Below are 71,824 nucleotides of genomic sequence, written 5' to 3' on the forward strand. Positions count from 1 at the left end.
TCCCTACGGTCTGCAGAATCCCTCCCCGTCTTGAAGAAACACCTGAAGACCTCTACTGAGAACACCTCAGTAAGTGATGACTGGTACTGTGGCTCTCGTGTTTAGAGCACACTTAAGCAGAGCAAGTACTGGTCTCTAGCATACATGTTATTATTCCCTCATTATTGACATATACGTGCACATAGTTATACAGTAATGCACACAGAATTACATACGTATATACACACAGTAATGGAGGGGGGACAACATGTGGCCTGCGTGTTGCCAGGGTCTTTCACATCGGCCCACGCAGAAAACACAAGGACATGTATTGTGGGATCATTTAAGATATGTTCATATTAATGACACATTTTATAGAATTATGTTAAATTCATAAGTACACCTGATATCACTTCAGTTAAATGGGAAGCCATTATTAAAACACATAATTCTTGATTAAATTAACCATTGTCACTCTAATGTCACGTGGTACTACCATTAATAATAAGTCTTGAGAAAACTAAACTTTTTTTGTGTTCTGCTCCCTAAAATTACTCTGCACTCTGTTCCCCGTATACTTGAGATGCCTATCAATAGTCCGTTACTCTTGGGCATAATCACAAGTCAAGTTAGGTTAACGTGGGCTTTTTGTCACAAACGCACACATCTTTATTTAGAATAAATATATACGGTCACTGGTTCATCAGGTCGGACCCTTTGGCTAAAAACGTTTTCTAAAAGTACATTTTAAATGTATGCAGTTGAAAACATCTTTCAACTAATTCAGTAAACATCTTTTACTGAATTATTTATTTTAAATCCTCTCAAAAGGGCACCTACCAAATCTTCTCTTCCCGGTCTCCTCCCGGTCCAAAGGCATGTCCTCAGGTTCCTCAGAGAGTCCAGGGTCTGGTTCAGAGATGGTTACCAGGGTTCCTCCCTGACAGCTTCCAATATGTCTGCTCTCAGGAGTCAGCTCTGCTATATCAGCTGAAAAAACACGTCACATGTTTTAATTCTGACCAATCATGAAGTGACAGTGTTTTTCTTCTACTTTTATCAGATGTCTTCATTTGACTCACGGACGCATGCAAACACAAACACACACAAACCACAAGATATTTTTTTAAATTTAATATAAAGATAAAACATATAGCAGACAGCTTTTCAACTTTTCTATCACAACTTTGTCATTGAGTGAGTGAGGGTGAGAGAGAGAGACATTGTGTGTATGGTCTAAAAGCAGTACGGGTTGTTCCAGTACTTGATGTTAACTCTGATTCGTATAATTTCTGTGAAGCCTATCTCTTCTGCTCGCAGGGAATTAACATCCACGCAAACCACGTTTATGTTGAACTTCGATCATTGACTCCTGTGTGTGTGTGTGTGTGTGTGTGTGTGTGTGTGTGTGTGTGTGTGTGTGTGTGTGAGTGTGTGTGTGCCTGCGTGTGTGCGTGTGTGTGTGTGTGGGTAACACTTTAAAACAAGGTACGCAAAAAATTGGGTAGTTACTGTGGAACGAATAAGTAAAGAATGATTCATAACTCCTCAGTAGTTACTGAATAACTGTCACTTATGGGCCTAGTTAGGGCCCCAGTTGTTCATCATTCGTTACTCAGTAACGAATACAGTATCCCCTAGTCTGTTTGCCAGTAACTCCTCAGTAGTTACTGAGTAACCGTCACTTAGGGCGCCGTTAGGGCCCCAGTTAGGGCCCTGGTCGTTCCTCATTCGTTCCTCATTCGTTCCTCAGTAACTACCCACGTTTTTACGTACCTTATTGTAAAGTCTTACCAAAACGTTTCTATGTTTGTGACACTGTTAGGATGTATATCATGACTTCATCATTAGTCTGAGTAACAGCTGTGTTGTGGTGAAGCCCAGAGCAGCAGGAGAGAGCAGACTCCCCTGGACCCAGCTGTGTCTCCATGAAGGGTGACTGGTCTATGGGACTTCCTGAACAGTTTAAAGATGGAAAGTCTATTGAGAAGAAGTGAGGATTTAAACATTGCTCAGAGGTGGTGTGATTGAGAGGAGGGATATGGCTGTTTTAGTGATGTGGTTGACATGGTGTGAATGATTGCAACTGTTGGTTCTTTTGAATTCCGCATTCTCCGTTCGCAAACAACACGAACATTTTCTGAATTGCAAGATGACACATTTTTACTCGTAAAAGTGACTTTTGTGCTTTGACAAGAGAAAGGTTAATGTACTTATCCGAGGGAAAAGGCCTTATAAAAAAGTTAATGTTGACACACACACGCACACAAACACACACAAACACACACACAAACAGACATCTTTGCTGTTGTGCAAGCTGTGATGGATACTTGCAGACTTGCAGGCTTATATGGTAATAGTAATGAAGAAACGTATTTACCTTGAGATCTTCATTTCCTCCTTTGAACCGTTGCGTCTCCTGATACGTAGCGCTACAGGACGCTAAACCCTTTGATAACCCCTTGTTATCTGTGGTCTGTGTGTGTGTGTGTGTGTGTGTGTGTGTGTGTGTGTGTGTGTGTGTGTGTGTGTCTCTGTGTGTGTGTGTGTGTGTGTGTGTGTGTGTGTGTGTGCGTAATCTTGTGTTTTTTTTCCATGTCGTCAGAATAATTATTGAGTGTATTTCACAATATATTGTCTGCCATGGCAACATGTCTGTATTTGGGGGGATGGCTCTGTGGGGGAAACTCCCCGGCCGTCTGAGCAGCCTTGAAACACCACATCCCCATCAGGTCAAACAGTTTAGAACGCCCTGTACCAGAGATCTGAAGGGCTTCACAGGCCGCTTCTTAAAGGACGCCCCCTGACCCTAGCCCCCCAAAGGGCAAGGAAACCCCCTCTTATATCAGGGAACCTGGAGAATGAACCCAGAAGAGGGGTCCCTGTTATGTGCAGTTCTGCTCCATTCTTTTGCAGTTCTCCTGGAGCTCCTCCTTCAGTCCCTCCTCCTCCTCGTTACCTGGCACCTGCTGTTGCCTATAAAGCCTGGGAGGCTTTATCGGCTCTGTCTCTAGCCAGGGCCAGCAGCACGGTTCCCATTCACCAGTCTGTGTAACCTTTAGTGCCAATAAACCCGGTTTTCTTATACCTAATCCTTGTTTGTCGACTATATGTTACTCCCCTCGAGCCGGGTCGTAACATATTGGGGGCTCGTCCAGGATCAATCTGGATCAGTTTTGCAGAGTTAAATATTTCTAATTTTCCCCTAGACAGAGTAACCTGGTATGTTTTGGTGGTGTTTGGCTGTGTGGCTATGAGCAGTTGTTTTTTTTTCATGGTGAGTATGGTGAGTATTGAATCTGAGTGCTATGATTTTAAGTTGTGAGTGATCCCCCCTGGTTAGTTAGGGAGTGTACCAGCTGGGCGGAGCAATCTGTCTTTCCATCGGTACACTATTTGTTATTTTGCCTTCTTTATTTTCGAGGTAATCCTGGGTGGAGACGTGTTCTCTGGTGGGGGCGAGCATTTCAGGGCCTTGGCCACATGGCTGAGGTTAACATGGCTGAGGTTAGTTAAAGTTAGGCAGATACCAGGGGGCTTGCTTAGTTGATCATTTGCACTCGGAGGCTTGCTCACTGTGCTCAGCAGTGATTGGTGTATTTGGTTATTTTTGCTTGGTGATTGAAGTTGTCTAGTATGGCGGCTATAGATGACTTTATTAGTGCACCCTCGGAGGAGTTGCTTGGTCAGCTCACTAAAGAACAGCTCCTTAGTCTTGCCAGTCATTATGACATTGAGATCGGCGCTAAAGTAGAGGCCATCTGCTGCTTTGGCGTTCCTACTTCTCGGGTCGAGCTGAAACGGTTTCTTGGCATGGCAGGCTACTACCAAGTTTTTGTAAGAATTTTGCTACTGCGGCTGCCCCCTTGACTAGCTTACTTAGCCCAAAGGTCCACTTTGTTTGGACAGAGATGTGTCAGTTGGCATTTGAGAACCTGAAGGCCCTGTTGGTCAGTGCCCCAGTCCTGGCTGCCCCTGACTTTAACAAGCCATTTAAACTGGCTGTCGATGCTAGTGATGCTGGGGTAGGTGCTGCCCTACTTCAGGACGACTCATCAGGTGTTGAACATCCCGTTTGTTATTTTTCGAGAAAATTTGACATTCATCAGAAGCATTACTCTACCATCGAGAAAGAGGCCTTGGCCCTTATTTCTGCTCTGGACCACTTCGATGTGTATGTCTCTTCCAGTCAGGTCCTGGTGGTCTACACCAGGACCTGACTGCAACAATGTTTCTCCTTTATTTTTATTTTTTTTTGCATGCAACCTCTTGCGGGCCAGAAAAAAATTAAGAGGGGCCGCATTTGGCCCACGGGCCGCTAGTTGAATAGGCCTGGTCTACATCATCACATGCACACACCGCCACAAACACTCCATTGGAGAAACGAAACATAGCATGATCATCCGACTGAAACAGAAACTCTGCGACATCAAACACCAGCCCCTACAAACCACTCTGGTTCAACATTTCACACAACAACCCGTCACCCACCTCACCATCGCTGGATTAGAATCAGACCCCAGATGGACCACCCAACAACGCAAACACATAGAATACCAAAGGATGACCCGGTTACATACACTCACACCCACAGGCCTGAAGGAAAAATCCTGAACCATAACACACATTCACCACAACCAGCATACACCCATCACCTATTACACATCTACTACACCCACTCTATACGTCCATCTTACACTTTACATACATTCATCATTTACCATCCATTACACTTTTATCACTTACTATCCATATCACATTCACCCTACACCTATAACACATTCATCATACAGCCACTACACATTCATTATTCATAACACACCTATTACACATTCATCATACTCCCATTATACATTCATTATTCATAATACACCTATGACACATTCATCATACACTACACATTCATTATTCATAATACACCTATTACACATTCATCATACACTACACATTCGTTATTCATAATACAATAAGTACACATTCATTACACCTGCATTACACCCACCACGCACATTATTCACTCTGACCTCTGACCTCCCATCTGGAGCCCCATGTGACCCGGCCAGAGGACTGGCTCCTGATCAACTCTCATCATCACATTACTCATGATCACCGAGCGTCGTGTCCAGGAATGTTTTAATAAAGCGCTGAGAGCAGAACGCTGGGACTCCTGTGAGCTCATTACACCAAACGTACACAACGCCTTTAGCTTCATGTTAGCTTTAGTGATAGCCACCTCGGAATAGAGCGCCATCTAGAACGACCTCACACTCTAGCCTCAACGTCGATGAGACCAACTGGAAATACAAGCCGGTATTAAATTAAACTGTTAAAGGGACTCTCACCTTTGTTGCATTTTTACACTTTTTTTGGATAAGGTTAAATTGGTAATAAGGTAATAACACTCTAATATTCAAGACAGACCCACCAGGAGTAAAAACAAACAATTATTTTACTCTCATAATATTTAGTGAAAACTTCAACCAATAAAATTCTTCGGACCGAATGACCTTATTGGCCGACAGACCTGTCTGTTTGCTGCATGGATATATAATGTTTTCCGTCTGCTTCTTGTGGCGCATTCGGGCCCGCGTCATCAAGGCGTGTCCTCAACTAGAGGGTTTGTTTTGATTCCACGGCAGACAGTAGCGAGTAGCGACCGTAGCGACTGACGATGGCAGACCAAAGTGGTCCACTGCGTACTGAAACTGCACCATTCAGTCCGATTAGGGGACTCATCTCGGACTCAGACTCACAGAGTTACCCTCCTCTGGAGCCTCAGGAAGACCTCCAGACTGTTGGCCACCAACTGCACCATTCAGTCCGACAAGGAGACCCGATTCGGCCTCAGAAGCCAAGTGGTCCCGCTCCCCTGGATGATTCTCAGGACCTCCAGACCGTTGGCAACCAACCGCACCACTCAGTCCGATTAGGGGACCCGTTTCGGACTCAGACGCGAAGTTGTCCCGCTACTCTGGAGCTCCGGGAAGACCTCCAGACCGTTGGCACCCAACCGCACCACTCAGTCCGATTACGGGACCCATTTCGGACTCAGACGCGACGTTGTCCCGCTACTCTGGAGCTACAGGAAGACCTCCAGACCGTTGGCACCCAACCGCACCACTCAGTCCGATTACGGGACCCATTTCGGACTCAGACGCGACGTTGTCCCGCTACTCTGGAGCCACAGGAAGACCTCCAGACCGTTGGCACCCAACCGCACCATTCAGTCCGATTAGGGGACCCATTTCGGCCTCAGACGCTACGTTGTCCCGCTACTCTGTTTGTAATGCTCATACACCTTTCTTATACTCTTATTTCTTATACTTATCCTTCACCATGGGGCCTCAAAACGGTATCACACGAAGCCCATAAAATTACAGTGAGCCACCTGCTAAATTTCTTGTTTACTAGACCCCTGGTAGATATTATGACCCCTGGGAGTCTAAACATAACCCATGGGAGTCTAAACATAACCCATGGGAGTCTAGAACTTTTGTACTGTAGCGACCCTGGGACAGTTAAATAGTTTGTGTGTTATGTGTTACATTATATTTCGTTGTCCGCTATGCCAGTTGTTCTATGTGCATGTATTGTAATGTTCTTCTTGTCAATCAGCGTGGGGGCGAATCATTAGGTCAGCTGGGGGCAAGTACCCATGACTGCAGCCCGCAGACGGAGCCCACATGGAGGGGGCGGGCACTCAGTCCACATGGAGGGGGCCGGCCCTCCGCCCACATGGAGGGGGCCGGCCCTCCGCCCACATGGAGGGGGCCGGCACTCAGTCCACATGGAGGGGGCGGGCACTCCGACCACATTGACGATTGAGCAGATTTCCGCTGCTCTTGTTAATGCAAGAGTAAACGGTAATACTATGTTAAGCTAGCGGGAGCCCATGCTGTTAATTAAATTATACAAACAGATGGTACGGGAGTATTGTGACTGGGTATCTTTCTTGCTGCGTACCATGGAACTATTATAAAGTTAAGCATAGCCTAAACGACTTGCAAATACATTTTCTCTTGTTTATTTTTTTTCCGCTTGGCTGTTCCACTCATGGACCTATTAACCCTTATAAGGTGTTCGGGACCCGTTTTCAGTTTTTAGCTTTATAAAAGTGATACAAATAATTATTTTTTTGAACTAAGATTCATTGGCTTTGGCTCATTTTCTTTGAGGAACATAAATCAGAAAACATTTTCAATGACCCCCCCCCCTGTATACCCCCCCATCACATTTATATTACACACAGGGTGTTTGGGTCCAGTGGACCCGGAGCTAGTTTTAAGTGTGGAAATCATAGGTTCTGTGCACCCTCATTTTCCCTTCTTCCTCTGTGTGTGTGTGTGTGTGTGTGTGTGTGTGTGTGTGTGTGTGTGTGTGTGTGTGTGTGTGTGTGTGTGAGAGAGAGAGAGGTGAAGCAGGTGAAGCAGGTGAATGGGCCCTTGGTGTGAGCACCCACAGTGTGCACCCACTGTTCCCGCACAAGGTTGCAAAATTGGAGCACCCAACACTATCTACACCCATATTCCCACACATTTCACCCTCTGTCTTGCGGGAACCAAGCTTGGGGACCTGACACTATAAAAAAGCTCTGTCAGCGTGGTTCCATACCACAACTGATCAAGATGGCAAAGCGATTCTCTGTTCAGACTGCCTTACAGTTGATATTTGAAGAGACAGAGGGTTTTGATGGTGATGCAGAGGAAATAGTTTCGGAAAGTGAGGATAACATTTCAGAGTCTGACACCGAGTTTGAAGAGGAGGATGAGCATCAGCCAGCTCAGAAACGTAAAAGAGCCTCAGGACTAGCCCTTCAGCAGGCAGGACCAGCCCGCAAGCAGCCAGCCCCAGGACCATCCCGCGAGCAGCCAGCCCCATGACCAGCCCGCAAGCAGCCAGCCCCAGGAACAACCCGCAAGCAGCCAGATGTAGGACCAGCCCGTCAGCCAAAACGCTGTGAAGTGTGTGGACCCATGATGGACAGAAAAACACAATATGCATGGAACCAGTGCAAAAAATACATATGCAATACACACACAGTGAGACTCTGCCCCTCATGTGTGGTATAGTCTGATATACGTATAATGGCCGAGTTCAAAGGCTTTAATGTGTTGTTCAGACAGATGTTATTGAGTATGTTTCAATTTCTAATGATGTTGATTATTTCCAAGTTATGCCTGTTTTATGAGGCATTTCCTTATTTTGTTGCATTTTAATACAAAAATAAACAAAAACGAGTGGCACCTCTATTCATAAATGTGATTTAACAAAGGTAAAGTGAACAAATTTAACATATGTGTTGTTTATATTACTTGCAATTGGGATGAAGTAACCATCTGGTGAGTATTAAAAAAAAAAAGCTTGATTATGTTGAATTAAAAGGCAATGGGTCCACCAGACCCAGCAGCACCTCCTGTGTGACAAAAAAACGAACACCCTATGAAGGTTAAGGTTCCACTTAAGAGTTCACGTTACAACCGTTCGCCGTTGCTCCATGTTTAAATCACAGTGCATTGTTCGTGAACCCGTTCACTAACTGAAATAGTGCCCCCTAGTGATCTTTTTTTTTTTTACTCAGTATTAATAGGCCTACTATTGCTGTTTTCGCTTGAATTTTTGTATTTCTCTACTGATTGCTTCGATAATGCAACATTAAAAGTTACTAACAGCGACTTCACACAGAAGCTCCGGCTTAGGGCCCCCCACCGCCCTTGGGCCCCTGGGCATGTGCCCGGTGTGCCAGTGCGGTAATCCACCCTTGCCTGTAAACAATGCAACGTGTGCGAACTCCTGTACCCGTCTGTCTGTGAGAGTCACAGGCCCAGTAAGAGCCAAAATAAGATTTGGGGAACTATGAAGACTGGGACCCAAAGGTATGACCTTAAAAGATGTAATGTGAGGAATAACGAAGTGACCACATCTAAGGGCAAAAAATGTACCTCAATAGACATAATGAAAAGCTACATGTGTGAAGCACATTAAGTTACACCAATCACAGGAGCACTAACAACAGTCTTTTTATTCAGCAAAACGATAAAAAAATAACAAACAAAGTCTCAACGGGGGGGGGGGGGGGGGGGGGAACACACTGACGCCTTCCTCAGTGAGGTGGACGCCACTCTCGCTTCGTCGCCCGACATCGCCGTCACCGCCGCCATAGCTGCCAAGCGCCACCATTATGCTGCATCATCAGACTACTGGAGTCGTGTGGCGCAGGCGTCACGGGGAGGGGGGAGGGGGAGAGGTGTTTGACTCAAAAGAGGCAAACACCTTCAGGTTTCTCCTGTCCATCATCTCCACACAGAAGAGTTCATAGTCAGTTTGTAATTGGAATGAGAATCGGAATGGTTGCCATGCTTCTTCCTCATCCCCGCCGTCATGGGATTTGCGCTGTACTGATGCTGCCCTCTGCTCCCAACCTTCCATCCCAAGGACCTCTGGGAGAGAGACGCTGTCCTTGAAGGACTGTACCTGGCACCATGCTGCTGCCTGAATTGTGTCCTTCAGGACAACATCCTCTTCCTTGAAGAAAAAAGAAAAATTATTCGTGTCTGTACTTGACACCCTACTCTCCCAAAACCACAACATGGTATGCAAACAAAGGCTACTACTACTGATGAGTTTTCAGCGATAAAAAACACTATTCGACTAGTTATCAGACTATTTCATCTGGCTATACATACAACCTCCAGCATTACACACATATTACATACCAGGTTCCCAGGTTCCAGTTCCTGGTCTTCAGTTTTGTCTTGAAATAAAACAGATTGTTGTCAGTAATGTTGAGTAGGCTAATACAATGGAATAATAAAAGTAGGCCCTAGTAGTGCAATAGATCAGCCATGGAGTAGGCTATAACTTGCATATTGATGGAGATATGTGTACAACTTAATTTGGAAGTAGAAGCCTAATAGAATCAATCATATCTCACAAATTGTCACGGTCTCTCCCACCGGATCCTAGCTGCCGCTAGTTTTCTCTGTTTGTCTTGTCTGTCCATGTTCTGTTTCATGTACGGGGCGTGGCCTGCTGAACTCCCCAACCCAGCCACGGTGATCACCCGCACCTGACCATCATCACCAATCACGCCCACCTGTATATCTTCCCCAGTCATTCAACCTTTCGTCGCCAGATCGTCAACTACACTTACCTAGTTAAGTTATCCTCCGACCTCTCTAGCCTTTTCCTAGTATTCTCGTTGTTCTCGTTCACCACTCGACTCTCCTCTCCTGCAGGAATACCAGTTCCTCCGAACCGTCGAGGGTGACTACCTGTCCGGCAATCCACCCGACCAACCATCTCCGGATCGCCACAGACATTCTCCTCTGCTCTGTGTAGCAATAAACTGGTTAATTGCTACCAACCTCTTCCTGTCGTCATTTGTGCCGTGCGTTTGGGTTCACCCCGTCTTGCCTCGTAACAGTACGATCTGGCCAAAAGATGGACCCAGCCGACACAAATGATGCAGCCGATTCCTTGGCCGCTCGCTTAGCGAATTTAACCCAGGAGGTACGCCGCCAAGGCGGCCTCGGGGTAGAACATTCCCGGAACCTGAGGGAGGCTTCCGCAAGCCTAGCCCGATTTGCTACGGCATTGTCGTCCCTCGAGTCCCGGCTGACACTCTTGACCCCTCCCTCTGGTTCGTCCGCAGATCCCCCCGCTACGGTCCCTATCGTTCGTCGGGAACCCTATGTCCCAACCCCGGCACCATATGGGGGCGATCCTGGAGCCTGTCATGGGTTCCTTCTCCAGGTGGGAGGAGTTTTCTAGCAGCAGCCACTCACCTACGCCACCGAGACCTCCCGCATCGCCTACCTCGTCGCCTGCCTTCGAGGGGTGGCGCTTACCTGGGCTTCGGCTGAGATGGACCGCGGGGGTCCCGAGGCCTCGAACTATTTAGCCTTTACTACGGCGCTGCGACGGACGTTCGATCATCCAGTTCGGGGCCGAGAGGCTGCCCAGAGACTTTTGGATTTACGCCAGGGCAGTCGCAGCGTGGCGGAGCTGGTGATTGACTTCCGTATCTACGCAGCAGAGAGCGGCTGGCGTGACGACGCTCTGAGAGACGTTTTTCAGCGCTCCCTGGCTGATCATCTACGGGATGAGATCGCGTTGCGGGACGAGCCGTCCGACTTGGAGGCACTCATTACTCTCGCCATGCAATTAGACAACCGCATTCGGGAGCGAAGGAGGGAGAGTGTCGTCCGGACCCCGTCATCGTTTCCTTCCCAGCACACGACAGTGAGACCTCCGCCGCGGATTACCGAGGCCTTTCGTGAGCCTCCGAGCCTTCCCGAGCCAGAGCCCATGCAGCTGGGGCGCGTCCACCTAACCATGGAGGAACGCGACCAGCGCCGACGGACGGGCGCTTGCATGTATTGTGGGAGGACAGGCCATATCCTCCTTCACTGTCCCCGGCGCCCGGGAAACGGTCCGGCTCGGTCGTAATGGGAGTTTATCGATCGAGTTGTGTCCCTAACTATTCTAACTCCCGTACTCTGCTGAAGGCCACTCTGTCTTGGCAGAACCGCTCCTTGCCCCTCTCCGCCCTCGTCGATTCCGGAGCAGACGAGAGTTTTTTGGACCGAAGGGTGGCTCGACAGCTGGGAGTAGACCTCATCCCACTCGACGTGCCTATGGAGGTGAGTGCGCTCAATGGATTGCACCTGGACAGAATTGAGCACAAGACCGCTCCCATGTCCTTGCTGCTCTCCGGTAACCATCAGGAAAAGATTTCCTTTCACCTCATTGACTCACCCCAGACTCCTGTGGTCCTGGGCCATCCCTGGCTTCGTCTCCATAACCCCAGTTTGGAGTGGGTTTCTGGTAGGATCACTGCTTGGAGTACCCATTGCCTATTGAACTGTTTACGCTCCGCCTCAGCACCTACGGCAGTCTCCCCACCGACGGTTCCGGAGTCCCCGGACCTCACGTTGGTGCCCCTGGACTATCATGATTTAGGATCTGTATTCAGTAAACAACACGCACTATCTCTGCCACCACATCGCCCTTATGATTGTGCCATTGATTTACTTCCTGGTTCCCCTCTCCCTAGCAGCCGCCTGTTTAACCTCTCACTTCCAGAACGAGAGGCCATGGAGGGGTATATCCGGGACTCTCTTGCCGCAGGGATTATTCGGCCCTCATCTTCACCGGTAGGAGCAGGGTTTTTTTTTGTTTCCAAGAAGGATAAGTCCCTTCGCCCCTGCATTGATTATAGGGGACTCAACGACATTACGATTAAGAACAAGTACTCGTTGCCCCTCATAGACTCTGCCTTTGTTCCCCTGCGGGGTGCTACAGTTTTTACCAAGCTGGACCTCCGTAACGCCTACCACTTGGTCCGCATCCGAGAAGGGGACGAGTGGAAGACAGGCTTCACTACCCCATTAGGTCATTTCGAGTACCTGGTGATGCCTTTTGGTCTTACAAATGCCCCAGCAGTATTTCAGGCCCTGGTCAATGACGTATTGAGAGACATGCTCCATCAGTTTGTGTTCGTGTACATTGATGATATCCTGATTTTCTCCCGGTCCCTCGCAGAGCACAAGCTGCATGTCCGTCAAGTGCTGCAGCGCCTCTTGGAGAATCGTCTATTTGTCAAGGCGGAGAAATGCGAATTCCATGCGCCATCGGTGACCTTCCTGGGATTCGTTATCGGCCAGGGGAGGCTGGAGATGGATCCAGGGAAGGTAGCTGCTGTAGCTGAATGGCCTACTCCCACCAATCGCAAGCAGCTCCAACGCTTTCTGGGGTTTGCAAACTTCTACAGAAGGTTCATTAGGAACTTCAGCCGCATCGTCGCGCCCCTCACAGCGCTGACCTCCGTCAAGGTGACCTTCAGATGGCCCTCGGAGGCCGTGGCGGCCTTCGAGGTGTTGAAGCGACGCTTCGTCTCCGCTCCGGTTCTCACGCAGCCCGATGGCAAGCTGCAATTCGTGGTGGAGGTCGACGCATCGGACACTGGGGTTGGAGCTGTACTGTCCCAACGCTCAGCTTCGGACGGTAAGCTTCACCCTTGTGCTTTCCTCTCTCGAGGGCTATCTCCCCCAGAGCGGAACTACGACGTGGGAAATCGGGAGCTCCTCGCCGTCAAGCTCGCGCTCGAGGAGTGGCGTCACTGGCTTGAGGGGGCGGAACTGCCGTTTGTCGTGTGGACGGACCACAAGAATCTGAGTTATATCCAGTCTGCAAAACGTCTCAACTCCCGCCAGGCAAGGTGGGCGCTATTTTTTGGTCGCTTTAAATTCTCCCTTTCCTATCGCCCGGGTTCCCGCAACACCAAGCCGGACGCATTGTCCCGTTTGCACTCCGTGGACGGGGAGTGTTCTGTTTTGGACTCCATTCTACCACCCACTTGTGTGGTGGGCTCAGTGGTCTGGAGGATTGAGTCCTTGGTTACCCAGGCCCAGGCTCATCAGGCCGATCCGGGCACGGGCCCTCCCGGTCGGTTGTTTGTTCCGGATGCAGTCCGTTCAGACGTGTTACAGTGGGGTCACCCCACTGCTTCGCCCGCTCCCCATCCCCAGTCGTCCGTGGTCCAACATCGCCCTGGATTTCGTTACCGGTCTCCCTCCATCCAGAGGTAACACCACCATACTCACCATAATTGATCGTTTTTCGAAGGCAGCCCACTTCATCGCTCTACCCGGACTTCCCTCTGCGAGAGAGACTGCAGAGCTGATGGTTTCTCAGGTTTTCCGAATACACGGCATCCCTGCGGACATCGTGTCGGACCGGGGCCCCCAATTTATCTCCCAGGTGTGGCGAGCCTTTTGTTTGGCCCTGGGAACCACAGCCAGTCTCTCCTCTGGATATCACCCTCAGACCAACGGCCAGGCGGAGCGGGCAAACCAGGAACTGGAGGGCATGCTACGCTGCGTCACAGCCGCCAATCCCGCTTCATGGAGCCTTCATCTTCCTTGGGTTGATGACACTACCGGAATGTCTCCCTTTCTCTGCTCCCTGGGCTACCAGCCCCCGCTGTTTCCCTCGCAGGAGGCAGAGATTGCTGTTCCTTCAGTTCGGTCCCACATCCTACGCTGCCAACGAACATGGAACAAAGCTCGGGCTGCGCTGCTTCGGGCTTCCACCCGCTCCCAGCGGCAGGCCAATCGCCACCGGACACCGGCACCTCGTTACGTCCCCGGCCAGAAGGTCTGGCTCTCAACTAAGGATCTCCATTTGAAGGTAGCCTCTCGGAAACTCGCGCCCCGGTCCATTGGACCTTTTGAAATCGAGGCCATCATAAACCCTTGTGCTGTACGTCTCCGGCTTCCTCCCTCTCTTCGGGTTCACCCCACGTTTCACGTGTCATTGATCAAGCCTGTCTCCTCCAGCCCTCTGGCGGTCGCTACGCCTGCGCCACCTCCACCGCGCATCATTGACAATCACCCGGCGTGGACGGTCCGGCAGTTGCTGGACATACGTCCTAGGGGGCGTGGTTTCCAGTACCTGGTGGATTGGGAGGGTTACGGACCAGAACACCGGCAATGGCTGTCACGGAATATGATCATGGATGATACATTGATTTCGGATTTCCATAAAGCGCATCCTACTGCCAGACGTCCGCCAGGAGGCGTTCGTAGAGGGGGGGGTACTGTCACGGTCTCTCCCACCGGATCCTAGCTGCCGCTAGTTTTCTCTGTTTGTCTTGTCTGTCCATGTTCTGTTTCATGTACGGGGGCGTGGCCTGCTGAACTCCCCAACCCAGCCACGGTGATCACCCGCACCTGACCATCATCACCAATCACGCCCACCTGTATATCTTCCCCAGTCATTCAACCTTTCGTCGCCAGATCGTCAACTACACTTACCTAGTTAAGTTATCCTCCGACCTCTCTAGCCTTTTCCTAGTATTCTCGTTGTTCTCGTTCACCACTCGACTCTCCTCTCCTGCAGGAATACCAGTTCCTCCGAACCGTCGAGGGTGACTACCTGTCCGGCAATCCACCCGACCAACCATCTCCGGATCGCCACAGACATTCTCCTCTGCTCTGTGTAGCAATAAACTGGTTAATTGCTACCAACCTCTTCCTGTCGTCATTTGTGCCGTGCGTTTGGGTTCACCCCGTCTTGCCTCGTAACACAAATACTCTGAATATGTGTAGGCCTACATGGATTCACCTGGATTAACAGTCTATACATTACCTGATCCTTCAGAGCTGGATGCTGTTGGAGCAACTCTAGCCCTTTTTGTGCAGAGATCTTTATCCTGAAATGTATTAGTGGTGGGTGGGTGGTAAGACTATAGTCTTTCACAATTGCTCTAAGACAACATCACACATTACAGTATATGACACGTACGTACCAATAGCTTTATTCCCTCCCGTCTTCTCTTCCTGCTTCCTGAAAGCTCCTCTGCAGACCTTGGTGAGTAAATGGCATACATTACATATTTTCAATATTTCAATACATTTTGGCAAGTTTGTTACAGTGAAGCAAATTATTTCAGAACTGTAAAGGAAACGTTAAACCCAATTTAAGACACTTACGGCATGGGGAAGTTCTTCAAAAGAACCAGGCACCACCATCGCCGTATTTGCTTCATGTTTGACTGACAAAAGAAACAATATTCAAATGGGTTAACAAATACAAATCAAAAAAACCTTGCCTCCACTAGTGATGATACACTTATGTAAACATACCTCAGCAAAGTCCCACCTTCCATCCATGACAATGTACATTGCGTACTGTAAATTAAGAGAAGTGGTTTATATTTATGTTAATAAAAATAAAAACAACTCTTTTTGAAAAGAGAAGAAATACCACCCCAGTTGCCCCAATATGACATTCATAATATACTGAATAGCCATTTCCTTACCATCAACACAAACACCCCACAGTTGTTGGAAAAACCTTGCCTGGGTGCACCCTGTAGTGTGGAGAGTAAAAATGTTTTAGTAGAAGGTAGAATCAGATGGTTTATTTCTGAAATAATAATAATAAAAAATAAAAAACCTGAAGATCATCCACAGTAAGAGTCTTCCAAGGCCCAGGGGCTAAGATCTGAGCCAAGTTTCTGTGAACACAGTATACAGGAAAGTCAATTTAACAGTACAATACTTCTGCTATTCTTAACCCTCCTAAACATGCATAAAAGCTTAGAACACAGTTGTAACAGGATAAGCCACCAGGCTGTAATAAAAAAAAATAGGGTCAGAACAGCCCCACTGATAAGTTGCAACTATGCCTCGGTTTCACGCATCCAATTGGAAATTATGTACAGTATCTACAATTTTAGTTTATGTAAAACAGAGCCACAATTTAAAAATAAAAAATCGATGCATTACATATATATATATATGTCTTCAAAATAGCGCTTACTGAATTTTAGGGTAACATTTTCCTCCATGTTAGCAAATCGAAAAAAAGCAGAGGCCCGGAAGACTGGAGGGGGTCCACCACCTGCAGCCCTCACAGAGGCTGAGGAGATGGCCCTCAGCCACAGAGTTTGCGTCCTGTGGCTGAGGGCATCCCTGGGGGGAGCTCCTCTGACCCCCCCCACCCTCCAGGATAGAAATGCCTTTATAAGAGGTTGGTTATTCAAAATAATTAAATATGTACACGCAACACAGCACGTTACAAATTAGATGGGGCAATATTCTGGCTCAAGTAATAATTTCACTGTCTAATCATCTTCTTCCAGTTACTGATGGCGTCATCGCCCTAGGCTACTTGAACCAGATGCCCTCACCAACCTTCATGCAATTGTAACTAGGGATGGGAATCGAGAACCGGTTCTTGTTCAGAACCGGTTCCGAGTCAACCGATTCCTTGGAATCGTTAGCAAGCCTGCTTAACGATTCCGCTTATCGGTTCCGGTCGCGGTAAATGCGTCGTGACGTCACACACACGCTGCTTTGATTTGGTTCAGAACGCAGCAAACATGTCGCCGCCGAGGAAGAATCGCATTGTGCGTTCACACCAAACGCGACGGGGCGACAAGATCCCATACAAAGTGAACGTAGAGACGCGTATGAGGGCGAGTTTTTCGCGGGAGAAAACCGATGACAAGTTTTTGTCGTGATGACAGCCAATCAGCGTTCAACAGCGTGATAACTGAGTGACATGTGTAACATAACAGCCAATCCGCGTTCAGCCGTCAAACTCAGTGCAGTGCAGTCCGGGTGAACCGCGGAATGGAGGAGAAAGTGATTGTTGCCGTTTGCGACTCCCGGAGCTCTATATATAATAGTATATAATATATTATATACTATATTATAATTGTATATATAATATCACGGCCAACAGCTCTGTCGCCTCCGGATGGCCGTAACGTGGGGAGCTCTCATAGGGATTGGGCTTCTCGGGGTTTGTTTACCGGCATTGCTATGGTTTCCGGTCTTATGCGTTCCAACGGTTTATTAGGTAGGCCCATCTAATAAATCTCTGTCTAATCAATGCTTCATTTTGTTTGTCAGTTTAATTTTGTTACAAGTTGAATGCAAATGAGCACTGTTATAATTCCAAAAGGCACAAGCTCTTACTTGGCTGTTTTCAGTCTGTGTTTTTAGTTGTATGGCACATAATGATGGCATTTGGGCTTAAAAAGCGAAACATATATTTTTTCTTCTAGACCAATTGATTTGAAAATGTACAATTTCCTAATACTAGAAGCACTTCTGATCAGATATTAAAGAGATGTAATGCAAACAAACACATTTATACTTATTTTCTCACCCAATGAGAATCGATAAGAGAATCGATAAGGAATCGGATCGATAAGCAGAATCGGAATCGGAATCGGAATCGTGAAATTCTTATCAATTCCCATCCCTAATTGTAACAATTCAAAAGATGCAAAAGGATGCTTTGGAGATCCAAATTTTGGAACATAAGTTAAAGGTGGGTGAGGTGGAAACGGGGATACTGTTCCCTGCTCTAAAAACATACCCAATATGAATGACTTTGTGCTTTCAGGAAATAAAGAAATCCTCATAAAAAGTAGATTGTCTTTATTAGAACATCGGGCTGTGGTGGGACAAGTTATTTTGTTGAACAGTTTACTCAAAGGGTTTTACTTCAGTGAACATTGCAGACGATTATGCTGAGCTGCGTGTAGAGAAGAACAGCATCTGGTTAAAAGCAGTACCAGGGACTTTTCTGCCTTGCATTCTTAAAATGAGTTTCTTGACTTGCAGCAGTTATAGGTCCGTGGTTAGTCAGCTACTCTGATCATGGGAAAGCCACAACGTTAAAGTGACTGTAGTACAGAGCGGGTGGGATGCACGGGGCAGATCATTCTACTCATGCGTTAATTGCGTCAAAAAACTTAAACTTAAACTTCAAGCATGCCCCCGGTGCGTTTGACAGTTAACATGGGGGCTGAGAAGGTGGTCTAAATAAATGATGGATTGCGCTTAAAAACGATAGCAACGATAGAAAATGATCAGGAAAATAAAGTATATCCAACCGGGGTCTTAATAATCGTTCCTCACGGAGATTCCTTCTGAGGATCGTAGCCTCTACGTACACAGGCTCTCGTAGAAAAGGACATGCCATTTCTAACACTTCCTTCTGTCGGAGAGCTGCCTTCAGCCTTATAGACAACAAACTCAGAGTAGGTCTAACCACCTCCCGAGCAGGTTAGACCCACGGCGTATGTTGCCGCAGCAACTAACTCTCGGTTGCGCTGAACCTGCTACCTGAAACGGAAAATCCAGAGTTTCCACTAACTCAGAGCGAACAAACTCGGGGTTGCCTCAAAACCAGCTACCTGAAACAGGCCTCAGGACATGTGCTGAGCATCTGGTTTGGGGACCGATCCATGGTGCCCAGTGGTGGTAGCTCGGGGCAACAACAAAGGGGTTCTTCTCACCTACTATTGAAATAGTTGCGTAAAGCATTTGTTTAGAAAATGATATCACATAATCTCAAACAGAGACAAAACATTGTTATTCTTAAAAGCTGGTTTGACTTTGTTCATGACTTACATGGAATTAAACCTCTGCTGAGCATTTCTCTCGTCACAGCATCCCAGAACTGTTCGATGTCCACATGACCATCATAGTTGTCTGGTGGGCTTTCAATGTCACTGACTGGTAAAAAAAGATAGATATGATGTTGGTGTCAACATGAAAAAAATAAATCATGGGAGCACGCTGCTCCAAAAAAAAAATCAAAAAGAAAAAAATCCAATATTTTAACTCCATTATAGTTATAATATTGTTGAGATGACAGTAATTTGGAGAAAGGCGCTATTGTGAAAGCGTTGAGTGAATACATTTTGTGAAACATTTTATTAAATACCCCTTTTTTGTGAAGATCCATTACTATAACTGATGGATTGTATCCACAGGATATACATGCATACATGTATTCATGGTCAGTTAAAGCCTCGAAGTGTAAATAGGCCTGCAGAACCCTGTCCTTGTTCGGGAAGGACATTTTTTCTGTAGCTTCAAAAGTGTCAAGAAGTCTACTGACAGCAGTGTGTGTCTGGAAAAATGGAGAGAAATGCAATTAATCATTTAACAATTCAAACATCTTTATTTTAAGATACTTTTGTTATTGAGTCACATTTTAGGTCAGCCCTGAAACACTACTAGCCTGGCACCGCCCGCCTACGTACTTCCGCTCAATTTTCATTTCCCTTCAGTATCAGTCTGGGCCTGTGGTATATTCGTAGGTTTTCTCCAGACAGATTTTTGCCGGTCCAATCAGCGAACAGAGGGAGTGGCTCAGAAGCCGGCGCATGAAATATGTCACGACCAAACGTAATGCGTTTTGGTTAGCAGATCCAGAGTGGTACTGGCCAGATCCAATAGTTTGAAACTTCAACAGACACCCGCCTTCAAGTGAGTTAACGTTTGTCAATTGAGCGATTCCAGACCTTGTGTACAAATGAAATGAAGTACGATGGTCTGGTATGACCAGGTTAAAACACTACAGCTTGTGACAATAAACAATACTTATTTACAGTTTTAATAGATTGTGTGAATCCTGTCCTTTTGTTGCTGATAAAATAGGCTGTGTCTATAATGGGATATAATATAATGAATATTATATTTTGTAATATTCATTATAAAATATAATGAATTATGTGAGGTGACTATGGCAAGATAGTATAAGGTCATAATGAGGACAATATAAACAGAATGCTCTACTTTTCTACTGTATCATAGTTTATGTATTTAAGTTAACACAAAATATACAGAGTAATGTGGTTTCACCTGTATTCCATTCCTTAACGACAGGCACAAGTGCAGGGACAGGATCAGATGGTCGTCAAAATTGTGGACACCATCCTCCCACTCCTGGTACCTGTACACCATGTTGCAGTCCAGGCATACTCTCCTGTAGGTTGATATTCCTTAAAAGAAAATGTAATGCCACAATTGTTGAATATCTTATGCTTGCCTTCTCAGATCAGCAGAGAATATTATTTTACTATGAATTGAATGTGGCATCATGATTTGATTTGAGGTATGAGAAGCATGAAGTAATGAAATAATTACCTTCAATGACACTATTGGCTGACAGAATCCTCCCTTTAGAGGTTATCAGTACAGGGTCACTGAGCATGCAATCACATTCCATACATCTGGTTTCTTTTGGAATCAAATGCCTTGGATAGCCATTCAACACATGGGCATCTCTGCTCTGTTGTATGAGAGCCTGTGGTATTTCAGCAGGGAGCTTTTTATTCGCCGCGATGTACTTCAGCATTCTTTCTACCCCTTTGTCCCTTGGTGGATAGTTTCCCTCTTCCCGCTGACTGCCGTCCTGCTCTGAAGTCAGTTGTGGTGGTAGGGTTCCCTCTGAATCGGTGGACTTCAGCCTCCTAAACAAGTGCCTTTTTGTTTGAAAAAGGTGCCATTTACCTATGGCTTTATGTTTGCATGCCTGTTTTGGTTTGGCGCAAGGACAATGCCAACTATTTTTTTTGCTGTCATAAGCTACAATGGTCCTTTGAAGCCTGCTATAATAGGACACCTTGGGCTCGTACACAGAAATGTGATACTTGGCTGGTGGTCCACCAATTGTGAGTTCCAAAGACAGGGGCACACCTTCAGCATCTGCCTCCTTTTGCCGCTGTATGAGGCTTGCTTTCCGCTCCTCTCCAAACCATTTGTTTTGAACCATCAAAACCAAGGATTCCTCAGATAAAACAGGAACTTTGCTCTCTGACCGTGGGCAGTATGACAGTGACCTTAGATGATGACATTCAAAGGGTAATATCCTGGATCGTACGGCAAATTCTGCATTCAGTTGGCATTGGTTCAACTCACATACAATTTTCTGTGTAGGTCCCCATGTTTTTTTTATCACGTGTATGGGTGTTGCTGGACCATGAAACGACTTTTCAACCGCAAACACACCATTTTTTGGATCGATGCACTGACATGCCAAATGTCTTTCTTTCGAGACAACCTCAAAAGAATCGACGTGCTTCCGGCGTATGTGGGTCTTGTAATTCTTACGGTTTAATTGGAGGTTGCAGTGTGAACAAGTCACCTTTGCTATTTGTCTCACAGGAGGGACTTGTCTCACAGCAGGGGCCACTGGGGTAACTGGAGGGGTCGCTGGGGTGACTAGAGGGGCCACTGGTGTGAATGGAGGGGCCACTGGTGTGGATGGAGGGGCCACTGGAGGGGCCACTGGTGTGAATGGAGGGGCCACTGGGGGGGGCCACTGGAGGGGCTACTGGTGTGAATGGAGGGGCCACTGGAGGGGCCACTGGTGTGAATGGAGGGGCCACTGGTGTGAATGGAGGGGCCACTGGAGGGGCCGCCACTGGTGTGAATGGGGGGGCCACTGGAGGGGCCACTGGAGGGGCCACTGGGGGGGCCACTGGAGGGGCCACTGGGGGGGCCACTGGATGGGCCACTGGTGTGAATGGAGGGGCCACTGGTGTGAATGGAGGGGCCACTGGAGGGTCACTGGAGGGGCCACTGGTGTGAATGGAGGGGCCACTGGGGGGGCCACTGGAGGGGCCACTGGTGTGAATGGAGGGGCCACTGGTGTGAATGGAGGGGCCACTGGAGGGGCCACTGGTGTGAATGGAGGGGCCACTGGGGGGGCCACTGGAGGGGCCACTGGTGTGAATGGAGGGGCCACTGGGGGGGCCACTGGAGGGGCCACTGGTGTGAATGGAGGGGCCACTGGTGTGAATGGAGGGGCCACTGGAGGGGCCACTGGGGGGGCCACTGGGGGGGCCACTGGAGGGGCCACTGGAGGGGCCACTGGAGGGGCCACTGGGGTGACTGGAGGGGGCCACATGTCTCTCTGGAGGGGCCTCTGGGGTGTTGTGCGATTCCAGGTGCTTTAAAATCTGTTTTCGGTCTATAATTGTTATTGCACAATTACAACAATGAAAGTGCGTCTTCTTCCTGCAATCTAAACCGCACTTTATGATTGTGAACTCTGAAAGAAGAAATATACAAGATATACAATTAATAATAACTGCTTTCATAATGGACATATTTTAAATAGTGTATTTAAAATGGTATCAAATATATAATAATAATAATAATAATAAGAAGAAGAAGAAGAAGAAGAAGAAGAAGAAGAAATTAAGAAAATATACCTCTGTATTTAACCGAGGCATGGCATGTGATGTGATAGTCGATAACACATTTTGATGCTTTGTATTGGCAGAAGGGGCAGTGATGAAGACCGCTGCAGCTGTCCAGATGTATTTCAGGGCTCTCGCCATCCGCAATTACACTGACGTGTCTCTAAAAGTAAAAGAAAACCAGTATAAACATAAAAGCAGTTTTCTACAAAAAAACATTGCAGCGTTTCGGTTTTCTATTTTTCGGCTGCTTTGTATAAGATGGCGTGTGCATATACACGATGTAATTAGACTAAAATAATATTGATATTCGATTTCTGTGGACTCTTATGAACATTTCAAGACCCAACATGAAGTATCAACTCATTGCTAAGGATATCCACAACGACGATAAAGTATGCACCAAGGGTGGGGGAGGGTGAGGGGGGCTATTTTGACCTAAGACACTAGAATATATTTGATCTATATTCACTAAACATATTTATTCCACCGAATGGTTGACATTGGTTGACATTCCTGAGATTCTAAGCTTTCCAACGGTGTATGACATGACTATATCACTCAACCTTATGATGCTGAAAATTGACCTAGCATGTTGGGGGGAACATGCTAGGTGTAACTAAAACTTTCCCGCCGGCGGGAATTGACGATTAAGTAGTTAACAAGACATAATACACAATTGCATGAATATTACTAAATATATTAAGAATTTTGACAGTCTCACTTACTTGCATGTTTTAGCCATCACTCGCTCGGGCGGGCACACTCTAATTTCTGGTAATTTCTGGTAAATTTCAGGGGATCAGAAATGCTGTTGATGCTGACCAGTCCTCCTCAATGTGAACTGAGTGCCCGCCCCCTCCATGTGGACTGAGTGCCCGCCCCCTCCATGTGGGCGGAGGGCCGGCCCCCTCCATGTGGGCGGAGGGCCGGCCCCCTCCATGTGGGCGGAGGGCCGGCCCCCTCCATGTGGACTGAGTGCCCGCCCCCTCCATGTGGGCTCCGTCTGCGGGCTGCAGTCAGGGGCTTCTCGCTGGGGGAGGGCCTTGGAAGAACAGGAGGGTGGGGGCCTGCACGCGAGTGAGACCGTGTTGGGGGTTGCCGGGGTAACCGGGGTTTGTTTTGTGTCGGTTTTCTGCCGTTGGTTACAATGTTACGCGTTTCAGTGACCTGGTTTTGGTTCATTAAAACCACCTTCAACTAATAATGACTAAACATCATTATGTCACCGGCGAGGTCGTTGCAGTACTAAAAAAATAACGCTTAGTTTTGTACTTAGTTTTTGTAAATAACGCTTAGGGGGTGGGGCATTGGAGGAAGGCGGGATGATTTGAATGTGCTGTAATTCTCAAATGCAACAAAGGTGAGAGTCCCTTTAAGCTGGGATTCTGAAAATATAATTTCAGTTCTGATGAACACTATAACAATATTACTATCACTGATGAATACTGTTCAAATATTACTATCACTGATGAATACTGTTATAATATTACTATAACTGATGAATATTATCACAATATTACTGTTACCAGGATGGCCTTGCGGCGGTGGAAGGATTGGAGGCAGAGTGAACGATGTTAGTAAGTAACTGAATTTATTCAGGCACAATAATGTCCATCAGGAGGCAAAAATGAAAAATGAATGAACAAAAACAATCAATAATTCAAAATAACTTTCAATAATCTAAACTTTCAATAAAACCACTGCCAGCTGGGCTACCACCACACCAGGCCAGGCTCCCACCACCACCAGCTGGGCCTCCACCATTGCCAGCTGAGCTACACCAGGCCAGACTCTCACCACAACAGGTTGGGCTCCCACCACAGCAAGCTGGGCTTCTACTACACCAGGCCAGGTCCCTACCAGTGCCTGCTGGGTCTCCACCAGCTGGGCTTCCATCATACCAGGCCAGGCTTTCTCCACCTCTAACTGAGTTCTCACCACAATATGGGACATGTTCACAAAATGTGCTACAACCTCAAGTAACTCATCCAACAAAGAAAAAACTAAATTCGCTAAATCCGGCAATTAAGAAGCAACACAAAATGCCTTTCTTTAAAACCCTTAATAATGCCAAAACCATTTGGGACTCAAGATCTAAACCAAGCGGAATTCTACTGGGCCATATTAACATTCGCAGCATTGTCAACAAAACTGAGCAAATGGAACATTTATTGAGTGACTCTAATATTGACATACTTGGTGTATCTGAAAGTTGGTTGACACATTCATCATCTACAGCAGCTATCAGTATTCCAGGATATAATGTATTTAGAAAAGATAGAGAAACAGGGCGAGGAGGGGGAATATTAATCTATGTCAGAGACAAGTTTAAATGTGAACTAATAAGGTGGCCTAAAGAAGTTAATGTTGAGTGTATTGGTCTTAATATATCACTTAGTTCTGCAATGTATTTTACTGTGATTTGCGTGTATCGACCTCCTTCAGCAAAGGATGTATTTTATGACCATCTTAAGACAATTTTAAATCATTGCAGCTCTAAAAAGGAAATCACCCTTCTTGGTGATTTTAATATCAACTGGGACATCAAGTCAGATAGGAAAAAAATTAAGCAGCATACAGACAAGTACAATTTGACGCAAATTATAAAAGGGCCAACAAGGATAACAAATACGTCACATACAACAATTTATCTAATATTTACTAATAAACCTGAAAGAATTTCTAAGACTTTTAATCTATTATCTGGATTATCAGATCAATTTGATCCTGTACTTGAGGAAAATTAAGAGGACGCACCTAATGGCATCCACTAGAGGTCAACAATACTATTTCATACCCAAAAGCCAGCAACAATTCCTGAATGAGGAAATCCAAAATGTAGATTGGTCTAATATTTTAGAAAATAATGACATCGAGGCCAGCTCAGATAGTTTCATTAAAAAATTAAATGACATTGTAACGCACTTTACAAAAAAAGGTAATTCCAAGCGAAGTAAAAATTATCTGCCCTGGTTGAACAATGAAATTATTAAATTAATGAAAAGTAGAGATAACGCTTTAAAGCAATCTCTAAGAAGAAGAACTGCAAGTGACAGACACATTTTTACATCACTACGAAACAAAGTTCTGAGGATGACTCGCAAATTGAAAGCTGAGTTCTACATTGAGACGATAAAAGGGGCAAATGGTAATGGAAAGCTAATATGGAAAAATTTAAATCAATTATTGAGACGGGACAAGTCTAACTATCTAAGTGATCTACAGCTCCAGGTAAATGATAAGCTAACTAACAATCTAGACATCATTGTAAATTATCTCAACAGATTTTTCATTAGCTCAGTTGAGGAACTGACAAAGCACTTTAACTGCTCGCAGAATCCTCACAATCCTGTCGATGCAAGCAAACCAATGTTTAGCATTGAAGAAATATCTGTCCTGGAGGTAATACAAATAATCTCATCCCTAAAAAGTTCAAAGGCCAGAGATACATTTGGTTTTACTAGTGACTTTTTGAAAACCCATAAAGAGGCTGTTGCTGACCCAATTGCACATCTTGTAAATCTATCCATAAAACAAGGAGCGGTACCATCAACATGGAAGATTGCTAGGGTCGCCCCAGTCTTTAAAGGTCCCATGACATGAAAATCTCAATTTATGAGGTTTTCTAACATAAATATGAGTTCCCCTAGCCTGCCTATGGTTCCCCAGTGGCTAAAACTTGCGTTTGGTGTAAAACGAGCACTAGCTGTTCTGCTCGCCTTTGAAAAAACGGAGGCTCAAGCGCTCTGATTTGGAAATCTGTGCTCATGACTTCATGAGGAATCTCAGCTCCTCCCCTTACTCTGCCTGGCCCGCCCAGAGACGTTGGCCCGCCAATGAGACTCGACCGTGCGAGCGCCACATGTGTGTGTGTGAATACACACACTGTAACGCAAGTGTTTCTTGTCGGTTCTTTGACGTGTCTTGTATTTCCACAACGAGACTGTCGTGGGGGTTATCTGAGCCATGGTTGAGAAGGAATTGGGGGAAAGGAACTTTGGTTTGACTCGCTGAAGTACATGAACTGCGACATGCCGCCGGTTGCCGCGAGGCACCATCGCCCGGCAGTGGGCAGCCGGCAGGTTCAGTCGACTTCAGGTTGATGTGAAAGTGGAAGAACCAGAGACGTCGCAGAACCCGACAAAGTCGTTTGTGATTCATAATATCGTCTGGAGGCGCACATAATATCGTCTGGAGGCCAATTCACACCAACAGCAGAACGGTTATCCAAATAACAAGGAAGTGTACAACACTTGCGTTACAGTCCTGGAGCTCTATATCTAAATAATATCATATAATACATAAATATCTATATCATATAACATATTGTTATATGATATACATATAACAATACATACTCCAGACGATATTATGAATCACAAACGACTTTGTCGGGTTCTGCAACGTCTCTGGTTCTTCCACTTTCACATCAACCTGAAGTCGACTGAACCGCGCGCTGCCGGCTACCCGCTGCCGGGCGATGGTGCCTCGCGGCAACCGGCGGCATGTCGCAGTTCATGTACTTCAGCGAGTCAAACCAAAGTTCCCTTCCCCCAATTCCTTCTCAACCATGGCTCAGATAACCCCCACGACAGTCTCGTTGTGGAAATACAAGACAAGGCAAAGAACCAACAAGAAACACTTGCGTTACAGTGTGTGTATTCACATTGATGTGGACGTTGAAGAACCAGGAACGTCGGAGAACCCAACGCGGTCGTTTGAGATTCATAATATCGGCTCACACAGCTTTTGGCCGTGATAATATATATTATATGATATAGATATCTGTGTAGGCTATATGATAATATTTAGATATAGAGCTCCAGGACTCCCGTGTGTTCTAGAATATTTACAGAACACGGCTAAAGGGTGTGCGCCTCGCCATTGCGATACATCCACTGTAAACAGAACGCATGGTGGCTGCAAGCTGCTCAGGGCCACACCCCCACCCTCCTCCTTGACACGCCCACCGAAACAGCGCATTTGGGGGAAGCTCAATGTGCGACTGGCTCGGAGTGGCTGTAACTCTGCACCACGGCTGAATTTAGGGAACGTCTTTGAATAATGTGTTAGTTGCCCACTAATACCTATATTAAAGAATACATAAAATAGCATGTCATGGGACCTTTAAGGCTGGGGACAAAACAAAATCTGATAACTATCGACCAATAAGTATCTTGCCCATAATTTCCAAAGTAGCAGAGAAATGGGTTACCAGAAAACTGACAGAACACTTAAATAATGGCTATGCCACTCTTCATCCAATGCAGTTTGGATTTAGGAAACTTCACTCAACAGAGACTGCTACTTGCTATTTCCTGGAAAACTTAAAAAGCCTGCTGGATAAAGGCGGCTTTGTAGCTGCGGTATTTCTAGATTTAAAGCGTGCTTTCGACACCATCAATCATGACTTGCTTATTGCCAAATTAACCCATTTTAACTTCTCAAACAGCGCCCTCTGTTGGATGAAATCATACCTGTCAGACAGGAAACAGGCAGTTCAAATTGGTGATTCATCATCTTCTTATCTAACTTGTTCTGCTGGAGTACCACAGGGCTCAATATTGGGCCCTGTTTTATTCAGCCTGTATGTCAATAACTTACCAGATGTCTGTAGAAATATTAAAGTGCAACTATATGCTGACGATACTGTATTATACTGTCATGCCAGCTCAATCAAAGAAGCTGCTGCAGTACTCTCAGGAGCCATGGTGCCAGTGTCCCATTGGCTCCAAAACTGTTGTCTACATCTGAATACAAAGAAAACTGTTTGTATGTTGTTCGCCCGACAGCCAACTGCGGGACAGCAACCATCAGTCATGGTTGGTGGTGAGAGACTTGAGGTGGTTGAATATTTTAAGTACCTCGGGGTCATCTTCGATCCTAACCTTAATTTTAAGCAGCATGTTAAGAAAGTTAAAAACACAATTAAATTTAATTTATCAAATTTCAAGCATATAAGACCATTCCTGACTATGGAGACAGCAAAGACTTATATGCATGCAATGATATTTACTCACATCTCGTACTGTTACACAACATGGTCACATACATCTGAGAGCACTTTAAAACCAATCAAATCTTTATTCAAGAGAACTCTTAAAACACTAGACAAAAAACCTATATACTACCATTATTGTAAAATTACAAATAAACACAAAATCATGTTTTTGGATGTCTGTCTAATCTTTAAGGTTCTGAACGGTCTAGCCCCTCCACCATTACAGAATTTTATAAAGAAGAAATCCTCTACAATAAATACACGAGCACTAACTAGAGGTGACTGCGAAATACAACGCCGCAAGACCAAATTTGGTCAAATGGTGGTGTCCATCAGAGGAACACAGTCCTGGAATATATTACCAACACATGTTAGAGACTGTGCCACTTACACCACCTTTAAAAAAAAACTTAACCAGTGGTTAGTAGCAAGCCAGACCTGCTCTCATATGTAACCTTTGGTCATTCTAATTTTTTAACATGGACTCTTGATGTGGGGACCTATTTTGTGTGTAAAAGTGTTTTTTTAATCTATTTTGTATACTGGTATGTTGTTTTTATGTTCTTGACTTGCCTTAGGACAACGGATGAAAATTAGCAATTAAGCTAACTCCGGCATATTTATATTGATGCTCTGGCTGACATATTGATTAATGTGCACTGTCCTAATCAAATAAATAAATAATAATAATAATAAATAATCTGAAACAACCGTCTTCCCCTCGGCACTAATTAAGCCCTTGGCTGATCTAAGGGCCAGGTGTTGTCACCCGCTCACCTCAGACTAGTGGTGGTTCGGTCGCGAACTGATTCGTTCGAATGAACGAATCGCTAGAACGAACCAACCGAACTGGTTCTTCTCTCTCGTTCGCCTCGTTCGTCTCGTTCGTGACTCAGAATTGACTCCTCCCAGACCCACGACTCGCTGACAGTTCGTTCACTCACTCATAGTGTGAGTGGCGAAGACGAGAGACCGAGGAGACTCACGAGAGCCAGACAATCGTATGCAAGCCAGAAATAAACCGATTCCTTGGGGGAAAAAACTAAGAGGCTTAGTGAACGTACGATAATACGATTAAATATCAGTGAAATGGTAAATGCATGTTGTCTTTGTATTTTCTGTGTCATGCCAGATTAATAAAATATTTGAATGTCTCGTCAATGTCTTGTTCTTTCGTGGTTCGTTCTGCTGCACGCGACCTGGGACCCCCACCATGGTGGATCTTGATCGATTCTTGAGTGGGGGTGGCCATCTTCACAATAGTGTTGTTACTGTTAACCCAAGAAAAATTAAATATGCCCAGAATAAACACAACTGTACACAAATTACTGTCAGAAACGGTGGACAAGGTCAAACAAATTGCGGACCACTTCCATCGAAGCTCCTTGTCGGCGGAGAAGCTAAGGGCCACTCTGCTTCAAGTGGGTCAGCCAGACCTGAAGGTTCTGCAGGATTGCCCCAACCGGTGGAACTCAACCTACTTCATGTTGAAGCGTTTTGTGAGACTGAGGGAGGCCATCATCACCACCCTGGCTTTGGTGAATCCAGCAGTGACCACCTTGACCCATGATGAGTGGGCGGCCATTGAAGAGGCATGCGAGGTGCTTCAGCCATATGAAGAGGTGACAGTGGAGATCAGTGGAGAAGGGTGTGTATTTTATCTATTTATATATGACACATGGTAATGGCAATACATAGATAAAAGGTCAATATATAAAAATATGGTCAATAAATCAATATACATATAGTATTTAAAGAAATAAATAAATACATGGATAATAAATAGATAAACAAATTCATAAATATTTTATTTAAAAAACATTTAAAAAAGGTTCCTCATAACAAAGATGACCCACTATAACTGTGTCCTTTCTGTGTCCTATCTGTAGCTACGTGACTGCCTCCAAAATAATTATTTTGGCACGGGGTCTGCAGAGGGTCAATGCAAACCATCTCACTCAACGCTGAGATGGCAAAGCGTTTCCATAGGATCGAGTTCAACGCCTTGCTGTCTGAATCCTCCATCCTTGACCCCAGATTCAAGAGGAAGACCTTCTCTGATGACCAGGCAGCCACCGAGGCCATCCAAAGGCTCACAACTGCTGCAGCACAGGCGACCATCTCCAATCCATCCCAGCAGGAAGCTCTGGTGGAAGAAGGAGCTTGCGGGTGGACGAGCCACAGAGGAGAGCATGGTCTGGGGTGACTTCGACCAGCAGGTCTCAGGGCTCGTTAGTCACCTTAGTGCAGGTGCGGAAGCGACCCTCGAGATCCGGTCCTTCCTGCAAGAGGCACTGATCCCTAGGTCCTCCAACCCTCTGACCTGGTGGAAAAGTAGATCGTTGATCTATCCGCGGCTCACTCAGCTGATGCTGGAGAGATTGTCTGTGATCGCCACGTCAGTGCCACCTGAACGTGTGTTCTGCAAGATGGGGCTGATAATTTCAGAGAGGCGCAGCCGTCTGTCTCCCTCCAAGGCGCAACAAGTCATGTTCCTGAATGCGAACCTGGAGTGAACATTCAGGCTTCTTCAGTTCCCAGAGGTTCTTGGGTTTTGTTTCTGCCATCACTGTTGGTCAAAGGACAAAAATGTTTGTTAAATGGCAATGTTCGGTTTTGTTCCCTACCCCCGAGGATGGACACTGGGTTACAGCGCCCCTCACAACCCCCCCCCCCCCCCCCCCCCCCCGAGGATGGACAATGGGTTACAGCGCCCCTCACAACCCCCCCACCTGAGGATGGACACTGGGTTACAGCGCCCCTCACAATCCCCCCCCCCCCCCCGAGGATGGACACTGGGTTACAGCGCCCCTCACAACCCCCCCACCACACCCCTTTCAAGTGTATATTGTATATAGTTCTCTGCAAACCTATGGTGGCATCATGCCTTCAGTGTGCATATTGTAAATAGTTCTCTGCAAACCTATGGTGGCATCATGCCTTCAGTGTGCATATTGTATATAGTTCTCTGCAAACCTATGGTGGCATCATGCCTTCAGTGGGCATATTGTATATAGTTCACTGCAAACCTATGGTGGCATCATGCCTTCAGTGTGCATATTGTATATAGTTCTCTGCAAACCTATGGTGGCATCATGCCTTCAGTGTGCATATTGTATATAGTTCTCTGCAAACCTATGGTGGCATCATGCCTTCAGTGTGCATATTGTATATAGTTCACTGCAAACCTATGGTGGCATCATGCCTTCAGTGTGCATATTGTATATAGTTCTCTGCAAACCTATGGTGGCATCATGCCTTCAGTGTGCATATTGTATATAGTTCTCTGCAAACCTATTGTGGCATCATGCCTTCAGTGTGCATATTGTATATAGTTCTCTGCAAACCTATGGTGGCATCAGGCCTTCAGTGTGCATATTGTATATAGTTCTCTGCAAACCTATTGTGGCATCATGCCTTCAGTGTGCATATTGTATATAGTTCTCTGCAAACCTATGGTGGCATCATGCCTTCAGTGTGCATATTGTATATAGTTCTCTGCAAACCTATGGTGGCATCAGGCCTTCAGTGTGCATATTGTATATAGTTCACTGCAAACCTATGGTGGCATCATGCCTTCAGTGTGCATATTGTATATAGTTCTCTGCAAACCTATGGTGGCATCATCCCTTCATTGTGCATATTGTATATAGTTCTCTGCAAACCTATGGTGGCATCATGCCTTCAGTGTGCATATTGTATATAGTTCACTGCAAACCTATGGTGGCATCATGCCTTCAGTGTGTATATTGTATATAGTTCTCTGCAAACCTATTGTGGCATCATGCCTTCAGTGTGTATTGAACAACCGCACATAAAAAGGTTGCACATATTATATTGATATTTTATCGTATTTGTCTAAGTGCATACTTGACTCTTGTGTATAATTCCCAATTATTATTGATGTATTTGCACTTTTAATCTTGCTGAATTCTACAAGGCAAATAAATTAAGTTACAACTTAGTTCCCCGGCTCCATTCGTCTTTGTAAGGAAATGTTCTATTTTGTCTTTATTATTTTGTCAGAATGCACCAGAATGCTTAGTTTTATGTGAAAATCACAATAAAATCTACTGGGAAGGATGCCCCCAGAACCCCCTACAGGGGTTTGGTTTACAAACTTTTAGCCCCCCCTAAAATAAAATTCACCAGCCGCCACTGTGTGTGAATAATTTTATTATTTATATATTTTGATATTATTAAACCTTTTTTTTTAATCAAATCTATTAGATCTCAGAATGATTTCATAGTCAAAAATATGTTAAAGTTTGTGTTCCACAGTTGACACAGTAGCTCATTCAGTGTTGAGGGATAGGCCTATTGTAGCCTACGGTTAAAAAGGAAAACTCAAATGTGTTATATTGGCTTTGATAATAATAATAATACACATACACATACGTTCTTAATAGGGTAACTAACTTGTAACAGTATCGAATTACATTTTCAAAGTAACCTTCCCATACTGTAGCTGAATAAATGGCACACACTGTTGCATGCACTGCACCAGGAGTAGGTTATAGTTATAACTAGGCTATAGTTAGTTAGCTTCAACGATACATGAAGTAAACATACTTGGAACGTCTATGTAGGCCTACGCAGCAGCACTATGCGCAGATGCCGCATGATATGCCGCACGGCATATCATTATTAACTAACGCATTATCTCTGAGGTAAAGTAAAGCCTCAGGTGGTTCGTTACATTTTCTTGTCGAGTAGCCTGGTGTTTACATTTTAGGGTTAGGGTTAGGGTTACACATTGTTCGTTTATCTCGGGTATTTTTTTAATATTTACAATTAACGATATTGACTCACCTTTCAGGATAAAGTCAGCAGCTGATGGCCGACTTAAGTTCCACGATCCTTTGAGAGTCTGAGTCTGACAGACTCAGAGTCAGCAGAACCGTGCACAAACACATTCCATGACCATGATTCGATTCACCATTCGATTCATTCGAACAGCTCGCGAGAGATGTACTCCTCCGGCACCTGATAGGTGATCTTTGGGCCGAGAGTAGGGTGAAACTCATGGCTGCGGCTGCCCACTGTGAACCTTGCACGTGTAGCGGTTGCGTACTCTCTCGTTGCGTTGTGTGATTGAGACCACGATGGAACCATTGGCAGCCAGCCGTTTATTCTGGTGGAATATTTGACAAAGAAAATGTCAAATATTTTTTAATACAAATGCATCACAGAACTTTCTACTGCTGTTTAGAGGGCCCTCTAGTGGCGCTTGAACGCTAGTCCTCTAGTAGCATTTGAGCGCAATTGGCGCTTGAACACGTCAGCATCCATCGGGAGAATCGAGTGAAAACACAAGGACATAAAACGTGAAAATGAAACATAAATTAGAAAATTATGCAAACGATTATGAGAACATTGAAAAAAAAAAAAGGGTCCCTTTTGTATTACAAAGGCATTCTTACAACATATGCTCACACACTGTTTAAAAGGCCACGGTGTCCCTCTTCAGGATCCTCCAGCGGTCCTTCAGCATGACGCCCGTGCGGCCGTTGTAGTCGTGGTCCAGCAGCATGCGCTTCCAGTTGCCCTCGCCGTGCTTCCTCACGGCCTTGGTCAGAACCTCGTCCACTTCTTAAAACAAAATACCATCAGCACATAAAAGCAGAAGCTTTCAGCAGACCCTCGTCCATGAAGGGCGTCCACTTCTGAAAACAAATTAGACACAATCGTCACATGCATCGTCTGGTCGATTAGCAGAAGCTTTCATCAGGAGTCTCCAAAAAGAAGTCTCAGTCCTCGGCACACTTCTTTAAAATCAGCCTATTCTATATTCTGTATTCTATTCCTCGTTCAATAAAACTCTTTGGGGTGAAGCATCTCCACACAGAACCTTATTGCCAAACAGGGTCCTCAACACGGATCAGAATCCCACTTGAGGCTCACCTTCCGGCCCTTCTTGGGCGGCGGGGCGGGGGCAGTGGCGGACTGGGCGGACAGCCGGGGGCTCTCTGCAGAGACGGTGGGAGGGGAGAGTGAGGGGAGCTCAGCTAGCACCAATCAGCTTCAAATACTTAGAGCAGGGCTCTTCAACAGGGAGTCCGCGGAGGTACTGCAGGGGGGTCGCGAAAGTTTTTGTTGATTAGACATTTTTTTTATATTACCCCCGCAATTGTTTCCACAAATCTAAATGTCTTTAACTACACATTAACATGAATCCAACACATTAGCCGCGTTTACATGGACACTTTTGATCCGATGGAGAGAGCTTTTCTCTGCCTGCTCCTTCAATTAAGAAGAAGGATAGTTTAATATGAAACACAATTTTATACAATATATAAGTAGGGGTTCCCCGCTCCATCTCTCCGTCAGTTTGGGGGTCCTTGGCTGGGAAAACGTTGAAGTTTAGTTTATTCGTTTAACAAAGAATTAGTCTCACCATTCAACATATTTAGATTTGGAAGTTGTAACATAGATTTGGAATTTCCTTGTGCTGGCTCCTTGAAGAAGAGGCCCTCTGTGGCCCAACGGTTGGCCAGAGAGGTAAAGGAGAGAGTGGGGATTTCTCCCAGAAAGAGCAAGAGGGCAGTCATTGCCCTGAAAAGACTAACCGTTTTTAGTCATTCACAGCGTGGTCTTACCTTCACAATGACAAATTAACAACACAAATGAAAAGATTATCCATGGAATAGTCCCTTCCATTTCGGTGGAAAACTTTCCAATTCTTCTGTAAAATATTAGCAGTGATACATCCTTTTAGAAGTTCACGTGAATGTAAAAGCTCCAAGGTGGATAGGCAATCTTCATATATTGTATTTAGCCAGAGAAACGCTTGTGTACTCTCTGGCTTTACAGAGAGTACACAAGTAGTGGTGAGTGGGGCTTCAGTTTGTAATGTAAACTAGATTTATTTTAACACATTTATATGTATATAAATGTTAGGGTTAGGGTACAGGGTTAAAGTACATCTTCCTCGGCTCTGTGACGAGGAAGATGATAAGAAGATAAGCCCTGCTTCTCCACTTGTTCTTCAGGTGCTCTATATATTGGTCAGGATATTCATCTTTTGATTTCCCTAAAATTGGCATTGGACATGATGATAATCTATTGCCGTACGGGGAAGGTTCGGGACTCAAAGAGAAATGGTTCTTCTTTTCAGTTTGTAAAGAAGGGAGAAGGGAAAATAAGACAACAGTTCAGTGATTTAAAAATATCAAAACAAAATGTAATGTTGCAGAGACACAGACATTTCTGTGTCTCTGTTCTACTGCTCTTTTTGCTTTTATTTGAATTGTCCAAAAGTTTTTTTTTCATGTTTGTTTACACAACCTCGTCTATTGGTAAGGTGCATGCCCCGTGGTCGTGAGTTTGAGTCCGAGACAAAAAACAATCTGTGTTTTCTTGGGAGTATTTTCTAGTTGAAAGGTGGACAAAGTAGTGTTTTAGTCTCGTATCATCCGTCTTCCTGTGGTGGTTTAGCAGCGGATCCAGACGCGGGTCCTCTCAACATCGTAGCCAGAGAAACGCTTTTGTAGGGCTTGTGCGAAACGTCACCTTTGGGGGTTTGAAGGGGTAGTCTGGCGTGAAAGCGATGTCCAGGACTCCTCCCTCGTACACTGAGCCCGGGGGTCTCAGGATGGTGGAGCGCCACTCATAGATGTTGTCTCCCTTGGGCCCGGCGCTGCAATTTGGCGAATTGACAAAGACCGCAAATGCTTTAGAACAAAGACCGCTGGGCTTTTCCCTCTTCGCTCGCCGCTAACTAACCAGGGAATCCTGGTTAGGGTTAGGGGCCTTGGAAACGCTTGGTCGCGTTGAGCTGTTCGTAGCCGATGATGTCCTGTGTGTTCTGCTTCGATGCAGGGAGGGGTCGTTACACCCCCCTCCATAAGAACGAGGTTCCACCTCGTGTTATACATCAAACAAAGTGTCAATATGTCCCAAACTGTCATGGTTCATACGTTACCAATAACTGACAGTCAGTACCGCACTCCCTCCAGGCTGCATCCTCCAATCTACGATTACAGCAGTTTAACAAAATCACTTCAAAAACAACAAAAAGCCATTATACAGAGGCACTTGCATGTATGAATATGATTCAATATGCTCTGGGATCACACTTCACCCAGTTCTATGGTATCCATTTCTCAAAACAGGTGAGCAGACTCTCACCTGGCCGGACTTCTCTCTCCTCATGAAGGCTGGAGCCACAAAGGACAGGCCTGAAAACACACACACACATAGTGCAAGAATATGATGATATTCTTGCACTATTGGTGGATCTTTCCGTTGCTCTATAGCAGGGATGCCGTGGTGGCGGCCCGCGGGCCGGATCCGGCCCGAATAGACATCACATTCGGCCCCGTTACATCAGTGGTTGGGAAGAGTTTTTTTATTTATTTTTTTATTTATAAATTGTATACGTTTTTTTTTTTTGTTAATCAATAAAATGATGATACAATATCAACAAATGTAAATGTACTTTTGTTTTTTATCCTTACTTAATGGTTTTAAGTATAATGATTATTTTTAATTATTTTCCACGTAATCCAAGTTGGTCTTGCCCGTCTCAGTTGCAGCGTGTGCACTGACCAACGTTCTAAGGAACACGTGGCTCCCGCTTGATCCACACGTGGCTCCCGCTCGATCAGTCAGGATGTTATCAAAGAAGCGGAAGGTTGACTCTGAATGTCGTGTCTTTCAGGAGAAATGGAAAGAAAAGTATTTCTTTTGGGAAGTGGGGGGCAAACCTGTATGTTTAATTTGTTCGCAACAAGTGGCTGTGCCAAAGGAGTACAACATCAGACGACATTACGAGACCCATCAGGAGAAGTACAACGAGTACACAGGGCCACGCAGGGCACAAAAGCTAAACGAGCTAGCCTCATCCCTCAGAAAACAGCAATCCGCTTTCTCGAAATGCCGAGAGACATATGAAGGTTCGTTTTAATTCTTCTCAAAGTCTTATTTTTACGACAACTGTAGCTGTTGGGAAAAACGGTCTGTCTAGTTACTGGACCAGATGAAATGAGACGGAGAGGTAATAAAGTCTGTCGGCACGAGGACCTTGGATTTATTAAGTAAAGTGGCAACGGTTATACAGAGTCATAAAGCGTGAGAGATCGAATATGTCCAAGTCCCTAATCAGCGCTGATGGTTCGTCCAGAGCTTCGCCTCCGTGGAAGGTCTGCTTCAGAAGAAGGGGGAAGAGTCTCTGTGTGATACAGTTTTATGCTGTCTCTTCCTCTCGATGAGGTGTGTGCGTTTAAGATGTGTATGGTTCTGTGTGTCTTTGCTTGACCTTGCTTCCCAGGCCCTAGTGTATGCAGGTGTATCTTCTTGTGTTCTTCCTGATGGGGGAGAGCCTCACAGAATCTCCTGTTTGTGGCCCTCCCGTTCTGAGGATGAAACGGTGCATTGTCTGAGTGTTTACCATTGCTTGGAGGAGAAATGGGGCCTTGGTTCTGGCCTTCACCTGACTATGTTATCCAGTATGTGTTATGTGTTAAAAGCTGACTATATTGTATCGTGACTGCCATGTGTTGTGCTCCTCAAGCTAGGGTGGGAGTTAGCTATATTTATATGTGCTCAGCAGGTTATTTTGCCCAACATAGCCTAGTTGTTTTCGAATGGGGATTTCTGTATACTAACATAACATTTTACTTCATGTTTAGGGGCAGTGAAGGCGAGCTATGTCATCGCATGGGAGATAGCTAAAGCTTCCAAGCCTTTCTCTGAGGGGGAATTCGTGAGGACGTGCATCACAAAGGCAGCCGAGCTAGTGTGTCCAGAAAGTCGACAAGCCCTAGCGAACATCAGCTTATCCCGACCTACAGTGACCGAGAGAGTGGAAGAGCTCTCCAGCGACTTGCGCAGCCAACTTAAAGAGAAGATAAAGTCATTCATCGCGTTCTCTATTGCCCTTGACGAGAGCACTGATGTGACTGATACGGCCCAGTTGGCGATATTTATTCGCGGAGTGGATGCTGCCTTGAATGTCACGGAGGAGTTTGTTTCCGTGGTACCCATGACAGACACGACTACAGCTAACGACGTGTTCGTTAGCCTTGTCGGGGCCCTTGACAATCTGGAGGTGGACTGGAGTCGCGCTGTCAGTGTGGCTACGGATGGTGCACCTTCCATGGTAGGAAGAAAGGCCGGGGTGGTCGTGAAGTTGAGAGAAAAGGTACGAGAGGCAAACCCAGACCAGGTATTCTGGAACTTTCACTGTATTTTACACCAAGAGGCGTTGTGCTGCAAAAGTCTGAAAATGGAGCATGTTATGAGTGTTGTTATTGCCACTGTCAATTTTATCAGGGCCAGGGGGCTTAACCATCGGCAATTCGATGCATTTTTATTTGAAAATGACATTCACCAGGGCCTTCCCTATCACACCGATGTGCGTTGGTTGAGCCGAGGCGCAGTGCTCAAACGGTTCTACAAATTACGCAAAGAGATAGACGAGTTCATGCAGGCTAAAGGGAAGCCTGTGGAGGAATTGGACGACCCCGAATGGATCAGAGACCTTGCCTTCTTAGTGGACATTACCGAACATTTAAACGTCTTGAATGTTACTATGCAAGGTCGCAACAAACTCGTTACCGAGTATTATGACAGTGTCCGTGCCTTTCAAAATAAACTTGCGTTATGGAAGGCACAGCTCAGCCAGCGCAATGCAGCCCATTTCCCATGTTTAAAATCTCTGTCTGTCAACCATCAGAGCATGGTCAAGTATGCAAGCTTGCTTTCCGGCCTCATGCACGAGTTTGACTCACGATTCACGGTTTTCACTGAACTGGAAAAGGACTTTGCGCTTTTTCGCTCTCCATTCACGACGGATGCTTCCGAGGTCCCAGAGGGGATGCAAATGGAACTGATAGACTTGCAATGCTGTGCGCGGTTGAAAGATGCGTATGCATCTACTGGTATTGAATCATTTTACCAGTCTTTGCCACCCGAGTACCCAATTATCACTGCCTTTGCAGGTAAAATCCTCTGTATGTTTGGCACAACATATTTATGCGAGCAGGCATTTTCAGTAATGAATTTTAATAAATCGAAAGTGCGCAATCGCCTGACACATGGACATCTCAATGATGTCATGAAAATAGCCACGGCCCAGAGCCTGTCCCCCAATGTGGACAAGCTGGTGAAAACTAAAAGGCTTCTGGCTTCGACATGTAAAATGTAGCTGGCTTCCTCATGTTTCATAGTGCAGGGAAGTAATGATGGGGAGGAAATAAAGGAGATAGGTATGTGGAAATATTTGTGGGAGTTGATTGACAAAGTTAATGTGCTATCAGTTGCTGACCTGTTTGAGTACTTAACCTTGGTACATATTTTGACTTCTTTAGGCCTTGGCTACTTAGCCTGGCCATCTTTTTAATTTGCCTAATTAGGCCTGTGCATCCAGATGATTTTATGTGCAAGTTGTCAATAAATTTGATGAAAGTAATTTACAGTTTACTTGTGTTATTTCTGTGACCTAGTCAACTTGTTGTTTTTAAAATATTTTAAATGTAAGTTACTGACATACAGAGGTTGATGTTAGTTAAAAAGGGTAAATTGCTTTTGGCTGCCATATAATTGTATGCTTCGTTGCGAGGCTATTGTGTATTGCAATTAATTTTTAATGTATAGCAGGCCTTCATTAATTATATCAAATAGCATGTCTATTTGTTTAGTGTTTGGTCTTGCCAGGCCAAAAGTGTACCGGTAATTTGGCCCCCCGAGGTCCCCCGAGGTCCCACTTGAAAACAATCTGGCCCCCTGACAGATTTCACCCTGGCATCCCTGCTCTATAGCCTTAGATGGCAATTAAAGTGGCACAGATACACTGATTGAAGATAAGCAAGCAACAAAGTACATTTTCCTCAGCTCTGTGACGAGGAATCCTGGTTAGTTTATTTTCCTCCGCTTAGCGCCACTCATAGATGTTGTCTCCCTTGGGCCCGGCGCTGCAATTTGGCGGAGGGTCCAGTGTGATGTCTGCCAATTCCTTCTGAATCCTTTTGGCACTGGTGGACAGTAACTTGGAGGTCTTGTTCATGCTGGCTTTGCTTTCCCGTTTCTTGCGAGGAGTGCAGGAGGGGGACCAGAACACACAAACAATAAAGAACCCAAACCCGTTAACCCCACTTAACCTAATAACACAACAAGTTATACAAACGAAACATGACGACAACAAATAGGCCGATTTTCTTTTTCAACAAAACATTGAATTCGATACATTCAATGTCAAATAAAACAAGTAAATACATTTTTTTAATCTGAAGCCAGCATGTCCTCTTTAAACAGTTTAATACTGCTGGCTTTTCTGCAGCAACGTCTTCCTTTCCAGCGGTTTTGGAGATTTGTGCTCCCATGCTTTTGGTTTAACAAAGGAACCCAATCGATGAAATTAATGAACAAAGACCGCAAGAGAAAAAGCGTGATTGTGGAGCTATTGACCCAACATCATGTGTGGGTGTAGTTTTCTATAGAAGTTTACATGTCCCTTAACTTAAAGAAAAGAAAAGAAAAAAGGAAATGCTTTTGAACAAAGACCGCTGGGCTTTTCCCTCTTCGCTCGCGTTGAGCTGTTCTCGGCGATGCACTGGTCCGGTCAATCCAGAGGTCCAGAGCTGCTCCTCCTCAGAGTCTGTCTATTCAATCTGGTCAGGGCTTTTCCCTCTTCGCTCGCGTTGAGCTGTTCTCGGCGATGCACTGGTCCGGTCAATCCAGAGGTCCAGAGCTGCTCCTCCTCAGAGTCTGTCTCTTCAATCTGGTCAGGGCTGTATCTGGTCCTCTTCGAGGACCAGATACAGCTTATAAAAACAGACCAAAATATCTTCAAAACAAAATCAAGAATACAGGTACCAAGTGAGAAAAAACAATACATTTCTACAAAACTAAAATAAATGGCACGAATGATGTCCCACGATGGCATCGGTCGAGAGTTGAAGATTAAACCACAGTCATCGTCTAGTTGTTTTTTAAAGCTTTACAGAAGCTCAAGAATGCAGTTACCCTCAAACATGTTTACTAGCAAACAAACAACCACACACATAAACAGGTACATATACCTGCTGTCCTGGCAGGCATTTATTTAACAATCAACGTGAAACAATTAAACTATGAAGGAGTCGCGGTCTTTAGGGTCTCTAGGGCCTCCGTGGGCCTCTAGGCTCTCTCGCTGCCACGAGCCCTTCCTTCCTGCTCCCGACCCGTGCTGTGCTGTGCTGTGCTGGTCCTCCTCTTAAGATGGCTCCTCCGCTTTCGGCCAGGTGTCCCCCAATCACCCTGATTGGGGAGCCGAATGGGCTGCTCTCCATCGCCGGCTGGTGGGTGGGGGTGGTATACCCAGTCCTTTACGGTACCCTGGGCCTGTCCAGGCCGAGGCTTCCGTGGCGGGATGCCACAACGGACACAAGGCTTTCTTTGTTTTACGGGCATTTATAGATCCAAGTGTGACCGGCTGAATCTGCGTTGTGTTTGCCTGCAGTCAAAGTGTTAATTTTGTTTTGCTAAATCCAGATTTTTTTTTCAGTCATGATCTTTTGGAATTGGCTGCAAAGATAGGGCACACAACACGGGCTTGGGTGCTTTCTTGGGGGCTCTTCTTGGCCGCTTCCTTCTTGTACATCAGTATTAACAGGTTTTGCAGTCATATAGATTCAGAGCTCTGAGAGAAGATGGGAAACATAATCCAACAGGAAAAGGCTTCCTTAACAAAGCATGGAACATGAGAATAAAGCTATTGATCACATGGATATCGATGTGCTCCTCCTCAGAGTCTGTCTCTTCAGGTGAGCAGACTCTCACCTGGCCGGACTTCTCTCTCCTCATGAAGGCTGGAGCCACAAAGGACAGGCCTGAAAACACACTGTTGTTCTTCTTCTTGGCTTTCTTTGGGGTAGCCTTCTTGACGGTGGCGGCAGGCTTCTTGAAGGCAGCCTTCCCCTAAAAAGGTTTTTATTTATTCTTTTCCCTTCCACACAAAAACCAAGCCGACCAATCTGAAATCACCTAAACAGGCTTGATCAGGTTAATCTCAGATTAGTGGTTAAGAGTTTTGGACCAATAATAGCAACCTGCAATAATATAAGTACACCAAGTAAGGGGGTTGATATCACTTCTGGACATTCAAATGATCACAAGTCTGGAGTTTCTACACTAAAAGAGTCTAGACACGCACACGCACATTTTTCATAAGCACTCGCCACGTTATCCGAAGAGATCAGATGGTATTTACAATAGATGCATCACTATGAGGACTTATACATTATGTACACATTAGTCTGACATACTAAAAAACACACAAACAGAATGAAGAGAAAGAAAACAGAACAAATAAAAACAAAAGGTGCCATTAAAAAAAATAAAAAAATACATCTCTATCTTGACGTTGTGTAAAATGAAAGCCAGGGTTCGCAATACGAACCCTAACCCTCGTATTGCGATGGTCGGCCGGTCAGAGAAAAATTAAAAAATAAAAACAATATATTGGTCGGGATATTCATCTTTTGATTTCCCTAAAATTGGCATTGGACATGATGATAATCTATTGCCGTACGGGGAAGGTTCGGGACTCAAAGAGAAATGGTTCTTCTTTTCAGTTTGTATTCAATTTTTTTTTTCATTTTTTTTTATGTTTGTTTACACAACCTCGTCTATTGGTAAGGTGCATGCCCCGTGGTCGTGAGTTTGAGTCCGAGACAAAAAACAATCTGTGTTTTCTTGGGAGTATTTTGTAGTTGAAAGGTGGACAAAGTAGTGTTTTAGTCTCGTATCATCTGTCTTCCCGTGGTGGTTTAGCAGCGGATCCAGACGCGGGTCCTCTCAACATCGTAGCCAGAGAAACGCTTTTGTAGGGCTTGTGCGAAACGTCACCTTTGGGGGTTTGAAGGGGTAGTCTGGCGTGAAAGCGATGTCCAGGAAGCGATGTCCTCTCCACATCATATCCAGGGAAACGCTTGGTCGCGTTGAGCTGTTCTCGGCGATGCACTGGTGGTCGCACCCGCGGTCGTATTGCGATGGTCGGCCGTGATCTTCGTTCTCTGGGTGACCAGATTACATTTGAAACACGTGCAAGGGTTTAAAATGAGCTTCAGGTGTATCGTGTTGGACTCGTCTATTGGTAAGGTGCATGCCCCGTGGTCGCGTTGAGCTGTTCTCCCCCTCCAGAATCTTGGACTGGTTGAAATCTGTGACCTTAATGAGACAGGTCTTTGCCTGAGAAGCCAATAGATTATTCTCGGGTTTCAGATCTCTGTGGATGATGCCATTCCTGTGGAGGTACTCCACTGCCATCAGCATCTGGTAGAAGTAGAGTTTAGCCACAGCCTCATCCAGGCCTTGTCCCGCCTTCACCCTGTTAAACAGCTCTCCCCCCTCCATCAGCTCCAGGACAATGTAATACGTGTCCTCTGTCTGGTAGAAGTCCTCTGTTTTGATCAGACATGGCTGGAGGAGAACCAACCGAGTGTCCAGGTTGGATTTAAAAGTCAGTGGTGATTTAGAATTATTTTAGAATTTGTTCTGCATTAATCACTGATTATGTCCTGAGCGCATGGTATATGATATCCGTGAAAATGCAAATGCACATCAGGCGCGCAAACATAAAACGTGAAAATGAAACATAAATTAGAAAATTATGCAAACGATTATGAGAACATTGAAGGGTCCCTTTTGTATTACAAAGGCATTCTTACAACATATGCTCACACACTGTTTAATTTTTTTTTTTATCAATATACATGGCTTTGGGGGTGGGGGGGGGTAGGGGGACCGGGTCAGGCCACGGTGTCCCTCTTCAGGATCCTCCAGCGGTCCTTCAGCATGACGCCCGTGCGGCCGTTGTAGTCGTGGTCCAGCAGCATGCGCTTCCAGTTGCCCTCGCCGTGCTTCCTTCCGCGCTATTTGAGCTTCCCGATGAGCAGTTCATCAGTGTCCATGTGGTCCATGGAGCTCAGCAGGGACCCGGTCGGCCCAAAAAAACAATCTGTGTTTTCTTGGGAGTATTTTGTAGTTGAAAGGTGGACAAAGTAGTGTTTTAGTCTCGTATCATCTGTCTTCCTGTGGTGGTTTAGCAGCGGATCCAGACGCTCCCATTGGGATTTGATAAGGTGGTCTTTGTCTTTAGCAAACATGGAGAATAAAGCTATTGATCACATGGATATCGATCAGTAAAGCTGAAAAAAAATAAAATAATCCTACTTTCTTCTGAGGCAAACTTGGTGAGTGGGGCATTAGTTTGTAATGTAAACTAGATTTATTTAAACACATTCACTTCAACAACAAGCAAACAGTTGCCTTCAAACTAACCCAAAAATGTCGATATTTCCCAAAGCAATGTGAAAGGTCTAAACTGTGGCCATTGAAAAATCAACCCGCAAAAAAAATTAAGAAGAGACTGTTCCGATGCGACGTTCCGACATTGGTTGTTTGGTTAGAGATAGCCAATAGCTGAGATAGCCAATAGCTGGATCGATAGCTCGATCGATAGCTTTTATTGTGGTTTGCTATACAATCTTTCCAGTTGGGTGTTGTGTTTTCTTTGGCTTCGGTCAGCCGGCCTGCAAGTGCTTTTAGGCTGCAAGAGCTCATTCAACAAGCCGACAGCATAACACTGAATGTATCACTGCTAAACTCCAATTCAACGCATAGCAATTTAGAAAACATCCGACTATATTAAATTTAACAAGAAATAGGAAACCACGTAAACCACATCCTGAGCGTTGATGTTCCACACGACCCAAACAAACTATGGCGTAGATAGACTACTGTTTTTCCTTATTAAAGACTGCCGAGGGAAAGTTCTTCTTCTTAGAGAAAAAGCGTGATTGTGGAGCTATTGACCCGACATCATGTGTGGGTGTAGTTTTCTATAGAAGTTTACATGTCCCTTAACTTAAAGAAAAGAAAAAGGAAATGATCATGCATGAACCGGTCCCATCAGGAGGTGGTTTCCCTTATATAATCTGCCCTCCGTCTGTGCGTATACACGTTCGCTCGCCGCTACTAGGGGAATCCTGGTTAGTTTATTTTCCTCCGCTTACTGGTATGCTTAAGTTCAGCGGGTTGTCTCGTCTGATCTGAGGTCGTATTCGAGATTGGTTGTGGTGTGGCCTTCCTTCCCAGAGAGTTAACAAGTGTCTGCTGAAATATGTTTGAAATGATTGACACTTTGTTAGTGATTCAGCCTAAGTAATACAGCTACAGTATTTATATCAAGGTCAAATAACACTTATGATTTGTTCAAACCGAAGAAAACTGCATGACAGTACAGACTCTCCACCTTGAAAGATTTACTCAGTATAGGATAGGATAGGATATATTTATTTGTCATTGGACAGAAGTACAACGAAATTCAGTGCACTCACGTACTGGTCTCATTTAAAAAGGTAACATAATAAATAATAAATAAAGAAAGAAAATACGTTCAACATTTCGTTCACTCACTACATTCATGTCGTCACACACTATACCGTTAACTTAGTGCCATTGTATGCCTAAAAAATAGTAAAAGAAAATAGTATGCCTTAAAATAGTGGTACAAATATGTAAAGTGCTGAGCATTGCATTACATGTGGACGTCATGGATTAATACTGTCGGAACTAGTGGATTTATTTTCAAGTCAGAGTTAAGTATGGTGACTGCTTTGGGATAGAAACTGTTTATGAATCTTGTGGTGCGTGTTCTGATGGACCTGTAACGTTTCCCTGAGGGCAGCAGTTCAAACAGATAGTTGGCAGGGTGGTATGAGTCTTTCATAATGTTGTGCGTCTTCTGCAAGCATCGGGAGTTGAAGATGGTAGGTAGCTGTTGGTTGATGATGTTTTGGGCGGTTTTAATAATCCTCTGCAGTGACTTCCTGTCTGCAGCAGAACTGCTACCGTACCAGGCAGGGGCGGCCCCAGCACATTTGGCGCTCTAGGCGAGGGGGGGGGGTGTATGAAGCGATTGTTGACGGGGGGGGGGGGGGGGGGGGGGGGGTGGGTGAAGCGATTGTTGACGGGGACGGGGACGGGGACGGGGGGGGGTGAAGCGATTGTTGACGATTGTTGCTGTTGTGTTTATTGCCCATGATAAGTTCTCTGGGATGTGTATGCCCAAGAATTTGAAGCTGGACACCCTCTCCACCGTCTCCCCGTTGATGTGTAGTGGTGTGTGTGTGTGTGTCCTGCTTCTTCCTGTAATCAATGATCAGTTCTTTTGTTTTTTTTGATGTTGAGGCTCAGGTTGTTCTCTGAGCACCACTCTGTCAGCCTTTGAACCTCCCCTCTGTAATTGGCCTCATCACCTTTGGTGATAAGACCCACCACAGTTGTGTCATCTGCGAATTTCACTATGGTGTTGGTAGTGTGAGATGGGGCACAGTCATGTGTGTACAAGGAGTAGAGTAAAGGGCTCAGTACACAACCCTGTGGGGCCCCTGTGCTGAGTGAGAGTTGGCGAAAGGTGCGGGCCCATTCTGCAATATAGGATATTGATTGTACAGGTCACCTTTTAGCATTGGCTCAGCTCGCTTGGAACCTAGAGCGAGGCAGTACTAAAAAAAGCAGCCACTTCAGGTACCAGATACCATGTTTTCACGGTGGAAACGCAAAAAATGTGAGCTGAGTCGAGTCGTGTCGAGCTGGTACCATGCAGTGGAAAAGCGGCATAACCGTTCAGTAGTTCAGTTCAGTTCTATATATTTATTATTCGTGTTAGGGTTAGGTTGGGGAGCATAAGACTCAAAGCTTTGGGCATAGATTTTTCGTTCGTGCTCCTCGGTTAGTTTTAAGATAGGATAGATTTCTCGTTGTTCGTTTGGTGTTAAGATGGGAAAGATTTTCTCGTTAGTGCTCCTCATTTGGTGCCTCATAAGGCTAAAGATTAAGGTTAGGGCCCGGGATAGCCACTCGGGTTAAGGTTAGGGAATGAAGGGAAAAACGGTCTGTCTAGTTACTGGATCAGATAAAATGAGACGGAGAGGTAATAAAGTCTATCGGCACGAGGACCTTGGATTTATTAAGTAAAGTGGCAACGGTTATACAGAGTCATAAAGCGTGAGAAATCGAATATGTCTAAGTCCCTAATCAGCGCTGATGGTTCGTCCAGAGCTTCGCCTCCGTGGAAGGTCTGCTTCAGAAGAAGGTGGTCATGAGTCCCTGTGTGATACAGTTTTATACTGTATCCTCCTCTCGATGAGGTGTGTGTGGTTCTGTGTGTTTTTGCTTGACCTTGGCTCTCAGGCCCTGGTGTATGCAAGTGTATCTTCTTGTGTTCCTACTAACGGGGAAGAGCTCCTCAGTGTCTCCTTTGTTCTCGAAGTATCTCTTGTGTGCTCGAAGTATCTCTTGTGTGATGAATTAATGTGGCTCTCCCGTTAGTGTCTACCATTTGCCTGCTTGGGAAATGGGGCCTTGGCTCTGGCCTTGACCTGACTATATTATCATGTTTGTGTTATGTGTTAAAAGCTGACTATATTGTAACGTGACTGCCATGTGTTGTGCTCCTCAAGCTAGGGTGGGAGTTAGCTATATTTATATGTGCTCAGCAGGTTATTTTGCCCAACAGGAATAAGGCTAAAGGTTAAGGTTAGGATTTAGATAAGTGGTAGGGATAGCCACTCGGGTTAAGGTTAGGGAATAAGGCTAAAGGTTAAGGTTAGGATTTAGATAAGTGGTAGGGATAGCCACTCGGGTTAAGGTTAGGGAATAAGGCTAAAGGTTTAGGTTAGGATTTAGATAAGTGGTGGGGATAGCCACTCGGGTTAAGGTTAGGGAATAAGGCTAAAGGTTAAGGAAAGGATTTAGATAAGTGGTAGGGCTAGCCACTCGGGTTAAGGTTAGGGAATAAGGCTAAGGGTTAAGGTTAGGATTTCGATTTAGATAAGTGGTAGGGAAAAAGTCTAAAGAAAATAGTTCCATACACTGCATAACCCCAGGAAATGTTAAAACAATTACAAAATAACCTGCACCTCATACATAGCATAGCATCAGGTAATTTAATATTGTTTAGTTTAAAATAAAGCAAGAAAAACTTGCCCAAGATTTATCCTTCGCCTTCGTTGGTCATTTTGGTATGATAACTATGAAGTCGAAGGGAGGGAATAGTATCTAACGTGTGTGAGAGAAATATAGTAGAGCTACTTCGAGATGCAGGCTCTCTACGGGTCTGGCTATGTGTTCTGCCCTCCAATCTCTCTGTCGACTTTTATAGGGTCAAGTGGGCGTGGCCAACGTGACGTAATGGTTCCTCCCTCCTCGCCTGTTTAATGGTGTTTGATCCCGCTTCCTAGTGGCTACGTGAGGGTTATGCAATTTGTGTGTTAGATCCTGCTTCCTAGTGGCTATGTGGGGGCAGTTTATGTGCTTAAAATCCGTAACAATATCATTCTAAATAAATACAAAATGGTTTTAGGGGTGGGTTTAGGGAATAAAGCTAAAGGTTAGGTTTAGGATTAAAAACAAACTTTTTAAATTGTAAATGTTGAAGGGTTTAGGTTTAGTAGGGTGACCAGATTTGAGTTTGTAAAAAAGAGGACACTTCGTCCGGGGGGGGGGGGGGGTATTGTGGACCTACGGACTTCAGTGAGGGTTTCATTCCGGCAAGGTGCTCAATGTTGCCAGATTGGAAATGGCAAAGTAACGTACCAAAGGCCCAAAATGGTCGTATTTGGAGGATAATTGTCGTGGCTCTGGCAACCCTGAGATCGGTCGCCCAATGACAGACTCTCTCTACAGTCAGCTCGCGCAAGAAGGTGGAACGTAAGGGAGATACCATTTCCACAACTTGGAAGGCCGTAATAATAACCATACACATATACAATGGTAATAACTAGTAGGTTATGTGAAAGACCCAGAAACACAAATATGCGACGAGGCAAAAAATAAATAATAATAATAATAATAATAATAACAATAATTTTTTATTTTATTTTTTTGCGACGAGGCAAAATACCGGACGTTTTTGGAATCCCTGCCGGACGCATTTTTTAGGTCTCGAAAAGAGGACATGTCCGGGAAAAAGAGGACGTCTGGTCACCCTAGGTTTAGAGAGAGTGAGAAGAGTGGTGGGGGGAAAGGGTGGGGAGTCAGAGGTAAGGAGGTGTGGGATGTCTGTCCCTACATTCTCCCCTGCCTTTCTGGGCATCTCTGATATCCTATTCACGTCTCAAACCCAGAGGGCAGAGGGGTGATAGGACGTTGAAGGGTTTAGAGAGGGTGAGAAGAGTGGGGTAACAAAATGTCCTGTAGGTTTTTATTACGGTGGTAGGACATTAGTATTTTAAAAGAAGCGAGTTGGGCGGTTTGAGGTATGGCAGAATTAAAATGTTGCTTTATAGCTTGCTTGAGGGGGCCTAGTTGTCGCGAAAATGTAGTAATTAATGGAATTAACTTTTGTTCTGTGTTCTTTTTTTCAGGGAGAACGGGCCGGTCTGGCTGGAAGAGGGCGGTCACTTCCCCTTTAATAGTCAGAAGAAAACGTTTGGAATAGCCGCGGGGTCTAAGGGCCTTGAAAAGGGTCCTAGTGGCCTCCTCTACGTGATGAGGTAGAGAGCAGATGCGGTGGAAACGGATTAGTTGGGACTTGATGATGGAGCTGAAAGTATGCCGGGGATGGTAGCTGGTGTTAAATACCGTAATTTTTGGACTATAAGCCGCGCCTTTTTCCCCATTTTTCGAGTCTGCGGCTTATATAACGGTGCGGCTAATCTATGGATTTTACAGGTTACAGACGAGTCCACCGACTTTAACTCTATGGGCTCTATGACCGGTCCGCGCCTCGCCACCAGTGGCGGGCTCCAGCAGAAAACGCTGGAGACCGGAAAAGCCTCAAGTAGCGCGCGAAAGTAAAAGTGGAACCTTGAGTGGTAGGCTACGAAAGACAGAACGAGAACGAGAGCAAGACAAATATTTCGAAAGCGAAACAGTTTGTGGAACGGAAGTTTTCATGCACAAACCCTCATTATGGAAAACAAACGTAGAATTGCATATGATGCAGCTTTTAAATTAAAGGCAGTCAATCTGGCTGTAAAAGAAGGAAATAGAGCTGCTGCACGTGGCCTTGGCATCAATGAGTCAATGGTGAGACGTTGGAAACGCCAGCGGGAAGAACTGTCTCAATGCAAGAAGTCAAAAAAAGCTTTCAGGGGTAATAAAAGCAGATGGCCCGAACTTGAAGACTTTCTTGAAGATTGGGTGAACACGCAGAGAGCAGACGGCCGAGGTGTTTCCACCGTGCAGATCCGACTGAAGGCTAAAACAGTCGCCACCGAAATGAAAATTGAAAATTTCAGAGGTGGCCCATCCTGGTGTTTCCGATTTATGAGACGAAAGGGACTGTCCATCAGGGCGCGGACGACTGTGTGTCAGCAACTCCCTCCCGACTACAAGGAAAAAATAACAAACTTCGGCGAATTCACACAAAGAAAGATAGAGGAATATTCCATCGGACCGGACCAGATCATAAATATGGATGAAGTGCCTTTGACGTTCGACCTGCCTCTCACTAGGACTGTTAACAAGAAAGGTGAATCGTCCATCACGTTGAGAACCACTGGCCACGAGAGAACGAATTTCACTTGTGTTCTTGGCTGCACAGCATCTGGATTAAAGTGGATTACAATGCCGAAAGAAAAGATCCCGAACGGCATCTCCTTTAAAGTCAACAAGAAAGGGTGGATGATGGAAAGCGTGATGAAGGAGTGGCTGAATGAGTGCTACGTCAAGCGCCCTGGAGGATTCTTTCGCCAAAAAAAAGCTTTGCTCGTTTTGGACAGCATGAGGGCCCATATAACGGATGATGTGAAAGCAGCCATCAAGAGCACAAACTCGATTCCAGCTGTGATTCTTTGGGGCACAACGAAGCATCTGCAGCCACTCGACATCAGTGTCAATCGTGCGTTCAAAGTGGCACTACGCGTTCAGTGGGAGGCGTGGATGACTAGCGGCGATAAATCATTCACCAAAACTGGTCGCATGCGAAAAGCAACTTTCGCTCAAGTTTGCGAGTGGGTCCTGATGGCGTGGAGGAGTGTCAAAACATCCACGATCATTAACGGGTTCCGAAAGGCTGGACTACTGTGTGATGAAGAGGAGGACGCCGCCACAGCTGAGGCCCTTCAGTGGCTATTCGATTCCGACAGTGACGAAGAGGAGTTTGTTGGTTTTGAGAGCGACAACGAAGGAGAGAGGAGAGTGGCTGACGAAGCCACCCTGAGCCTGTTCGTTTCCGACACTGAAGATGAGGACTTTGGTGGTTTTAGTACGCAGGAAGAAGACGGAGATCAGGATTAATGACTTGACTTTTCTGTTTACAGCCGTGTTCTGGTAGGCTGATTATTTTGTTATGTCATTATTACTGTAGGCTACAACGTAGATAAACGTTCAAAGATGTTCACACTTTTTCAAGGTTTTTCCAAAATAGCCAATGTTAATAAATGTTTGACGCTATTACGGTAACTAATTTTGCTGGGGAACCCCTATGCACTCCCTCAAGGACCATTGATTGAAAACCACTGCTGTGTAGATCACTGCCGGTATGTGCGCTGGGAGCGCACCGTTTAAGTTTGAAAGTTGAAATGCCTACAGTAATAATGACATAACAAAATAACAAACATTTCAACTTTCAACTATTTTGGAAAAACCTTGAAAAAGTGTGAACATCTTTGAACGTTTATCTACGTTGTAGCCTACAGTTGAAATGTTTGTGTGTCTGATACGCTATGTGATACAGTACTGTTTACACAGCACAGTACCGTATATGTTCTGTAGCTACTATTGCACTAAATGGTAACACTTGAATACGTTATGCAAATATGCAACTTGTTTGTTGAAATGTTAATAAATGGGAGCTTCCCCAAGCAGCCATCTCTTTCCCGACAATCCCCTCTGTGCACGAAACCTTGCATATTGTAATTAAATATTAAAACACCCGCGGCTTATAGTCCAGTGCGGCTTATCTATGTACACATCATTCAATTTAGCTGCTGCGGCTTATACTCAGGTGCGCCTTATAGTGCGGAAAATACGGTAATAAGGAATGCCTGTCAGTGTCTTTAAAATAAACCTTGGTTGCTAATGTTTTGTGTCCATCCTTCGTGTCTGTGAAGAAAACTACTGTGTCTGAAGGGAAAAACGGTCTGTCTAGTTACTGGACCAGATAAAATGAGACGGAGAGGTAATAAAGTCTATCGGCACGAGGACCTTGGATTTATTAAGTAAAGTGGCAACGGTTATACAGAGTCATAAAGCGTGAGAAATCGAATATGTCTAAGTCCCTAATCAGCGCTGATGGTTCGTCCAGAGCTTCGCCTCCGTGGAAGGTCTGCTTCAGAAGAAGGGGAAGAAGTGTTAGAATCTCTCTGTGACACACTCTTATGCTGTATCTTCCTCTTGGTGAGGTGTGTGCGTTTGAGACTTATGTGGTTCTGTGTGTCTTTGCGTGACCTTGGCTCTCAGGCCCTAGTGTATCTTCTCGTGTTCTTCCTGATGGGGGAGCGCCTCAAAGAGTCTCCTGTTTGTGGCCCTCCCATTCTGAGGATGAAACAGTGCATTGTCTGAGTGTTTACCATTTGCCTGGCGGAGAAATGGGGCCTTAGCTCTGGCCTCGACCTGACTATGTTATCATGTGTGTGTTATGTGTTTAAAAGTTGAATGTGACTGCCATGTGTTGTGCTCATCAGGCGTTAAGAGTTGACTATTGTAAGGTGACTGCCATGTGATGTGCTGATCAGGCTGGGGTAGGAGTTAGCTATATTTATAATGTACATGTGATGTGCTCAGCAGGTTATTTTGCCCAACATATCCCCCTCAAGTCGTCGCAAGACGACTTTTACTCATTAGGGATACGAGGGATAGGACTCCAGCGCGGGACTATCATTATAACACTTTTAGAAGTAACAGAAAGAAGGCAAAACAATCATAAAAACAAACAACCATGAGTATGGGACTAAAATAAGTCGCTGGACCGGGTGTATGGGGAACCACGTGGGAGAAACGCCACCCATGCTTCAGACATGGGTATGCCATACACACCCCACCTAGGGGGTGGCATCCACCCCGGCCTTACATCGCGAACAGACAATACCAACAATACTGGCCGCAGATAATACACAAAAAAGAGAAAAAAATAAAAAAATAAAAATACAACAAGCATACAACAATACTAAAACAAATATCAAACGATACCAAAAAACAACAACAACCAACAACAAAACTAACACCAAACCCTAATAATAACAACGAAATGCAACAATAAAACAAACAGTAAACAATAAACAAAAATGCAACAATCACACAAATACTACACAATAACAATCACAGGAAAGAAATGCAGCCATGAAACGTGTCCCTAAATAATAGTAATAATAATAGAAAGATATGAGGTAGATAACGAATGGCAATCCCCCTCAACCCATCCCCAGATGACCACACACTAAGGATGTGAGGAGGAGTTAGCTGGTCGTGTAACAATAAGCAATCACACGCATGGGGTATTCAGGGGTAGGCACGGGGCACGGGAACAACTGAAACCACGGAATAGCCCTGAGCGTCATCACGGCAGGTGGACGCAAGGCGCCACCTGAGCATTAGACCCTTTTATTCAACTGCGCTCAGGACCTCATCTGATAAACGGGCAATCAAGGCCCCTGGAATCTCGCCCGTGTGTATCCCCGAGCTCCATCTAGTGGGACAGCGATATAAACAACAACATTTACGTTCCCGGCGTCGGTTGCGTAGACGCGGGCATAGATATGGGAGCGGCTAAAAACAGTGAAGCGTACAGAAGCGAATACAGCCAGGGGCGCCCTCAAGCCTTAAGGGAACGGGCCGCAGCCCCTGGTGCCGGAACGCAGATCCCTGGTCCGGGCGACGTGGGTGCATCAGGTGGGAGGGGGGTGGTGCCGTTGGCGGGGACGGGAATGCGGGAATGGGGCAGCCCACCTGGAGAGGTTACTAGCACGTCACAGGCGGGGGGGGGGGAAAAAGGGGGTGTCGTGGTGGGGTTTCAGCATACGGTGGTGGAAACAGGACGCCGGGGCCGTGCACCTGGAGAGGCCACTAGCACTCACGGGTAGATGTCCGGCTCGGCGAAGACACAGTCGAGCTCGTACTCAAAGTCAGGGGTTGCAGGGCGAGGGAGGCCATACTCACAGTCAAATTTTTCAGGCACCATCTGGTCGTCCAGGGGAAGCTCGTCCAGGCAATCCAGAAGGGGCATGAGGGGGGCTGCTTCGGAGTAGGGAGGGGGCTGTTGTTTCTCCTTTTCGAGGGCCGTGGTGATGAGGCGTGAGCAGAGGGTGCGGGCACAGGGGATGCAGCAACACCCGCAGCAGACCACAATCCCGACGAAGCAGGCCAGGGATGTCAGGACGGCCATGAGAAGGCCCTTCCACTTGCCGAACATGTCGGTCATCCATTTCTCCATGGGGTTGTCGATCCCAGAGTCCTCTGCCATCTGGACGGAAAGAGCTCGAAGGCCGGCCAGGGCCCTTGTCACTGACCCGTCAGGGGCCGTGTTGTTGGGAATGAAGGTGCAGCACTGAGCCCCAAACATCGAACAGACCCCCCCTTTCTCGGCTAACAACATGTCTAGGGCTAGACGGTTTTGATACGCCATTAGAGAGGTGGCGGCCAGTTGTGAGGCCAAGCCTTCTACCGCGTCGCGAGTCAGGTTGGATAGGCGCTGGACGTTGTAGTGAATGTAATTAATGCGATCTACGTTTTTGTTGGGGGTGATTGGAAATATGGCAGAGATAAGGGGTATGTTCTCGAAACCCGCGGCGATCTGATCTGCTAACTTAAACTGGTTTGGAACGCCCCGGGGAATGCCTATGCTATCCATGTACGTGGGGGTGTTCTTGGTTAGGTCAAAGTGGTCGGTGAGAGCGGAGTCGCGGCGGTGTCGAGAGGTAGTTCGGTTCTCGGGCCCGGGCAAACCCCGGGTAAAGAGCGTGACGGGCATAAGTAGGCGCACTATAATGCAGGTTCCGGACCATTGTGCCGGGAGTGTAAGTCTAAGGGTGAATTTGTCACAGGACCAGAATAGGTCTTGGCGTCCTAGGCCCGGTTCGGTCATGTTGGGCCAAAGCGTAACGTTCGTGATGGAGTGGCACCACGATGGTGGTACCACCCCAACATTTACCGCTCCGACCCTGGTGATGCAAGAGTGGGTGTACTCCCCAGGGGAGTACACCGGGGGAATTGAGTCGTTAAGGCCGGGTGGAAACAGAGAGCTAAGGAGGCCGCAGCCGGCCGGTTCGGGGGTAACAAACAGAGCTAACATGCAGTGAGAGCCGATGGGGTCGCTGGTAAAATCGAACAGTACTGGGGTCGAGATTAGATGGGGGCGAGCTGACGCACAGGCTACGCAGTCGGACAGCCCCTGGAATCGGACCGTAGCAGCAATCCAGCTAAGCCATGCATTATCGTCTGCGTAGCCGGTCGCGAGCGCGATGGAATCGTGGGTGGGGAGTCGCCCCACGGAATTTAAATCAAAAATCGTGACCGGGCCGTCGCGAGTCATTATGGGTCGGACGGGGGTTTAGGAGTTGTCAGTGTTGGCCCTGGAGGCTGGTGCGGTGGGTGTGGTGGGGGCCTTTCTGAAATTTATTTTCAACAAAGCCGTCGTGTCCGTGCCGGATTGGGACACCCCGAACACGAAATAGGCAGAGTCAGTATTTACACCGCACGCCCGAGTCGACCCTAATGTGGGGTTGCCCCATCCTTGGTACGGGTTGCTGGTAATGTTCCTGAGGGTAAGGGTGATTCTGCCGTTGCCTCCCGAGAGGAAGCCATTCGCCTGTAGTGCGGCCGTCACGTCCGGTCTGGGGAGAGTCCGAGAGCGGTTAGTCACATAGTACCCCTGGTGCCTCCCCGTCATCCATAGTACATTACCCCATCCTCGACACCAGCTCTGGCTGTTGTCCGGGGACGTCATTACCCCGTTGCCCTGGACTCCCGCGAAGGAACCCTTGGGAGCATCGCAGATGTATGCATCGTACTTCTCCCAGGCTGCGGGTCCGCCTACGCACGGAACGACGTCGCATAGGAGGAAGGTATAGGCGGCGCTGGAACCATAAGTATAGGTTAGGGATAGCCCACCGTATTTGTTGAGGCAGGGGTCGCTGGGGGATTTGGCGGCTTGCAGGGGTGTCTGTCTCCTGCGGCGGTGTGGACTCTGGGTTGGGGGTCCCGATGAGGGTTGTGTCGTCGTAGACGGGGGCGTGATGGTGGAGGACTTTCCCGGGATGGCCGTATGGAAGTCCATTCCCCACAGGATGAAGAAACCCATCAAGGCCCCGGTTATTCCTACCATGCCGATGATGCAACGTCTACTGGTCCGGGCTTCCTGTGGCGTCAGTGGTAGTCTCATGGTGCAGCCGTGCGAGGTCGCGTTGAACGGTCGCCAAGGTGCGGTCATGCGGGTTGTCGGCCTTGCGGGTGGTAGACAGATGGTGCCAGCGGGCGCCGCTCCTTCCTGAAAGGGAGACAGAGAAGGGGGTGGCCAGAAGTACCTTATAGGGGCCTTCCCACCGTGGCTGAAGGCATTGTCTCTTGTGGACCCTGACCCAGACCCAATCCCCGGGATTAACGAGGACGGGGTCGGGATCTGCGGGGGTCGGGAGGGAGGTGACCTGTGTGTACAAGGCTCGGGAGGCGAGAGTCAGGGCCTGTACATATTCTAAGAGGGCTTCATCATAATGGTCTAGTACCGGGCCCCTGGGGGGAGAATGTGGCCCGGGCATGGGCCTACCTGTCACTAACTCGAAGGGGCTAAGCCCGCACCGGGAGCTAGGATGGGAGCGCACGCTGAACAACGCCAATGGGAGAGCCTCTATCCAGCTCATCTTTTTCTTAGAGGCGTAGCCCGCTAGCTCTTCCTGCAGCAATTGTTGCTGCTGGGGACCTGTGTCCCCAGGGTGAACTGCCTTTGCGATCACGCTTTTGAGAGTCCGGTTCGCCCTTTCCACCAGTCCCTGGCTCTGGGGATGGTAGACGGAGCCAAACCGGTGTGCTATTCCTAACGCGGCCTCTACCTCCTGCAATTTGGCGTTAGAGAAATGTGACCCGTTGTCTGAGCAGAGTAGCTTGGGGTAGCCCCAACGGGGAATGATGTCATTTAGCAAAATTTTGACCACGGACGCGCTGTCTTCACGTTTGGTGGGGAAGGCCTCTACCCATTTGGTAAATCTATCGACGATCACCAGGAGGTAGCGTCTCCCTTGAGCGCGGTTGTCCGGCCCCATGTCGGTGTAGTCTATGTAGAGTTCTTGGAAGGGTAGTTGGGGAACTGGGAAAATTCCTCTGGGGGGTTTGTGGGTTGGGCGTGGGTTGTGTATTTGGCAGGCGTGACAGTCCTTGATCACTTCCTGGATGCTGGCTTTCATTTCGGGGTGCCACCAGTCTCGCCGGATTGTCTCCATTGTTGCGTTGGTGCCCTGGTGGGTGCGGGAGTGGTGTGACCGAGCCATGAGAGAGAGAGCTCGGGAGCTGAGTGCCGGTTTGCCATCTGAGTAGCGGTAGATTTCGGATTCGTCCCGAGTGCATCCTCGTGCGATCCAGCAGCTCTTCTCATAAGGACCGGCGTGTTCTTGCATCTCGCCAAGGTATATCAGGAGGTCGCTCATGCTCCTCGGGTAGGGCTCCCCGTCTAGGGGGTCCAGCAGGGAAAGGACTAGCGGCGGTGTGTAGCCCCCCGCCTTCTTGGCGGCGGCATCGGCGGCGTTGTTACCGCGGGTGACCAGGGAGTCTCCTTTTGTGTGGCCCTGGCACTTGATGATGGCCACAGACTCTGGTAGCTGGATGGCGAGGAGTAGGCGGACGACGAGGTCCCTGTGCTTCAGGGGCGCCCCTGTAGAGGTCAGCATACCCCGCCTTTCTGCTTGGGTAGCGTTGAGATGGCAGAGCTCGTACACGTAGTTGCTGTCGGTGTAAATGTCGAGGCGTAGGCCCTTCGCGGCTTCGAGGGCTACGACCATGGCCGTGAGTTCAGCCCTTTGGGCCGAGGGATACTCCGGGAGTATCCCCGAGTGTCTGGTGTGGCAGACCCCTGTCGGCCCCTGTTCCACCACCGCCCAAGAGGCGATGTTGGTTCCCAGGGCATCCTTGTAGCAGCAGCCGTCGGTGTACCACACTGCTTTGGGTGTTTCTAGGGGTGACCCTTGGAGGTCTGGTCGTGCTCGGAGTTCCGACAGGATGCGAGGCGTGCAGTTGTGGGGGGTGCCGTCCGTGTCTGCGGGATACTCTCCGGTCATATTCACTCCTTTCGTCGAGTAGCTCACCGAGGGATCTGTCAGGGCCTCGGTCAACCGGATCTGGGTGATGGCGGCCGACAGGGTGAAGAGTGAGCTATCCACCGCAGCCTTAACTCCGTGGGTGGTGTGCACCACCGTGGGGTTGTTCATGGTGAGGAACTGTGTCTTTCGTAGGGCGATGGCGATGGCCATGAGATGTCTGGCGCAGTGAGGGAGTCCTAGGCCCGGAGTGGGTAGGGCCGAGCTGTGGTAGTGGAGGATCCTTCGGGTGCCTGCCTTTGCCTGCCAGAGGGTGGCCGCTACATTTCCGTTCCTCTGTGTGACGTCCAGATGGAAGGGGGTCGTATAGTCGGGGGCTTGGAGGGCGGCGGCTGAGTGGAGGGCCTGCTTCAGCTGATGGAAGGCGGTGTCTTTTCCTGGGTCCCATTCCAGCGGAGCTCGTAGGTGTCGGGCCCCGGCTGTGGTGACCATCTGGCGGAGTTCGGACGTTCGTTCTGTGAATTCCGGGAGGTACTGGCGGCTGTAATTGCACAGGCCCAGGAAGGCCAACATTTGCTGAACCGTGGCGGGTTTTGGGTAATTCAGGATGGTTTCTCGGGTGTCCTGGGTTATGTCTCTGGTGTCTCCTCCGATTAACCTCCCCAGGAATTTCACCGTGGGCCGCACAGCCTGTAGTTTGGGCCGCTTGACCTTGTACCCTGCTTTCCCTAGGGTCTCGAGCAGGATCTTGGTGGCGTTCACACAGGCTTGTCTGGTAGGCGCAGCGAGCAGGATGTCGTCTACATATTGGACCATAACCACTCCGTCGGGAAGTACAGTGTCTTTGAGGTCCTTCCGCACACAGTCGTTGAATATGGTGGGGGTCGATCGGTACCCCTGTGGCATTCGGGTGTAGGTGAGTTTTTCTCCCCTCCAGGTAAAAGAGAAGATGTCTTGTGAGTCTTTGTCCAGGGGGATGCAGAAAAAGGCGTTGGCCAGGTCTATTGCAGAGAACCAGAGGTGGTCGGGGTTAACCACGTGGAGCGCCACCTGCGGGTTTGGCACCCTCTCGGGGGGTCCTTCCGTGGCGTCGTTTACTAGACGGAGATCATGGGCCATCCTCCACGTGAGTCCGTCCGCCTTCTTTACTGGGAGAATCGGGGTGTTCCAAAGGGACTGAGAGGGTCGGAGGACTCCTGCCTTTTTGAGTCCCTGTATGGTGGCTGCGATCCCTACTTCTGCCTCGGGTCTGACCTTGTACTGGGGCTGGTGTATCGGGGTTTGATCGGGTTTGAGAGGTATTCGGATGTTGTGCTGGGGGGTAAACCCCATGTCGTAGGCGCCGGTGGCCCAGAGCTTCTGAGGGAGGTCGTCTAGCATGTTCTTTACGTCGGGGTCTTCGGCGTCCAGGGGGCTGGGGGTGTTGACATCCTCGGGGGCGAGCGGTCGGTCGCGCTCCACTCGTTCTGCCACCCCCCAGGAGGCCGTCCGGGGAAAGGAGATTCGGATCAAGCCTGTGCCAGGGGCTATGTGTATGTGTGGGTTATCGGTGAGGGCCCACTCTCGTACTTGAGCCGCTCGGCAGACCATGGGCCCCAGCTTCATGGCCGTGTGGTGCCTGGCCACTGCCAGGGTCACGTGTGGTCGGGACTCGGGTTTGAGACGGTACCAGTATTGTTGATCTGGGGTGAGAAGGGTGGGGGCCGCCACCCCCTCAGGTCCGATGTACATTTCTTCATAGAAGCACTTCTGGCCGGTTCCCTCCATTGTTCGTCTCCATTGTTCGTCGTAGCTTTCGTCTGGGTCACGAAGGACATTAAGGGTCGTGTGGAGGGGGTCGTGCGGTGGGGAGGAGTCCCCCTGTTGATGGATCCAGGGGGCCCACTCTTGATACGTTTCTTCTAGGGGCTTGAGTCCGTCCGGGGTAGTCATGTTCCGGATCCAATACACGTCTGACGGGGGGCTCAGGGGCGGGGGTTCATGCACCAGCATCATCTGGAGGGGTTGGTCGGCTTCTGTCGTCATTGAAGTCCCTTCGGGGGAACAGCTGATGTGGCAGTTGATTTTGCTCAGGATGTCTCTACCCATGAGGTTGGTGGGGCACTCGGGGGCATATAGGAGGGAGTGGTAGAAGGTTTGCCCCAGGATGGTGAGCGGCAAGGGGGTGGTGAGGGGGTTGGTTTTTTCTATTCCCGAGAACCCCATGGTAGTCAGGGTTCGAGTGGAGAGGGGTGGGGTTTCATGGTTCAGGTCCCCGATGGTGGATACGGTGGCTCCGGTGTCGACCATGAAACGAATCGGGGTCTGGTTTACGAGTCCGTCCACCATTGGGGCTCCCGTTCCCAGGTTCACCACCTGGGTCCCTCTCGAGGTTCTCGGGTCCCGTCAGTATTGGCTGTCGTATCCCGGGTCCCTCCAGAGAGGATACATCGGGGTTCCGGGGTTTGAGGCATGCGTTGATCCATTTCCAGGGTTACCGTGGGGCGGACCGGGTTGCTGTTGACGATCATGTTGGTCGTGTTGCATCCCTGGTGGTCCCCGCTGGGGGCAGTCCCTCGCCCAGTGTCCTATGAGCCCACAAATGTAGCAGGGGTAGGACATGGTAGGGTTTGCGCGTGGGGTCCGGCCCCTTCCTCTCCATTTGGATCCGCCTCTATATTGGGACTGTTGGTTCTGGTACATCCCGGGTCCCATCTGTGTTGCTGGGTTCGAGGGAAGGGGGGGGTGTGGATATGGGTACGGGTACGGCGGGGGTTGGGGTCCCCATGTTTGAGCGGGAGGGGCTTGCACCTGGGTCGGAGGAGGTCCACTTGGCTGTACCAAGGGGTTGGGGGTAGGCGGCGGGGCCGGAGGCTGGGCCACTTCGAGGGGCATGATCTCGGAGGCGTGGTCTTTGTTGGACTCTTTCTTGTCCCGGTTGTGTTCCTGGGTTGCTTTCTTCACGTCCATGCGCAAGAGTCGTTTCTTCAGGTCGCGTTCTTCTTTGAAGTCTTCGTCTTCTCGGTCTTGCTCCTGGGTCACGTGGTGTGTAATGGCCTCCTCCCAGTCCATGGCGTTCATTCTTCCGAGTCCAATCACTGTTTTGAGGCCTTCGCGGACTTTGGTGCAGAGACCCGTCTCAACCGCGATCCGGAACATGGCTTCGGTGGCGGCGGAGGCTCCTGGTAGGGTTCCGAATCCGTCTTTCCATCGTTCAGTGGCTCTTGTAAGGTATTCGCCCGCTGATTCACTGGGTTTTCTTTTCAGGCCGGTCATACATGCTGCTGAGTTCTGGGATGGGTAGAGGCCCCTCAGGGCATCCCACCATAGGGGGCGGAAGGGGTCGAAGGGGGAGTCGTCTGGCTCTCTGGTGGTTCTGGCCGCGTTTTCCACGTCGTTGACTGCTCGGGGTCCTTCTCCTCTCATGAGGACCGCTCGGATGTCCCCCATGGTGAGCCGGTCGGCTGTGGTCAGTCGTTCGAGGTTCCTGATCCACTTGCCCGCCCCCAGTTTGAGCGAGGGGAGGTCTTCCACTAGTCCCTTGAGGTCGCGGTGGGTCCAGGGAGCGTACATGGCTCGTCCTGCAGGGGTTTCCATTAGTGGGTACATTGATTCTGGGCCCTCATCCTGGTCGTGGTTCATCCGGCGGCTGGGGGCTTGGCTCCTTTGTGTCGGGGGGCCAGTTTGTGGAGTGCTGGTGGCGACCGGGGTCGTGATCGGGGTTTCGGTACTTCGGGCTCGTGATCTGCCCGAGCCAATTGTCCTGTGGATTGAGCTTCTTCCCCACCTCTGGTCTCTGCCTTCTTCCCTTTCCCGTAATCTGTCGAGACAGGAGTTGGGTCTCTGTCTCGATGCTGTGGGTCATTCTTTCCAGCGCTTCTTCTCTCCATTTTGTTTCCTGTGGGTCCCACTCTAAGGTGTCTGCGGCCTCTTCATCGCTTTCCTTGTGTCTTCCGTGTCTCCCCTGGGGAATTCCGGAGTGTCTCCTCATTTCTTTTGTTGCTCCTGCCACTTCTGCTTCTTCTTCTTTAGAAGATAGGTTGATCAGGAAGGCGGCCAAGTCCAATGCTCTGGCGCCAGGGACGCCGATCCGCGTCATCATCCTTTCTGCTTCCGACTGGGCTTGCTCTGGTAGTGGTGGCCTGGTTTCGGGGGCCTGGGCATGGCCGGGGCTGGAGGAGGGGGGTGTCCAGTTCTCGGTGCTGGGTGGTTCTTGCCCCAATGGTCCGGCTCTTCCTGGTATCATCGGGCATGGGGCGGAAGCTGTGGCCAGCTTCAGGCTTTCCTTGCTTTGTGGATGGTTTCTCTTTGTGAAGTGGGTCCCTTCTTTGGCTCGTTCTGGTTCCAGGGGGGCGGGGCTTTGCCAGGTCACCGTGACCGGGGACTGAGGGGTGGCGTGGGTTATTTCGATAACTGGGTACATGAGATGGGGGAGCGCAGGGACCTGGGTAGGACCCATCTCGGTGTCACTTACTCCATCTGCGGGTACCTGGGTGGGCAGGGGCGGGAAGTCGGTCGGGGCATAGGGGAGGGAGTACGGAGGTGGGCGGGCCTGCACATCGGCCTCCGGTAGGGAGGGATATAGCGGAGCTGTCCGGCTTGGTTGGCCAGGGGTTGGATAGACTGGGGCTATCAGGTTCGGTCGGGCAGGGGTTTCTTGGTCCGCTAGGAAGGGGTTCTTGGCGGAGAGGGCTGGTTTTAGGGTGTGGGGCAGGAGGCAAGAGGCCAATGCATTTAATACTAAGATTCTCTTTTGTTTTATCCGGTCTTGGGCTTCGAGTGCATCCGTTCGTCCCGCCTTGGTTCCAGCGTTGTTGCGGCGGACCTTTGCCTGCTCATACTGGCTGCCAATGTGCGCGCGTATGGCGGCCCGGCCGGCCTGGTCGAGGGGTCCCATTCGGATCACGCCCTCTTTCTGCCAGGTTTTGATGTAGACCTCACATCGGTCCTCCCATTTCTTCCGGTCTTGGCCTTTCAATATCTTCCCCGGTTCAGCGTTGAGGCACAACCAGCTCAGGGCTCTGGTTCGCTGCTCGTCCGACATCGTGGGCGCGTTCGCCGCTTCTTCTTACGACAGCCTGGTATGGGGGTGGTCGGGGTTGTGGACGCCTTTGCACTGAAGGCCGGATGCGGGGAGGTTTGTCTTTTTTAGCTTTATTAGTAACTGGGATAATTCTTCTAACAGGGGGTGATCGAGAGTCGGGGTTGGATTGGTATTGATGCTGTCTATTTGGAGGCGATGTAGTTGGGGAAGGGCAGGGTTGTTGTTGTCCAGCAGTGGGCGCTGTAGTTGGGGAAGGGCAGAGTCGGAGTGGTCCAGCAGGGGGCGCTGTAGTTGAGGAAGGGTAGGGCTGGAGTGGTCCAGTAGGGGGCGGTGTAGTTGAGGAAGGGTAGGGCTGGAGTGGTCCAGCAGGGGGCGCTGTAGTTGGGGAAGGGCAGAGTCGGAGTGGTCCAGCAGGGGGCGCTGTAGTTGAGGAAGGGTAGGGCTGGAGTGGTCCAGTAGGGGGCGGTGTAGTTGAGGAAGGGTAGGGCTGGAGTGGTCCAGCAGGGGGCGGTGTAGTTGAGGAGGGGTAGGGCTGGAGTGGTCCAGTAGGGGGCGGTGTAGTTGAGGAAGGGTAGGGCTGGAGTGGTCCAGCAGGGGGCGGTGTAGTTGAGGAAGGGTAGGGTCGGAGTGGTCCAGCAGGGGGCGGTGTAGTTGAGGAAGGGTAGGGCTGGAGTGGTCCAGCAGGGGGCGCTGTAGTTGGGGAAGGGCAGAGTCGGAGTGGTCCAGCAGGGGGCGCTGTAGTTGAGGAAGGGTAGGGCTGGAGTGGTCCAGTAGGGGGCGGTGTAGTTGAGGAAGGGTAGGGCTGGAGTGGTCCAGCAGGGGGCGCTGTAGTTGAGGAAGGGTAGGGCTGGAGTGGTCCAGCAGGGGGCGGTGTAGTTGAGGAAGGGTAGGGCTGGAGTGGTCCAGCAGGGGGCGCTGTAGTTGAGGAAGGGTAGGGCTGGAGTGGTCCAGTAGGGGGCGGTGTAGTTGAGGAAGGGTAGGGCTGGAGTGGTCCAGTAGGGGGCGGTGTAGTTGAGGAAGGGTAGGGCTGGAGTGTTCCAGCAGGGGGCGGTGTAGTTGGGGAAGGGCAGAGCTGGAGTGGTCCAGATTTGGCGGAGGGGGAGGTGTGGCTTGGGACTGAGTGAGAGAACTCAAAAAATGGCGGCCGTGATGCTATAACTCTGTGTGGCCTGTCTAACACACGAGAGCGGATGAGAGACTAGGGGGTAACCCTTGTCACTCTTGGAGGAGGAGAACGAGAAAAAAAGGAGGAAAAAACAGAGGGGGAGGAAGCAAAAAACAACCACAAGGCCTAGAGACGTTATTCAATACATCCAGATATTCCTTATAGACAATAATCGTTATCTGTCCTTATTGATTAATCCGCTTCAACAGACTAAACCATCAACCCACGCGGCAAAGAGATGTTGTTTAGTATCGCAGTTTATCTATGCGACAGGTCCAGCAGTAATTCAATGAAACACAGTAAAAGAGATATCTCTTATCCTTGTCAACTTATCTAGGTCTAGTTTTAACGGGTCCAACAGTAAATGGAAGCAACACAGTAAAAAGGTTATTTATCATTGTCAATTTATCTATTTCCGCAGGTTAAGCCATAGACCGAAGCAATACGTCAGAGAGACATTATTCATTATTATCAATCTATCTATTCTTTCCTTTACCCGTTTTAACGGGCGAAGATAGAGCGGACCACGCATACACACCCACTGATTCACTCACAGATTCCCTCTTTCTCACAGACGCACACAGAAACCTATCAACAGACTTCTCATTCTGTGTCCCGCACCTACAATCAGCAGACACGGCAAAATAGCGTTGAGCATAACAAAGCAAGCACGCGTTGCACACATAGCCGGGTTATCATTAATTGATTTATTTCTATATTTAACCGGCTCACAAATACGCTCGTCCTCTTTCTTTCTCTCTCTCTGGGCCTCTTACACACACACACACAGCCTCTGGGCCTCTTACACTCACACACACAGCCACTTCGTCACTCTCTCTCTGGGCCTCTTACACACACACACACAGCCACTTCGTCACTCTCTCTCTCTGGGCCTCTTACACACACACACACACACAGAAACATACACCCACTCTTGCTCTCCTATTCTTCCACCCACGCTGACTCTCGTTCTCGACTCCATACACACGCACTTGCTCTCTGGTCGTGAAGGTGGGGGTGAGAGGTCTCTGCTATCCCTAGTCTGCGTCAGTTCAGGTGTCTGTCCGTCAGTCCCCGCATATGCAATGAATATATGGTCAAGAGATCGCTGTGCTTCTTCAGGCACCTCAGATTCACTTATCAAGGGCGGCGAGCCTTAGGCCTCGAGGGTGTTCTTTCACCACGCAACGAGCCTAGTTTATTTATTTAATACACAAACAAAGAGGGGGATTCTGACCCTCTTGATACACAGGTGGGGCCTTTAACCCTCTTGATACACAGGTGGGGCCTTTAACCCTCTTGATACACAGGTGGGGCCTTTAACCCGCTTGATACACTGGTGGGGCCTCGAACCCTCTTGATACACTGGTGGGGCCTTTAACCCGCTTGATACACTGGTGGGGCCTTTAACCCGCTTGATACACTGGTGGGGCCTTTAACCCGCTTGATACACTGGTGGGGCCTTTAACCCGCTTGATACACTGGTGGGGCCTTTAACCCGCTTGATACACAGGTGGGGCCTTTAACCCTCTTGATACACAGGTGGGGCCTTTAACCCGCTTGATACACAGGTGGGGCCTTTAACCCGCTTGATACACTGGTGGGGCCTTTAACCCGCTTGATACACTGGTGGGGCCTTTACACATCCATTACTTGGCCATCGGTAGTCTCGTATCACTATGACCGATTCTTATAGGCCCTATGGTCTCGTCGGTATTCTTTCACCATGCAACGAGCCGATATTCGATGTGTCACGCGTTCAGGGTTAATCGGGTTTATGGGGAAATGCTGGAATTCAACTCTATTCGTCCCCACGAGATATCCCGTGGCGAACCGCTCTCACAGTCTCACCTCCTAATGTGATTCCTATATAACTATGCAGAGTTTGGATTTTATCAACAGGTTCTGCCTACCTTTTGTTGGGCCCGAGGTGAGACTGCAGGAACCGGTCCGGTGCTCCGGGGTCCCGAGGTCGTGCCGCTCTCCGTCTCTCGTTTCCCAGTTGCGTGTTCAATTCAGAAAAAATCACGTCAGGGTCACCAAATTGAAGGGAAAAACGGTCTGTCTAGTTACTGGACCAGATAAAATGAGACGGAGAGGTAATAAAGTCTATCGGCACGAGGACCTTGGATTTATTAAGTAAAGTGGCAACGGTTATACAGAGTCATAAAGCGTGAGAAATCGAATATGTCTAAGTCCCAAATCAGCGCTGATGGTTCGTCCAGAGCTTCGCCTCCGTGGAAGGTCTGCTTCAGAAGAAGGGGAAGAAGTGTTAGAATCTCTCTGTGACACACTCTTATGCTGTATCTTCCTCTTGGTGAGGTGTGTGCGTTTGAGACTTATGTGGTTCTGTGTGTCTTTGCGTGACCTTGGCTCTCAGGCCCTAGTGTATCTTCTCGTGTTCTTCCTGATGGGGGAGCGCCTCAAAGAGTCTCCTGTTTGTGGCCCTCCCGTTCTGAGGATGAAACAGTGCATTGTCTGAGTGTTTACCATTTGCCTGGCGGAGAAATGGGGCCTTAGCTCTGGCCTCGACCTGACTATGTTATCATGTGTGTGTTATGTGTTTAAAAGTTGAATGTGACTGCCATGTGTTGTGCTCATCAGGCGTTAAGAGTTGACTATTGTAAGGTGACTGCCATGTGATGTGCTGATCAGGCTGGGGTAGGAGTTAGCTATATTTATAATGTACATGTGATGTGCTCAGCAGGTTATTTTGCCCAACATGTCTAGGAAGGGGACCTGCTGGAGATGGAGAGTGTGTTTAAGTTTGATACGGGGGTGGTGTGAGTTAAAGGTTGGGTACGCGATTTGCGAAACGCCAGCAGATTTTGAAAATACACAACTCAAATGGTCCTACCCCCTCTCCTTCAACGCTGACTCTGACTCCACCCATTCCAAGTACCTGGACGCGCAATCATGCACGAGCGCGAACAGAGATGCGCGAGAGCGAGCCAGGCTAGCGTAGGTTTTCGTTTAACAACATGGCACTACATTCAGCTGTAAATTGCACCCAGTACCGCGGGAAGTAGGGGTTTTGAGGGTGCTGCAACACCCCCTGTCCGAGGCCCTGTCTTATCACAGAAAACGATCATTTCTAAAAACTCCGGCCAAAGTGGAGATTTCTGAAAACGCCGGTTATGTGTTGTCGTGTCAACGGGGAGAAACGGGATTTTAGGTTCTGAAGCGTCACATTATGCACCAGGAAATGCTTAACGTCATGTGAGCGCCCGCTGTACCGTATTGGTCCGAATATAAACACAAACCCCATTGTAAGACGACCTATATTTGGAAAAAATATTTGAAGACCAGATCTTGATTTCATGAATAAATAAATTGTATTAATTGAAATAATATACGAAAATAAAAAGGCATAGAATAAAACACTGCATTGCCACTAAACAGTAGTGCAAATAGGCCGTACTGATGTGTACACCAAAGACTTCCTGACACTCCTCTGCCCCGCTGTGTTCGCTCTGGCTGTGGTCGCTCCGAACTGTTTCGGCCCGTGGCAAAGCGAGTCATCCTCGCTGCTGTCCAAGGCATGTTGAGACGCAGCATTTATTTAATGCTCATATGACCTAGTGCTGAAAAAAGGTTATATGAAAAAGTGTGAGGGTAGCGGTGGTGCGCTAAACTTGTTCTGTGAGCAGCTGGATGTGAACCATGGTGTGAAGGAAGTGAACACAACGATCGATTTTCAACTGTGCGCGCATGCACTGGTGTAATTGAGCTGCGCTGCTATATATCTTTTTTATCAATGTGACGAGTTGCGAGTCTAGTGCAGGCCGGTTTTTTTTTTCAGCACCCCCTGCTGAGAATACGTTCTCGCGGCTATGGTTGCACCAGATGTTATAAACATTAAACGGTCACATAAATCATTACTATTTTTAGAAAATGTATGTTTGTTTCATATTATTGTATTGGAAGTCCTGGTTTTCACTAGGGTTGCCGCGGTGTGGACATTTTCACACCGAGTAATACACTCGTCTCAACACCGGTATTACCGAGTATAAACGGTATAAACTTTGAAACTAGGTCAACCGCCACACAAGCATCGGTTTTTAGACCCTTCTCGTCCTTCAGTTGCCGCCAACGTTCGAAAGCAGCGCCTAGGATTATTCTTGATTTCAGTTTTTCTCTTTCAGCGTTTTTATTATCAATTACTCTCTGAAAAAGAGTTTTCCTTCTCTTTGCTGGTGGTGGTGGTGGTGGGGATGGTGGCGTCTTGTCTGCCATGGAAATTGTCTTCTACTGCTAGGTCCAAATGTGGATTAACTAGTTCCAGTAGCTACCGCAGGATAACAACAAACAGGAGCTTGCTCTGGGTCACGAGCTCTGGGTCACGAGTACTGCACGAAGGGGTCGCGCGCGGAGCGCGGGGGAGGGGGAGTGCGACCGTTGATTGACGTACTTACTGTCCAATGCAACGAGGTGGCAATCCAAATGATTGGCCGGAGTTTTTCGAGCCCTGCCCGTTCCACAGATGATTGACTTGTTTAATTTTCATGTCAGTACTTCTAACTCAGTGGCTGTAAGCGGGTTATGATAAGGATTTCAAGTAATTTTGCAAAAATGGCCAAAAAAGCGAATTCCGTACCCAACCTTTAACATTTCCGCCGGCTAAAATACAACCTCAGGGGTAGTCTTTTTTCAGGATGTCCAATGTCAGGATATGTCGTTTACATACACGGCCCGTCGGGAGAATAGCGGGCTAATAGCGGGCTGTACGTCTATGAGTGAAAGCAGCTAGAAGGGCATTTAAGCACTAACAAGTTGACTGGGGCTGTAACGATACACCAACTCACGATTCGGTTTGTATCACCACGGTTCGATACATCCCACGATTCTTTTAAATTTAAAAAGCATTTTATTTTAAAAACACTTGCATATCAATTAACTTAATGTAACATTTAATAACAAATAATTTGGAAAACTGAACAGATTTGAACAGAAGGAATGCTATTAAAGTATAGCTAAATTCAAGGCCTTCCTGTCTGCTCTAGCACTCTTTTTTACTTCTTTGTCTAGTGCACTGTATAATGTCTGTAGCTGTGCCTTCTGTCTGTGTGACTTAGTTGTTAGGATTTTCTTCTTCTTTTCTTTTCTCTCATCAATCTTCCTCCATGTTTCGTCTGATATCCAGACCTCCTTTCTTCTCCTTCTAGGTCCTAGCCATTTCTCTCCAGCTTCCAGCAGAGCTTTGTTGAAGTTGTACAGGTCTAGTTCTCGCTGGTTCTGTAAAACTGTAAACCTGTTCTTCACCTGGGTTTGGAAGGATTTCCTCACGTCTGGATCTTTTAGTTTTGCTACATTCATAGCTGGTTCCCGTTGGTCTATTTTCTTGGTCTTTCTGAGTTTTAATCTTATCTTTGCTACGACAAGTGTGTGGTCACTGCCAACATCTGCTCCTCGTTTTGCCACTACATCCTGAAGGCTACTTCTCCATCTGTTGTTGATAATTATATGATCGATCTGGTTTCTGGTATTACCATCTGGGGATGTCCAAGTTAGTTTATGGATGTTTTTGTGTTCAAAGATTGTTCCTCCTATCACTAGTCTGTTTTCCTGGCATAATGCTGTTAATCTCTCTCCATTGTCATTTATCTCTCCCATACCTTGCTTCCCCATGGTGCTCTCTTTACCCTCATTTTTGGATCCAACCTTTGCATTTAGATCACCCATGATGAGGAGTACATCGTGTGAAGGTGTTTCATCTACTAGTTCTTGCAGTTTATCGTAGAAGATGTCTTTTTCCACTTCCGGCGAGTCCTCTGTGGGTGCATAGCAGACTATGACTGTCAACTTTGCAAATGATGAGTTGTACCTGGCTTTAATTATCCGTTCATTAACGGGCTTCCACTCCAACAGGCATTTATGAACCTGTTTTGTTGTGATGATGGCTACTCCTCTACTATGATGGTCGTCTGTTCTTCCAGAATACATTATCTGGTGCCCTGTTGCTAACTGTCTATTTCCACTACCAGTCCATCTTGTTTCACTCACTCCTATTAATTCTAAATTATAGCTTTCCATCTCCTTTATGACTTGAGCTAGTTTCCCTGTCTGGTAGAGTGTTCGCACATTCCAGCAACCTACTCTAAGTGTAACTTTCGGTTTGAGGATATCCGCCCTCGAGATGCCAGCTTCCAGATGGGTTTGGCTGTCATCTGTCATCAAGTCAGTTTCCTGAAGTGCATCTATCCTACTTGCCGCATTTGGTTCGTTGGCTAAGATTTCTGTAGCAAGCGTTTTTTTTACATGGCAGGGTTGCTAGCCCTGTGCAAAACCCCCGCCAGGGGGAAGGTGGAGTTGGTTTGTTAGTCCTCTCCCCAAAAACCTAGAGTCTTCTCGGTAAAGGATTATAGGCTCACACCACATGAGCCCAGACAGGTTTTAGTTTGTGTACAAGCTGCCCCGGCACGTCAAGCCCAACCAACTCCTGCTGCCATGTATGTGGTAGTTTGTTACCAAGTTTGGTGCAAAATTCCCATTACTGGCAGCACAGGACAGAGGAAGCAGAAGCAGCTGCCTCAAAACAGGACATGGGCACACTCTACAAGCTAACAAAATCACTTAATAATAGATTTCAGGCATTTCAGACATTCCAATTAAAGATTCAAACGGAAAAACCATGACAAAAGAGGAAGACCAATTAAGGGGCTGGAAAGAACACTTTCAGAGGGTACTTAACAGAGATGACCCAGCAACTGAGGCAAACATCACGCCAGCAGTAGACCTTTTAGACATAGAAACGGAGCCACCAAATGTAGAGGAGGTAAAGATTGCCATAAAGGGTTTGAAGAATGGAAAGGCCCCAGGAATAGACAGAGTCCAGGCAGAATTGCTGAAAGCGGAGGAACATCAGACAGCACTAGCCCTTACGGAAATTCTCAGGGACATCTGGACTTCAGAAGAAACACCACAATCCTGGAAAATGGGCCTCATCGTCAAATTACCGAAAAAG

General features: G+C 47.5%; 1 protein-coding gene and 2 long non-coding RNA genes across 4 annotated transcripts in view; all 3 read right to left on the reverse strand.

Moving 5' to 3' along the window:
* Positions 1 to 14,428: 14,428 nt before the first annotated feature.
* On the reverse strand, positions 14,429 to 16,704 carry LOC130378884 (uncharacterized). The gene is made up of 7 exons (XR_008894977.1): positions 15,940 to 16,704; positions 15,803 to 15,853; positions 15,627 to 15,671; positions 15,474 to 15,535; positions 15,290 to 15,347; positions 15,130 to 15,193; positions 14,429 to 14,975 (listed from the first exon to the last, which is right to left on the reverse strand). It is a non-coding gene; the product is annotated as an uncharacterized LOC130378884 (long non-coding RNA).
* A 1,146-nt stretch (positions 16,705 to 17,850) lies between these two features.
* Positions 17,851 to 21,156, reverse strand: LOC130378883 (uncharacterized). The gene is made up of 4 exons (XM_056585488.1): positions 20,439 to 21,156; positions 20,154 to 20,293; positions 19,231 to 19,419; positions 17,851 to 19,019 (listed from the first exon to the last, which is right to left on the reverse strand). The coding sequence occupies exons 1-4, from the start codon at positions 21,064 to 21,066 to the stop codon at positions 18,948 to 18,950; spliced, it is 1,029 nt and encodes a 342-aa protein (XP_056441463.1). The 5' UTR covers positions 21,067 to 21,156; the 3' UTR covers positions 17,851 to 18,947.
* A 45,865-nt stretch (positions 21,157 to 67,021) lies between these two features.
* The window catches only part of LOC130378881 (uncharacterized), a 10,020-nt gene continuing 5,217 nt past the window's right edge, over positions 67,022 to 71,824 (reverse strand). Inside the window, exon 3 of one of the 2 annotated variants that reach the window (XR_008894975.1) lies at positions 67,022 to 67,109. This is a non-coding gene — a long non-coding RNA (uncharacterized LOC130378881). Of the gene's footprint in view, positions 67,110 to 67,225; positions 67,316 to 71,824 lie in introns of those variants that run through there. The other variant, XR_008894974.1, reaches the window with a different exon arrangement.

Source organism: Gadus chalcogrammus, unplaced genomic scaffold (genome assembly GCF_026213295.1).
Source record: "Gadus chalcogrammus isolate NIFS_2021 unplaced genomic scaffold, NIFS_Gcha_1.0 GACHA110, whole genome shotgun sequence".
In the NCBI taxonomy this organism is placed as follows: domain Eukaryota; kingdom Metazoa; phylum Chordata; class Actinopteri; order Gadiformes; family Gadidae; genus Gadus; species Gadus chalcogrammus.

Excerpts from the sequence above, each read along its gene's own strand:
- LOC130378883 (XM_056585488.1), bottom strand. The coding sequence starts at position 21,066 with ATGGTTCAAAACAAATGGTTTGGAGAGGAGCGGAAAGCAAGCCTCATA. Across the intron at positions 19,420-20,153 it reads CGTTAAGGAATGGAATACAG|ACACACACTGCTGTCAGTAG; the intron begins GTGAAACCACAT and ends CCATTTTTCCAG. Across the intron at positions 19,020-19,230 it reads TGGATCTTCACAAAAAAGGG|TCAGTGACATTGAAAGCCCA; the intron begins GTATTTAATAAA and ends TTTTTTTACCAG.